This window comes from Polyodon spathula, chromosome 12 (assembly GCF_017654505.1).
Source record: "Polyodon spathula isolate WHYD16114869_AA chromosome 12, ASM1765450v1, whole genome shotgun sequence".
In the NCBI taxonomy this organism is placed as follows: domain Eukaryota; kingdom Metazoa; phylum Chordata; class Actinopteri; order Acipenseriformes; family Polyodontidae; genus Polyodon; species Polyodon spathula.
Window position 1 is genome coordinate 30249162 of NC_054545.1, and position 72089 is coordinate 30321250.

Here is a 72089-nt window from a genome sequence, read left to right on the forward strand (position 1 = left end):
ATCTCTCAGATACACATTTATGTACAGGACGGCATTAGGCTATTCAAATCAGTAAACAGTCACACAGAAAGCATAATTTTACATTTCCAATAGTATCCTGACAGTCACATTATAACACGGCCATATAACTACAGCTCCCATAGTTCTCTTCAGTCCAAACTCCGCCCTTTGTCCTCTCTGGTCCAATAGTGCTATCGATAACACAAGCGTAGCCAAGTTGTCTCTAGGAGGAAAGCTCGGCGGAAGCGGTGTTGACCCACCCCCCACGTGAGACAGGTTGCACCACGCGCGGAGACGGGAACCGGCTCGGGCAGCGACGTCAGTGCTCCCGAAACCTCAAGAGCACCGACCAGAGAAAAGATACCGTGCGGAGCGGAGGAGCCAGGTACCAGGGGAGCAAGACAGCAGCCAAGCGAGACCGGTGATAAAGCCGGACCTAGGCGGGGCAGGGATAGAGTCGCTGGGCTGCGAGGGGAAGTAGGAAATAAGGTGGCCTTTAGGGCCTGGGAGGGATTTCAAGCACCGCCGCGCACGTAACTGTGAGACAGTACCGGTCACAGTCCTTTATTGTCGGCAAACCCAGGTAAGTGCCATGTGGGAAGAGAGAGCTGCGGTTAGAGGTGGTGAAGTCGGGGGTTGGGGTAAAGTTACCGGTACTGGTTTGGGGGAGTTCAATTGGATTGTGTGTCTCTTGTTAGTCTCATCAGTGTGTGTGTCTCTGTCTCTAACAAAACTCGCAGGTGCCCGAAGCGATTACACCAAAAATGGCGGACGATCCGACAGCAGCCGACAGAAACGTGGAGATTTGGAAAATCAAGAAACTGATCAAAAGCTTGGAAGCGGCCCGGGGGTGAGAACAGGAGGTTACGATTGTGGGAGTGGGAGAGGTAGAGTGTGCGTGCTGGGTGTCTGTCTGCATGCGAGAAAGATCAAGTGGTGCGGGCTTTTGGCCTGGAGCAGCTGGGAGTGTAGCAACAGCTGAAATTAGGCAGGGAAAACTACCTAGACCGAGGAAATTGGGGATTTTGGCTTGTTGGGGTGCAGATCGTCCTAGAGCCGAGTCTTGAAAGTCCACTGGGGAAGGTTAAGGCAACCTAACGCCGCGGCAAGGCACAGAGAGGGGAGAATATTGCAGAAAGGGGCCTCTCTGATTCAAGTGGGCCGCAGTCTTTTTGGAATAATTACAAAGTGTGTTCATATGTGCTACTGTTCAGTAAATGCGTAATTGTGTTTGAATAGGAGAGGGTAACTGCTTGCTGCCACTCGTAAATGAGTATCATATTATGACATAGACAGTGATGCATAGAACAGCAACCATAATGCAGTTCTGGGGAACTGTTAGGCTTTTAAAGTATGAGTCAATGTAGTAGCTACAGACTACAGGAAATGGGGTCTTTTTTTCTTCTTTAGCCACACATATTGAAACTGAATTGACGCGTATTGTAGTTTTAAGTGGATTTGCGCATGTGAGTGCTCTTTCTGGTAGCCTGAGCTAGTAAGTGTATTTGTCCAGATATTTTAAGTTATGTTTTTTTTGTTTGTTTGTTTCTTCGTGCTACTGAAGCTGGTATTGACCTGACGTGTTACCAGCTAACGGATTTATATTTTGGATTTGTTATTGCATTGTAAATTAGCTGATGTATAGATGGCGAGAAACCTTCACAGCCCAAAATGTGATAAGCTCGTGTTTAGCTTTTTTGTTTGTTTGTTCTTGTTTTGTTTTTTAATTGACATGCAGGGGCAGATCATTCTTTATTAAATTAATCATTTTCCACATGTTTTTTTTTAAATTTTATTTATTTAAATATGATGCATCCCCTTTCCTCAATGTCATTTTTGCAATATTTAATTTAAGACAAGGATATTGTATAATATATAATTTATTTAATTTTTTTTGAAAGATAGAAAATTCTTATGTTGTCCACAACATTAGGTTCTGATAAAACCGAATTAAAGGAAGTAAATACCTTCACTGGGAGCTAAAAATCTAAGTCAATGCAGTTCAGGATTTCATATCCATTAGCCAGACACAAGGTTTAACATACAAATCGGTATGAATATGGAGAAAAAAGAACTTTAAGCTATGTAGTTTACTTTCAGACTAGCGCAGTAAGTAGTTTCTCCATGCCTAGTGAGTCTGGCCCCCGGCTACAGACACTGGCATGAGGGCAATTCATTTGGAAGCGCATTTAAGTAAAGTAACTCTACCTTGGGTTTTAACATCCTATGCCCAACCTTTAATTGTAATCATAATGGTATTCCAATGTTCTCTGTAGGTCATAGTGCCTCTTTGACATGTTTTAGTCACCTAGAGTCATCTTTTAAAGCAAGGTGGTGAAGCGTTTGTAAAGTAGAATTCGTAATGAAAATGGACTCTGTCCAGTGAAGAGACTAATCATGAAGGAGGATGGCTGCTATATTTTCACAAAACTGAGCTGATAAGTACAGGAAAGTTATCTGTAAATTTACAAGCATTGAGTGTAATGACATGTTATATGAACATGATAATGGTAGTCTAAAGTAAATAGTTTGAGAAGCTAGCACCGTTTGTTGCAAAATATTTAAATTGAAAACTAACCTTGAGTCTAATCGTAGGACTGCTTAACACATCTTATAGAGCTATCCTGTTTGTTTAGAGTTTAAAAAGGAATGTGCATTCTGAATCTGTTATACAATTAAGCCCAAAATGCCTAAAAAAAATGGCTGTCGGGCACCAGTTTGGATCTTCTGAAAGTTTCAAGTGATGGATGGAAGTGTGCAGGCAGTGTAGAAATGGAAGCTTTTTCTGTTTAGCAGGCCAGCACTGTCCTTGATGTACTGAGTCAACCAAAGGGTGGATACCATACTGCCCATTGGAGATATAGCATGACATAGCATAGATTCATATCTGCCCCATTGATAAGTGTTAATACAAAAACCTGAAGGTCCTACAGTCTTAATTTGTTGCAACAAACCTCCCTGGCCTCATAAACTTCACACATTTTAATAATAACTTCATGTTTTAGGAAAGCAAAGCCTGCTGCTTATTATAAGATCCTTGTTTACAGTTCAAGGGGACTGGCTTATGATGAGACGACAAACTTATGGTCCTGTCTGTGTGGTAGAGAGTTAGAGGTTAAAATGACTGCTGAACAGGTGATTGCCTGTGCTGTACAAGTGTGAGACCCCAAGTTTCAAGTTACAGAGCCTAGCTATTCCATGTTGTAGAGGTTTCAGTTCCTTCTAAAGCATGTCAGTACCAAACTGTGAGCATTGGAGAGGTGTAAGTGTCATATACTTCAGTACAAACAGTTGTAGAATATATGGGAAGTCTTGTTTCTTAAAAGCAGCTGCTGTATGTCTGGGATAGCTGCTGATTGCATGTGTTCAAGTTCATGAGGTGTGTGATAACAGGTTCCTGTCATTGTTTACTGAACCTTTTGTAATTCAAGTTATAAACTTCTGCATGGTCAGCATTCTTCTACATTGTCGTGACTTCACAAAGCACACACCACATCTCCCCTAATGACTTGGTGCTGTGCCAGAGTTTACATCCTGAATATTTTTTTTTTTGACAATTCATGATAAAGGCACTAATAAAATCAAGATTAAGGATGGACTAGTTTCACTATTTTTATTTTAAAAAAGCCACCATGCACATTGAACACTTATTTCATTATACTGTTATACAAGCTTTAATTCCCCAAAGCATCTGCAACTCACATTAATGCAAGTTTTTAATGAAAATGTAAAACCTGGGTTCTGCTTTTTCTGCTTCAATAAGTATAACAATCAGAGCTCTGAGAGAGAGAGATATAAAAATGTAAAATATCTCAAATGTTGCTTTGCCGTGCTGGTTGTATAGACCTTGTATGAGCCAACATCAGCAGCAGTTTGATTTTTCTTTTTTTTTTTTTTTTTTTTTTAATACAAATCAGTATTTAATCGTATAATTAAGGCCATATAGCGAGGATATAAATAGTATATCTACACTTGGCTGCCGGTTTGGACCCGAGACTGCTGCACTCTGTACAATAAGTTAGAAGCAAGCATCATACATTTAAAATAAAATTACTGGTACATTTTATTAATTACATTAAAGAAATTAAAAAAGCGATGTCAACATGCTACGTGCTAAATCTGAGTCAGTGATAATAACTATCGTATTCGATTTTTATATTTATTTTTTCCTGGGTTGGGAAATAATGTTAACGATTTAATAAAGGTAACAATAAGATAGCAAAACGGGAATATTGATGAGTAGAGTACAGTAGCTTATAATTCCGGTCTGTAACTGTTTAAAAAATAATAGCCTTCAATATAAAAGTATATACTTTGCCTGTCGTGGTGTCCGTTTTACTCCTTGTTTTATTGGAGAAGACAGTTATGTGACATACCAGCGCGCTGACTAGATAGGATTGCTTGAGTTGTCAGGGGTGTTGCACGGGGCAGTCCTCACGGGATTTGGTCACAATCGCAGAGTATTCTAATAGAGGCAGGGTACACAGTCCTTAACCTAATGTCACTATACCGAAAACAAGGCACATAAAGTGGCTTAATAAATTGGACTGAAATAAGGTGCCAGTTAAAGGAATTCCTAGAACAGTGATTGAGAGCTTTATGAATCCAACCCATATGTTGTAAACAGTAATTATTCATAAGATTTAATAAATGTTTCTTATACACAGATGTTGACTTAAACATTTTGCAAGGTGATTAATTTTAATTTCAGTTGATTCAGAGTGTGTGAAATGTTGAGAGGGAGAGAAACACTCTTCTCTACAGTAAATAGTGTGTTTATTTCAGACATACTTTATGCATGATATCTTTTTGAGAACTATTTATAAATTCTTGTAAATAAACAAACACTTTTAGGTCTAGTTTGCATGTGGTGTGTGTACTGTATCAGATTCTCAGACTCTTTGTTTTGTTTCCCTCTAGAAATGGCACAAGCATGATTTCCTTAATAATCCCCCCTAAGGACCAGATCTCACGGGTGGCAAAGATGTTGGCAGATGAGTTTGGCACTGCATCCAACATCAAATCTAGAGTCAACAGGCTGTCTGTTCTGGGAGCCATCACATCTGTACAACAGAGACTCAAACTTTACAACAAAGGTGAGACAGGAAGGTGATGAAAATCACTTTCTTCTCATCCCTTTCTTTTTCTTTTCTCCTAAACTTATCAAACTTATCTATAACCGTGTACAAGACTGTGTGTATATATGGAAAATAATACAAAATATTTTACATTTTTTAAAAACCAAATTGGCCTTACACTTTGTGCTCTGCATATATTTTACGCTATACGCTTGGCTATTTTTAGTAGTAAAACTTTGTCCCAACGCCATGAAAAGTCTGTTAGAATGGCTACAGGGAGGGTAGGTATTGCCAGATCTGGTTTTTGCAGGATTGACTATGTAAATGATTCTGTGAAAACTCAAAATAAATACACAAAGTCACCGCAGTAAAATCCCCCAAAATACTTTCAAAACAAATATTTCTTTAAAACTCTGTAGACTGGGCTTGTGTCAACAGCTGGTTCTACATGTTGTCTTTGGTGCAATCACAGTCCTGTTGAAACAGCTGCTTGAACAAGCCCTGTTTTAAAGCAAGGTAGTGGTTGTTTTAATGCCTTTTGAAATGTTAAGGCAAACCAACATCTGAATCATATCTAATCCTGGATAAAACCGGAACAGACATAACAACTTTCTTGTGCAATGAATAATGGTTAATTCACATACAGACTGTATGAGGGTTTCTAGCTTGTCCAAATTTTTTTATTGTAACAATAGAATTGGTCTTGTATATTGTACACTCTAAATGGCTTGTGTGGCCTTGTGTTTATGCTGCAGTGCCACCAAACGGGCTCGTTGTCTATTGTGGAACAATCGTAACAGAGGAGGGCAAGGAAAAGAAAGTTAACATAGACTTTGAGCCGTTCAAACCCATCAACACATCGCTTTATCTGTGTGACAACAAATTTCATACAGAGGTGAGAGATGAAAAAATACCTCTTCATTCTTGACTGTACTTTTAGGTGTTACAATGTGTGCAAATCCTCCTTACACTGCCTATATGTCATTAGGCTCTGACAGCGCTGCTATCAGATGACAGTAAATTCGGCTTCATCGTGATTGACGGGAGTGGGGCTCTGTTCGGCACTCTCCAGGGGAACACGCGGGAGGTCCTGCACAAATTCACAGTCGACTTGCCCAAGAAGCACGGTAAGTGTGGGGGAGAGGGCAGGGGGTCGAAACAATTCAGTATGATTTCAGAGTTAAAATGCAACAGCAACTTCTATTTTGTTGTAAATGCTTTCTGGTTATGAATTTTTCCAACAAGAGTGTCTCTAAGTTCAGTCATCTTGGTTTGTTATAGCGGTTTTATCTGCATGACGTGACAGATGGAATATCACCGGCTGATGTGGGTGTGTGTGTTTTTTGTTTTCCAGGCAGGGGTGGTCAGTCTGCTTTGCGATTCGCCAGGTTACGAATGGAGAAGAGACACAACTACGTGCGAAAAGTGGCGGAGACAGCAGTGCAGCTTTTCGTCTCCAACGACAAAGTCAACGTCGCTGGGATGGTGCTGGCCGGGTCTGCGGACTTCAAGACTGAGCTGAGTCAGTCTGATATGTTTGACCCGGTGAGTCAGCACACTCCATGATGAATTAGCCAATAATAACTACAATATTTTTGTGACATTTGTTATTTATTTTTAGCAAAGAAAGCATTTAGATTATTTCATAAACCTCTCTGGTTAGGCTCCACTGCTAATCTCAAATAACCATTTTCAAATATATTCTCGTCATTAAAACTAGTCTCAAGACTTTGTCTTTAGTGCCTGAAGCACATAAGTCAACAGAAGCTTTGCAATATATGCTGTATAGATCAAGAACTAATTATTTTTGTGAGAGGTCCGCAAAGGCTCGATTTATGGAATGCACCAGGTCTGTGTCTGCATTATCTATGTAAATACAACTCGGATTAAATTATTTTGTTTAAATGAATTGTTTTTTCTTGCACTCAAATATGCCAGCTAGAGAAACCCTTCCAGAACTGTTCAGTTTAAAAAATACTGTGTTTGACAGTGCATCAAATTGCATTTGATCTGCGCATAACTGTAAACACCAGAAACCAAGCAGTGCAGACTAATGTTTATACTGGAAGCAAGGAACAAGAATTTCCACTGCAAATACTGATTCACAATTATTAGTTTTACTTTTATTTTACTCCCAAAGCAAGTAATTCAGTATTGAAGCTACTTCTAGTGGTAAATGAGTTGATTGGGTAGTTTTGTTTCTTTCCTCTGGTATAAAGGCGAACATTAGGGAGCTTAGTTAAGTATAAAGCCTAGTCTGAAAATGGTATTGGAGCTATTGAGAATGTGCAACGTACCCTTCAGTTTTGATTGTAAAAGCACCATCCCTGCTCTCATCCCTATATAACAAAGGTGGCTCTTGCTGTGTTTGTGTGACAGAGATTACAAGCCAAAGTGCTGAAGCTGGTGGACATCTCGTATGGAGGGGAGAACGGTTTCAACCAGGCCATCGAGCTGTCTGCAGAGGTGCTCTCCAATGTGAAGTTCATTCAGGAAAAGAAGCTAATAGGTATGGGGCCAGACATCAACACCGTTGCTTATGTTCCATTGTGGTTTAAAATATTTTAAACCATGTTTTCCCTTGTAATACTGCATATTCACACCTAGTATTATTTAGCAAATGGTACGAGAGGTTTTCAGTACAACAGTGTTGGGTGGCAAATTCAGTTTATGTTTGTCAAATTGTCAAAAGGTAGAGCTTAATGTAGTAAAAGCCAGCCAGAATAGGCTGCTTCACAGAAAATCTCTCTGATTGTCTGCCTGTGTTTGTGCAGGGCGGTACTTTGATGAGATCAGCCAGGACACAGGGAAGTACTGCTTTGGAGTGGAAGACACACTGAAGGCTCTGGAGATGGGGGCTGTGGAGATCCTCATTGTGTATGAGAACTTGGACATCATGCGATATGTCTTGCGCTGCAGTGGTTTAGAAGGTAGGTACAGCAGTCTGCCAGGATGAGTGGCTTTTTCCACTGTGATTATCACATGTACAGGTATGGCCAAAGGTTTTGCATTACCCAATAGAATTAACTAATTTGGCTTTATAAAGTGGAATGAAACCTGCTGAATAATGTTACGTTAACATACTGAATTACATACCGCTTTGTAGTTTTCCATGTGACTACTATTATGGCTCCTGGTAGACTTTAGTGATATCATTTTGTGGTTTCTTTGATTTAAATCTCTAAATTATGTAAATATCTAAATTATGTTTTTTGTTTGGTTCTTATTTTTGGTTTAATTAGTATCAATCTTAAAATTGTAGGTGATACAAAACTTTTGGTTGTAGCTGTATTGTTAGGTTACATGCCTTTTTATTGTATAGTGGCTTCAGATTTGCAATACAATTCTCGAGATGAGTTTAGCCCAAGTGACACTGATCTCTGTTTCAGAGGACAAGGTGCTGTTCCTCACACCAGAGCAGGAGAAGGATAAGTCACACTTTACAGACAAGGAGGTAAGACTCAACAACCCAGCTCCCAGAACATAATACATTGAGTTTTTTTGTTTCTTATTTCCACAAGTTACCAATAAGACATTTGGCTTTGTACTACTGAATCAACCTAATAAAGAAGTAAAGTCTGTCACATAGATTGAGCAAGTTGAGTCGTCGACATTTTTTGATGCCCTTGTCCCTGTAATATCTTAACTGTTTCTTCTCTCTCAGACTGGGCAAGAGCATGAGCTGATCGACAGCATGCCGCTCCTGGAGTGGTTCGCCAATAACTACAAGAAGTTTGGAGCCACACTGGAAATCGTGACGGACAAGTCGCAGGAGGGCTCCCAGTTCGTCAAAGGGTTCGGTGGGATTGGAGGTGAGGACCACCGGCTTAACACGCACACAGTTTTGACAAACAGTGTACCTGCTAGATGGAGGGTGTATACTACATATTACGTGGAGCTCTGTTGACATGCAAACATTAGGAAGGTTAAGTTGTCTGTCTGACGAGATGAAGATACGTTTAATGTAGTACTGGAATGAGTTTGCTAATTTTAAAAGATTGTACATAAAAGGTGCTTTTTTTGCTCTCTCACTAACTGCTGTCTCATTTCATCCCCAGGAATCCTGCGATATCGAGTTGATTTCCAGCTAATAGAGTACCAGGGAGAAGATGATGAATTTTTCGATTTGGATGACTACTAGGTAGTTAAAACATGGCTTAGGGATATGCAACTATCCCTCATACCCACTGAGAGACCACAGAAAGAAAGAACAAGAAAAAGAAATAAAATCTATCCCTGCCTTAGAACACAATGTCACGACTTCATTGGATATAACCATCTAGATCTCCACGATTGTAATAGTGTCAATGCAACAGCAAATCCAAACTAACTACCGTGTTACCTTTACAACAGTTTTGGACTCATACTTTTTTTTTTTTTAATTTTTAAATTTTTTTTAATTTTATTTCTTACCTCCCGTGGTTGCTGTTGTATTTTATGAAAGTGAGAATTTTTTTTACCTCTGTATGTAGAGGCGAAGTGTATTAAATTTGAACTAAAAATAATTTGCCAGTCGAGCGTCCCATTTCACTTATTTTATTTATTTTTTTATTGTTCTTTTAGAACAGGTTTAATTTTTTTATAACAAACCCGGCCATAGGCATACTGATGTTCTGTGTGACGTCATCCACACAGGACCTGTTTTGGGAAGGGTAGATGGTGGAATTTAGTTTTATTGATTAGGACTAATTGGCAGTAAATTACTCTTAAATTCCGGCATTGTTTCTTGGGTTTGTTGAAATGTACAGAATGTAGTGAGAGGTAGTATCTGCTTTACCAGGTGCTGGAGAGAAAGAAAAAATGTTGGGGTCAAAGTCTGCACACACCACACAGAGAGTGCTCCAACTCATCTATACAGCACTAACTCCCTCTGTCTAGCTTCTCCAGATGTAACCTGTATTCCATTCAAAAAGATTATTTTTATTTTTTTATTTTTTTTGTCTAAAAAGCAAATTCCACGTATGCTAGGAAACTACAGCTCTGCATGGGATTTATATTTAATGCAAGTTACTGGATGTCCCTGAATCCTGTTCTTTTAACCAGATCTTAAAGACCATGGTGATCAGTACAGTAGCATGGAATCCAGAGGACAAATAATAAATGAGGTTACAACACACAGTATGCGATGTAGGAGCTTGAAGTTTAAGCTAAGCTGAAATTCATTTTTTATGTGAAGGTAATGTTGCCACAAAAACACTAAAACCATTTGAAACCCTGTCTCTTGTTTGGTGTGTGGATTTTGTAAGAACCGCCCCCTACCCAAACTTGTATGCTTTTTAGGGGAATTTTGTGGACTGGATGATCAGGAGCCAGGATCTCATTGGAGCATTATGGAATGGGTTTCATATCACATTACTGGGGAATTTTTTTTTTTTTTTGGTATATAAAGCAGCTCCCCTAAACCTTGTGCTACCTTGTTTAGTTGATGTGAACTGCTTCCAAAGCCTAATAAAATCATACAAACTTAATTTAGGTTAAATGAAATACTCAGGCAGTGTGGTGGTTAGCGATACTGCCTCACAGCTACAAGGTCCTGGGTTTGATTCCATCCTCGAGTCTGTCTGTGGAGCTTGCATGTTCTACCCATGTTTATGTGGGTTTTCTCCAAGTACTCCAGTTTCCTCCCACACAGTCCAAATACATGCTGGCTAGGTGGATTGGCCTTTCTAAATTGCCCCTTAGTTGACGTGATGGACTGGTGTCCCATCCAGGGTGTGGTCCTGCCTTGCACCCTGTGTCTACCAGGTTAGGCTCTGGCTCACCGTGACCCTCTATAGGATTAAGCGGTTACAGATAATTGATGGAAAGTTAGATTTTTTTTTTCTTTTTGATAATCTGTATACTTGTGTATTCTATTCACTACATCTTGACTATCCCAATGGTGTTGTGAGGCAAGTTTTTATTATTATTATTATTAATCAAACCATGCTTTTCATTTAAGTAAATGCTTTTAAATACTCCCTTCTATGTTGACTCATCTGCAGCATTGTACATTTCTATGAAATTAAACAAAAAAAACGTACAAACAAGTGCACTTAAATACAAGTCCTTCGTCGTTCAAAACACCCCTAAATTTGTCTTAACATTATGAGTTTAGAGATCAGTTTCTCTAAATGGAAGTTTTTCAATGAAAGACTAATTACACCTATGAGGCAATGCATTTGTAAATACAGTAGTGCGTGACAAAATGTCCACATTTCAGTTTAGTGGGACGTTGGAATAGTCAACATACAGGCTGAAAAACAGCACAGCATTTTAGAAATCGGGCTGTAATTCTTGTATTCTGTTTAGCTCATGTAACTGCATAATGAAGCAGTCAGTTCAGGCTAAAGATTTGATTAAAATTTTGTCCAGCAACTACTTTTGTGAGTCAAACAAAAATTGTATTTGAACAAATACTTCACTTCCGTTCCCTTGATTTCCCTCCCCCTCCCCCTCCCTTTTTTCTATATATAAAAATCAAATTTTGGTTTTGCAGTAATTTAAACGTATGTTTAAATTCTGGCTTTTTTGGCTGTTTAAGTAACCGATTCATATGGTATCTATTGGTTTTACTGTGTTTTCAGCCAATTTATCTGATTTTCAATAAAGTTTTATGAAACCTTGGCATATTGCCTGTAATTTATAAATATGAAAAGTAAGGGGAGTCTTATTGATCTTCCTGTCCTGTACTGTGTTTACAACATCTACTGTGATAATTACCCTCTTGGTACCCAGGTGACTCATGATTTTAAGTTTAATTTAGATTTAATTTAATTTAAGCTAATGTTTGAAAGTTGTTGCTTAATGGACAGTTAGTGTGAAAGAAGGCTTCCATTGGGATAACAGTAAAAGCAATTATTATGTTGCCCATTATGTAGTTACCGAGTTTCATTCTTCTGCTGTGAAGTGGAAAGTTACCATGTTTTGAGCTGTGTACCAGATAGTGGTCAAATTTAATTTAATCTGAATTTAACTTCAGCTGGCCTTACTGGAAAAATGACCTGGAGTGATTTTTATTAAAAACTCATGTTGATTACTCATCCTAGGCTAAATGTTTCAATTATGTGTGTGTTTTGTTTTTTATAATGAATTTATTGAAATGCTTGCAGTAGGAAGTTACACTTGCTTTTTGTTTAAAAACCCTGCCAGCCATGTCTGCTGTGAAGGTAAAAAATACATTAAATAGGTGATCCTACTGAAATCTTTCAGAAATGAACACTTGGCTGTATGCAAGCATACGAAACCCCCAAACAATGTCCCCTTCAGAATTAATTTTAATCAAACCGAACCAACACCACCTTTTGCATACAAATTGAGTTTGAGATGCTTGTGTCAATCTGATGTGGAAGTAAACTAGTAAAACAAGTTAGTTTGCACTAAAGTGTGATGAGATTTAAAAAGGAACGCAATTGGTAGAGCTAGGTAGGTAGGGTGACCAGAAATCCTGGTTTGACTGCCCTTATGGAATGAAAATATATTTAAATATATTGAAATATAATTTAGTATATTACCAAATGTATTATACAATATATGCCAATATATTTTTGTTCCATAAGGGCATGACATTTGGGCATTTATTGTAAATTTAATCTGAAAACAGCAGTAGTAATAAAAGCACTATATTCAAATATGCATTCTCTACTTAAGGGAACCAGGTTTACGATAGGTAAACTAACGTTCCCTTTCAATTCGAAGATGGCTACCAAAACATTGTTATGGGAAACGTGTACCAGAGCTGTCGCGAGGGAGTAAAGAACGACAGCATATGAGGGACGCCAAGTCCTGCCTGACCAAGGTCAGCGGTGTGAACGTGCAACCTCGAGGACCCTAGTGCCCACAGAGGGCAATGAGGGATCGACCACATTCAGGCAATAGAACCTGGAAAAGGTATGCCGGGTAGCCCAGCTAGCCACATCACAAATCTCAGCCATGGAGGCACCTCGAAAGAGGGCCCATAACATAGCCACACCTCTCATGGAATTTGCAGCTACCCACCCAGGTGAGTTGGAGGAGTCTGTTGTCACCGCCTGCGGTTGTAAACCACTCCCATTCTGACTCCTTGGTGCAGGTGAGAGGGAATCCTCCACAAGTGCAGGGCCGCCGTACACGCGAGGGACACTGTCAGCCAACGGCGCCTGTCACGTTTTGGATGTAACCGGAGCGCATGCGTAATAAACCCAGCTCGATGGCTGATACCACTGCTGCCATCAGACCCAGCAGTTGCTGGCACAAAATAAGGGGCACCCTCAATCCTTGTCGAAACAGGGAGAGGTGGTGCTTTAGAGCTGCTACCCTGTCATCCGACAGGTATGTGCACATCGCAATGGAGTCCAGCTGGAGCCCCACATACGTTTTGCATTGAACCGGTGTCAGTCGACTCTTGGCATCGTTGATGGTGAGGCCCAGCCTAACCAGATACTCCATCACTAGCTGTGTGGGCCACCGTTCCCTCCCATGACGACCACCCACACATCGGAGGTGCAAGCATGCCAGTAGTGCAGCTCTTATGCCTGAATTGGGTCTGAGGCCACCAGCCTTCAGGGACCCTGCTGGGGCAACTGAGGTTGAGTCGGGGCTAGCGGTGGCGGTTGTCTAGGGCAGAACCCCTGGATCCCCCTTCTAGGTTGTTGCTAAGTGGGCTGGCTAAGGCCATGTCCACCACGCTGAGGGAGGGTCCTGCCTCTCGTTTGAGATGAGGCTGTAGGCGTTGCCTAAGGTCACCTGGCGGGACTGTGGGAACTGGTACTGTCTGGGTGAATGTTCTCGTTGGGGTGAGCGTGGGGAGTGAGCAACAGGGCTACCGGTCTTGATGCCTCGTGTTCCCTAAGAGACCGCTGCAGGATCTCCTCCACTGCTAGGCCAAAGGTGTGGCCTGGTGATATGGGCACGTCCAACAGCGCGGCCTTATCAGCATCAGGCACCTACGTTTGTGACAGCCTCAGTTGTACACCGAGCACCGCGTGCCGTGCAGCACCGGTGTAATATGCACCGTGTGCACCGAGCACACCACGTGCTGTGCAGCACCGGATATAATGTGCACCGCTTGCACCGAGCACCGCGTGTACTGTGCAGCACAGATATAATGTGCACCGCGTGCACTGGGCTATCGCTTGCACCTGGTACTGCGTGCACAAATGCACCGAGTACCGTGTGCACAGAGTACCGTGCAGCACCGGCACGCTAGCCTGTATCGGTACCACAAGTCAATGTGCAACGTGCGCACTGTGGTACCGAAGTAGCACAGGCAGAGTCTTATTAAAAGTATTAAAAAAACACTGGGGCAGCTAGGCATGGTGCCTACCCTGACAAGGTGGTCACACACCTGAGCAGCGCATACAGTACAACAGGGGGACAGGGCCGAAGCCGCAGGGGGGCGATTTACTTTCACACACAGTAATACAAAACAGTTTTTAAATACAAAAACCAGTTAATATATTACACGATGGGAGAGAGCACAGTGTCTGTTGATTGAGCAACCTACACCAGAGGTGAAGGCCCATGCAGCCCGCGTTCGTCTCAACCCAACAGCGAGGGAAGCCTCGTGAGGAGTATACGGCTGGCAGTCTTCTGCGCAAGCACGCAACTTGACAATGGGGACAAGGCAAGCCCAGCCCCGAGGAGTAACAGTGCTGTCCGAAGCAAGAAAGGATGAAAAAAACACACACAGTTCTTAACAATAATACTTACCGTACTAAGATGGACAGACAGAGAGAAGCAGCCTGACACGTGGAGCGAGCAGGTGCTGATAGTTAGAAACAGAATAAAGGCTAAGAACTTAAAACTATTGATTCCCGGAAAAGCAGAGAAGGCCAGCTTTTAGCACGAAGTGCAGGGGAACTAGCAGTAGCTTACGAGCACTTTTTAGAAGAAACAGGCTCAATGCAACACAGAGAGGTCTTACCGTACCAATTGTGAGAAGCGAAAGAGAGCAAGTCTCCCCTGCGTGACAGTTAAGCACCCTCGGGAGGCGGTACCAAGGGGGTCACTGAGGGGAGAGGGCCTATCGGCAGCTTTGATAGTAATAGCTCAGTGACACCTACCAATAGGCAGGAGTGTATCCTATAACCATGTTTTTGTGGCCATCTTTGAATTGAAAGGGAAACACTTGTATCATGCAGTTTGCATCTCTTACACTGGCCTATACGATTGCACTGTTGTACTTGAAAAATCAGGAACCACCATTACAGAACAGGCACCCATAAACTAGTTGTAAAAATTAGTATTGTTGCTGGAAACAGACAATTAAGGCAATAAAGGATTTCTTTGAAAACATATGTAAATCAACAGACACAGCTGTTAGGTGACTTAACATGTGCTCTGTCACCTAGCTTAACTGCTGATTATTATTATCAGTAGTAGTAGTGCATAATTATTGTAATGAGTTTTAAGTGTGGTAAAAAATGACTTCAATTAAAGTGACGGCTTATTAAACTGATACTGAGTTAACTCTTCTTTAGGTAAAATAATAAGCATTGTTGGTTTTGTTTCACTGCCAATTCCTACAACCTCCTCTGTGAATTCTGCCCTAACTTATAATGGTGAGTGTATCCTCATTTGACTTCCGCTCGGAGACCGGTAACCAATAAAATTAACCTTCTTTTGTGTTAAACTCCAATAAACACAGACTACGGGGAAAAGATACCGCCCTCTCCACGACCAATGGCCAATGGACAGAGCTGATTGGACCCGCGTGTACCTGCCTATCGTCCCTGTGGCTACGGTAACGTTCCTACTGCTTGTACGCGGTGACGTGCGAGCCGCTGACGCAGGGCTGGGTTTCCATTTTCGCTGCGAGTTTCGGGGGAAACAACAACATGGAGCCCGAGATCGAGGATAAAACCCTGGAGTTAATGGTGAGTCACCCCGGAGCGCGACAGCTACACTCGAATAGTAGGGCCGCGAAGACAAATTGCTCCGATTGTCGGTCCAGAGGCCGCGGGGAAAAGATATTCAACCCGGCAAAGGTGGAGTGAGGAGAGAGAGCCAGAGGTCGATTGTTTCAGAATATGTTTAAACCCTCTTTTTTTTTTTTTTTTTTTTTTTTTTTTAACGCTCTCATGAAAATACCGATAAAATTCATGTATTGCACTGAAACCAAATGCAATAATGGGAATACAGTTGAGTATGAAAGCAGTAAATAGGTTGTATTTTTATATTGGGACGGAATTTGTACCTTTTCTTGTTGTGGTGGTAAGATAGGTTGGAATCCGGTATCGTGGTACAGAGAGAAGTACGTTTTCATATTGCGGTTACCTTGGGTACATTTGCATACAAAGTAAATCACATAACTATAATTTTAAATGCAGCAACATATAGGTTTTATTTTGAAAGTATGGGACCCATGTTCTAAAATATAATTTATTTATTTAGGGGGGTAATTTTTCGAAGGAGGATCCTTGGCTAGGAAGTGTGTGTGTGTATGTGTAACACACACCATATACATACATATATATTATAATATATATATATATATATATATATATAATAAGATATATGACTACACACGACATGACTGACGCGAACCCCGAAGAAAGCAATACTGGTGATAGTAAAAATGATAATTAATGTAACGGTGGTCTTCAAGATTTTGTAATAACTGTGGTGTATGTTTGTGTACACCCACAAGTAATTTACAAACGTAACTGGAAATAACATATAGTATATATCACTGTAACAGATGTACATTTGTATTTTAAATTGTGTGTAATGTTAGATGCCGTAATGGTTTGGTTTGAACAGTAGTATACAAATAACCTAATTTGTCGTGTAACTTGTTATTATTATTATTATTTATTATTATTATTATTATTATTATTAACAAAAACAATTTTGTAATTAAGATGCCGGTACAGTATTTGCCGGTACTAAATTGAGGTCTATTCATTTTTTTTTTTTTTTTTTTTTTTTTATTAGTTACCAACTGCCTTGAATGCAGTATCATTGTTTGTCAATGACAAGGAGTGTTGTAAGTAACATATTTAATGGTCATTTTATATTGAATAGTTTAGAAACAGCAAATGGTCCCTATGTAGTGTGTGTGTGTGTGTGTGTGTGTATGTAGATATATATGACACACACACACACACACATAGTACTGTGCAAAAGTTTTAGGCAGGTGTGAAAAATGCTGTAAAGTAAGAATGCTTTCAAAAAGACATGTTAATAGTTTATATTTATCAATTAACTAAATGCAAAGTGAGTGAACAGAAGAAAAATCTAAATCAAATCCATATTTGGTGTGACCACCTTTTGCCTTCAAAATGGCATCAATTCTTCTAGGTACACTTGCACAAAGTCAGGGATTTTTTAGGCATATAGTCAGGTGTATGATTCAACTATTATACCAGACAGGTGCTAATGATCATCAATTCAATATGTAAGCTGAAACACAATCATTAACTGAAACAGAAACAGCTGTGCAGGAGGAATAAAACTGGGTGAGGAACAGCTAAACTCAGCTAACAAGGTGACGTTGCTGAAGACAGTTTACTGTCAAAAGTCATACACCTTGGCAAGACTGAGCAAAACAACAAGACACAAGGTAGTTATACGGCATCAGCAAGGTCTCTCCCAGGCAGAAATTTCAAGGCAGACAGGTGTTTCCAAATATGCTGTCCAAGCTCTTTTGAAGAAGTACACAGAAACGGGCAACGCTGAGGACCGTAGACGCAGTGGTCGGCCAAGGAAAACACAGATGAAAAACACATCATGCTTACTTCCCTTCACAGTCGGAAGATGTCCAGCAGTGCCATCAGCTCAGAATTGGCAGAAAACAGTTGGACCCTGGTACACCCATCTACTGTCTGGAGAAGTCTGGTCAGAAGTGGCCTTCATGGAAGACTTGCAGCCAAAAAGCCATACCTCCGACATGGAAACAAGGCCAATTGACTCACCTATGCACGAAAACACAGGAACTGGGGTGCAGAAAAATGGCAGCAGTTGCTCTGGACTGATGAGTCAAAATTTGAAATATTTGGCTGTAGCAGAAGGCAGTTTGTTCGCCGAAGGGCTGGAGCGCGGTACAGGAATGAGTGTCTGCAGGCAACAGTGAAGCATGGTGGAGGGTCCTTGCAAGTTTAGGGCTGCTTTTCTGCAAATGGAGATGGGGATTTGGTCAGAATTAATGGTATCTTCAATGCTGAGAAGTACACGCAGCTACTTCTCCATCATGCAGTACCATCAGGGAGGCATCTGACTGGCCCCAAATTTATTCTGCAGCAGACAACGACCCCAAACATACAGCGAAAGTCATTAAGAACTTTCTTCAGCGTAAAGAAGAACAAGGAGTCCTGGAAGTATTGGTATGGCCCCCACAGAGCCCTGATCTCAACATCATTGAGTCTGTCTGGGATTACATGAAGAGAGAGAAGCAACTGAGGCTGCCTAAATCCACAGAAGAACTGTGGTTAGTTCTCCAAGATGTTTGGGCCAACCTACCTGCCGAGTTCCTTCAAAAACTGTGTGCAAGTGTACCTAGAAGAATTGAAGCTGTTTTGAAGGCAAAGGGTGGTCACACCAAATATTGATTTGATGTAGATTTTTCTAATGTTCACTCACTTTGCATTTAGTTCATTGATAAATATAAACTATTAACATGTCTATTTTTGAAAGCATTCTTACTTTACAGCATTTTTTCACACCTGCCTAAAACTTTTGCACAATACTGTGTGTGTGTGTGTGTGTGTGTGTGTGTGTGTATATATATATATATATATATATATATATATATATAGATATATATATATATATATATATATATATAGAGTTTTATGTTTATCGAATAGATTCAAGTTACACCTCCTACAGTAGGCCTTTAAGAACTTAAGAATAAAATGCTGTAAAACAGATCAATTGTATATTATATAACCTGTTCCATTTCATCAAACCCTTCAGCATCAGATTAATTTTCTGAAACACTAGTACAGATTTCAAGGTATAGGCCATTGTGAATGTCAACAACAAAAAGTGATAATATTTCAATTAAATTGTATGACATTTCTTATGTCAGAACTGATCAGAAAATATTAATCTTGACTGTCAAACTGTTTTCTGGCAAAAAGGGATTTATCCCTCATTTATAGCCACTGAATCATAGTACTTTATTAAAAAATAAAGTACATAAGTTATAAATTTATAACGTTCAGGCAGACTATTGACGTATATTTCTTGGCAAAAATGACCATTCATATAATATAATGTACAGTGAAACCAGTGCCTAAATGCCATATCAGGTATGTGCTTTAATGTACAGAAGAGCCTTTCTTTTCTTTAATAGGCAGTTTGATGGGTACTAGATGTTTTTGACTAATGCTACAAATTAAATTATTTAAGCAAATTTAAAATTAAATAATTGAAAATGTTTACTTTTTGAAAGACTATTAAACAAAGTTAGTTACAGCCTAAAAATATAATCTAACAATAACGACACAAAGACTTTGCTATGTTTCATTTTAAAAGGGGCTTTAAAGAAATATGTATTTGATATGCTAGTTCAAAATTGATAATTCCTCTCTCATTACCACGATTCTGGTTAAATCAATGTGATCAGTACTTTTGTTAGTACTTGAACATATAAATGCTGATGTCTTGAGGAACACATCCCAGATATTTCTACGTTGGCTCAGTTTTCAAATGTATTAACTATGAATACTGTTTCATAGTACTAAGGTAAATTGAATAAATGATCCACAATTAAAGAACAATGTGTAATTGTAACAAAACAAAATTTCCTGTCTTGCGTATGATTTTAGATGTTGTTAATCTATTTAACCCTTTACGGTCCGTTTATTCAACGCTTGTCAGACACGTCAGGTACAATTTATTTTCAGACGTGCTGTTTATTTTACATGCACTGCTTAAAAGTAAATTAAAGAAAGTAGGTTTAAAAGGCACTACATATGAACAGGACACTCAGTACTGCATCTCCAGCCCTGCCCCACCCCTTGTTCACTGTATATAGCGCATACCTCTTCATAGACAAGCATATTGATAAATCATCTCCTGGTCACTCGTTTTATCACCAAACTCCCCAATAATGCGATTGAAGCAATTTTTTTATTACTATAACATCTCAAAAAGCTTGGCAAATGTCTGTGATATTCTTTGAGCACTGGATGCAGAAGCAGCTATCTTATTTGTTTGTCCCTGTTATGTCTGTGCTGCAGGGACTATGTTTATTGCTCAGATCCGCCCTTTTTTTTTCGGCTTTTTGTGGAGAAAAAAAACAACCATAGACCTGTGCTTGATGTCTTTTGATGTCGGGCAGGGTCCGACATCGGAGTAGAAAGGGAAAATTGTAATGTTGGACCTGGTCCGACATAGGACCGCAAAGGGTTAAATATAATCATGTGTTGAATAAAGATGTAATAATCCTGTTCATAATGACCAGTCAGCAACTGATTTCTGTGTAAGTGGTAGGTAAACAGTAAATCTAAGCTGGGGAGGAGGCTGTCCTAACAAGGGAGGGATGTTATTAGTCTGACATTGATCTTGTGTTTTCATTGGGAGGGGGTGGAACATGCAGGCTTTAACACAAAAAACTGGAGTTGTGTATAGTGGTTTGAAAATAAACTTTGGCTATTAAAAATATTGATAAGTGCAGTGTTATTTTTTATACAGCCATTGTGGATCTGTTATTGCAGTGTAACTTTAGAGAGGACATGTAGATCCTGGGTCTGAGATGGCACATCTCTCGAGCTAATTGTAAACGTGGACAATGTGTGCTGCTGAGACGCTCTATTATAAACTTGTTATAAATATAATGTTACCAGCTAGCTCAGGGAATGGCAGCTGTGTTTCCCCACCAGCCCAGGGACAGGAATGTATTATTTAAATGTGTGAATACTTGTATATAAATATAGGCTGTGCAGAGAGGACAGAAGACGCCTTATTATGTACAGTTGACCAGTAATTCACCAAGCCATGTTGTTCATGTTTAATAAATTTGCAGTTTTACTCCTATTGTCTACAATAGTTAAAGGAGATAGGATGTCCATCTGGATGTCTACTGTAGCTAAAATAGGCAGTTAAAGGGTAAATCTGTGTACTTGGATTGTGGTTGAAAAGCAGTGCAGTGTGGTTTATGGGGGGTGGAGTGGGGGATTTTACAAATACTATTAAGATTTTTAAAAAAATGCAGTCATGTTTGTTTTACATTTTCCACAGTAGTTAGGGGTGTTATACTTGCACCCTTGGCCAGAAATCCAGAGCATAATCTTCCCAACCTCTGCAAGCGGGACAGAGCGTCTTTACTTTGAAGGAACAAGTCACTCAAATGGGCCACCCTCTATTACTAGATATCTGTTGAAATGAAATAAATACAAAATATACGAGTGGCCTGACTTTCCATATTACAGCTGTGATGGCGGATTGGCCCTGGTGATCTGAGGGCACTGCGGTATGTGCATGGTTCGATTAACAAGCTCATTATATAGCCAAGGTCGTAAATTTTTCTGTGAACTGCAAGTCCCAACTACTGCTCTCCTGGCTTTGGCTTTATATTGGATTAGGGGGATTGATTTTATAGGTGTACTACTGATGGCGGGCTCCCAGCATCATCTTTTTATTGCAGGGATCTTTCCAGGGAATTAAAAAGTTAAGAAAAAAGATATTGGTTCCTTCCTGAGTAACTCGGGTCCAATAATGCAGGGGTTTTTAACCGTCGGTACGTTTACTCCTGGGGGTACTTCTAAGGGTCATTGGGGGGGGGGGGGGATGCAGGACGACTCGGAAAGGCACAAATGAAAGTAAAAGAAAATGATATGTTATTTTGGCAAAGTGCCCTGCCCCTGTGTATTTTTTGTTTAATGTTGGTATATAGTCATTGGTACATGGAATTTAAACGGGTCTGTGTAACACAAGTGTTTAAAATGTATATTTGTATTTAGGCACGAGGATTGCGCAGCACTTCACATGCAAGTAAAATGTAAAAATATGTGAGCGCGGGGAATTGCACTTTATTAATTCACGTGCAGTTGTACCGTGATTCCAATTGAATGAGTGATTAGCAATCGAGTCTCGGTACAGCTGCATAAAAGCAGGATGTTTTCACTCACTTGAGGTTGTGTGTTCGGTGAGTGGAGATGGAGGTAAGTGTAATAGATATAGTAATAGAAGGTCACCGTGTTTTGTCTGTATAGTCCATTTTGTTTGTCTTTTTGTTTTGGCTACGAGTGCCGTGTCTTGTTTGTCTTACAACTTTTTATTTTCTGTTTGTTTAATTATTAAATGCTGAGCGGTACCAATCGCTCAGCTTCACCAAACTCCACCACTCTGTTTATTTCCTGGTTTTTGGTCTGACGTCACCCACAGCAGCCATCTTTGTGACAGTTATCTATTATATCTAAACCATTGTGCACGCATGTAACATTTGTTTAGCAGCTCAAGGTGCACCGGTGGGGAGGCAAAACAGAATCTATCATGTCTATACTTTCCACCCGCGTGATTTTGATTGAGTGGATTTCACTCTGATACGGGTGGGTAAAGCAGGGATCTGGTGATTCTTCCTGTGGAGAGCTCTCGGTGCTGCTCATTTAACTTCGCTGTTTTCAACTTGTATAATTCAATACAAATCAATGAAACACACTAATTTATTTATTTATTTATTATTTTTTTTAAAGAAATATAAATGCTCTGGTAAACAAATAATCATCACGGTACTGTGATGTTTTTTTTTTTTTTAATTGTATTAGTCATGGCTGCATTTTTAGTAACAGCAGTAGGGCTGGTTGAAATGGATACATATGAAAATAAAAAGTTTATAGATGTTAGTTATTTTATCTTGAGGTTAATGTTTTTGACATTGTAAACATTTTAAATTGCACAGAATTATGCTGAGATGGGAAGTAAATGCTAACGTGAAACATTTACAGTGCAGACTATTTTGTATTATATATAATAACTTTGGGAATAGAAAGCGAGTAAGAGTGTTTGCAAAGAGATTCCTAAATACTGTTTTTAATTCTGGTCAGCCGAAGACATGTAATTAAAAGTTAAGAATTAAGCCTACTGTTTAGTATTCTGTCCTAAACCAGCAGTTTCAGTCCCAAACTGTTGTGACATATATATTAAATGCAATATGCAATATTTTCAGTTGAAAATTGTAAAGGGTACTTTAGCTGAAAGCTCCACACTGAAGGGTTACAATTTCAAAAACAGGTTGTAAATGCCTGTAGTTACATCAAAAAAAGTATGTAGAAATGTTTTGCAATTCATGAAATGAGCATAATTGATATACAGTGTTTAGGCGAACACAAGTATGTAAACTTTTTAAAATAAAAATATTTTAATGATGTGCAATACAATTGCAAGGTCTCAAACATAGCACAGAACATTTCAATAAAAGGATGAGCAACAATATTTTCAAGCACGATGGGGTCTGTTTTTAATGCTCTAAACAGCGGCTGATCCCAACACTAATATCTTAATCTCCCAAGGGGTGATTTATCGACCCTCTGCTAACATTACAAAACACAATCAAGTATGAGGCCTGTAATTCCCATGGCCAGCAATGTTTTATGCTACATATTCGATATCTTTGTAGTAATTTGTTTGAGCGTTGCACACGTTTGTTCTGTGATCTTGTTTGGACTCTGTAGGATGCCTTTGGGACCATACTCTGTCCATCAGATTTTAAAATTAAAAGTGGTGGTACAGTGCTTCTACTGTCTGAGCTTAGACACACTAATCCTTTGTAGGAAAAAAATAGGACTTGCATTGTTTAGTTTGATCCATTTCAATTTACCTGTGAGCTACCAGCACAAAAGGTCCATGCTACAGTACATGCAATGTGATGCTACTTTCACTCTACTTTCCTTCATTTTCCATCCCACTACCGCTGTGGTCAAGGGAAGCAACTGCAGCAATACAGTACTTTTTATGATTGCAACGGTCAACAGATGCATGTCAACAAAAATACACATTTGATTTATTTATGAAGCAATTCTGTGCATTTTGCACATTAAGGATGCAATTATTATGAACAAGGTCATAATCGGGCGCATTCTTGAAGACAAGTAGAGCTTCATGCTCCTGCAAGTACAACAGCGGTGAGAATTGCCCATAACTACTCCTGTAAATATAAAGCTCACCAGCGAGTTTCATCTTTAATTCTCAGAAGGTTTAGCAGACTAATTAAATATTATCAAAAGGCAGATGATCCAACAGTAAAGTGAAGTACCGGTAGCCTTCTCTTTAGACACGTCTTTGTGTGAAGAGTAAGTTCACATCTGTTTTATGTTTAAGGCGTCAGTATTTTACTGTACACCCACCCATCCACTCCACAAGTAAAAAGCAAACCGAACAGGATATTATTACTGGTACTATACATCGATATGCCAAAACTGCCTTGGTTTTTTTTTTTTTTTTTTTTTGCAATACAAAAATATTATTTTGATATAGTGAATTGTTATTTTTAACACAACTGATGGGTTTATATCCCACAATTGCTTTTCAGTTAACTTTTTTTTTTTTTTTTTTTTTTTTAAATATCGAATTTACTATTAAAAAAAAAAAAAAAAAAACCTGTGGTTTTCTCGTCATGCTCCTGAAGTCTGAAAGATGCCCCCGGTTGATTTTGCACACACGTTGGTAGCTCAGCAGATTGAAGCACAACCGCGGGGTGCGCAGAGTGAGCAGTTTTGGATCGTGGCTGTGTGAAGTAGGCTGGTCTTCACTGGGGATTCTGCAAGTAGTGTTGCATTGGCTCTAGTGCTCCTGTAGGTTAGGGTGGCAAAACTGGCAGGGACTGTTTCTCCTCATCGTGCTACAGCGAACCCTGCTGGCCAGTCACCCAGCGAGTTCAAAGTCGGACACCTGCAGGGCTGGCCTTTGTCCTCCCAGTGGTAGGCAGCTTTCTGACATCCACTCTCGAGTTCCTGGGTAAAAATTAAGCTGGTTTAGTTGTGGGGTCGGAGGCCGCCCACTGAACCTTCGGGTCTCCTGAGCCATGTAGGGAGTTGCTGCAGTGAAAAAATAACAATAATTGGACACAAAAAAAAAAAAAAAAACATTTTGCTCTTTGCAATAATTACTAATGAAAATGGGGAATATCTGACCGTAGCAGATTATTTTGGAAATGGGCACAAACAACATTGCTAAATGTGAGGTGGTTGAGGATGAAGCAGCATTGTTTTAATGTGTTTTTAAAAAGTATTCTGGATTCCTGCAGTCGGTGAAAGGAACAATTAACAGGTAAGTTTATTCATATATTTTATTTAGATATTTTTTGGAGGTGCTGGGATGTTTTGTATGTGTTTGTTAAATAAGCTGGAATACTTATGTACTTTTGCTTGTAGGGGTATTCAAATTACATTTGCTCTCTAGTATCAAGCTTACGAAATACAGGGCTGTTTCAGGGTTGCCAAGAATTGCCGCATCCACACGTAGGTAATAATTACAGCCATAAATAATTGATATAGAGTATTTCTGTTTCTATGACGCCAGACTCCATAAATCTGATATAAATGGTCTACTACGGTCCATTTATATATTCATAGCTCTTCAAAAATTTAGTACTGCAACAAGTCATTGTGGCTTTAGTGGTGTCGTAAGCAGGGGACACAACAGGTCTGAATTTTGATTGTTCTAGCCAGACAGCCTTTTTTTTTTCCTTCTCGGAGTAGTAATTTACTGCATGTTATTTTATAAACGATAATTGCTTGCATCCACAGTTTTTGTTTTCTGTATTACGGCAAATGTAAAGCAGAGTGGCTGCAAGAGCGGAGTGTGCACAGCAAGAGCTGGGCGGTGAGATGGTATAGTGGAGGAGAGAGATTGTGGCCTCGGCTGAGAGGATGCTGCTGTGCTTGTGTGTGTCTAAGATATGGACTCTGGACTGTCTGAACATGCTGGGGAGATCCTGAACTGAGCATGCCACTGAAGCACTTAATGGAACCATAGGCATGTTTTGCATTTATGAAGCCATTTTTTTCTAATGCATAGTAGCACTTACCGTTTGGTTGCTGTGGTTTTGTATAATGTTATGCAAGCAGTGCCCTGTACATAGAGCAGCCTACAATTCTGACAAGCCATACAAACAGTTGACTCCACAGTCAAGCAAAGTTTCTTTTGGAGAACTGAATGAGGTTTATATCTGATTTTGCCCCCAACAAAATGTGTGTCTACGACATGGCCCTGTAATAACCTTTCACATTTTACACCATAAGCCTGCTGCTTTGTTCAGATGCATGCACCTGGGCAGGGTCTCGTGGGATCTTATTTTAGAAGGTAAAGGTATGGAAAACAGTTATTTTGGTTGAAACAGACCTGATCCATTTTTTTTTTTTTTTTTTAAACTTAATGACGCTTGCAGTGAATAAGCCAGTTCCTGTCTTTATGCATTTGCAATGAAAGTATCAGTCAGCATATTGGGGATGCGGCAAGGCTGGGCCAGAGCAAGGTCAGCACTGGGCTCAACTGTTATGAACATGACATTTTTAATTGGAATAGACACTTAACTGATCCTGTACTTTCTCATTCACTACATTGCCAGTGAACAGGAAAGCCATGTGATCCACCATTAGGAGCGCCCGGTGTGAGATTGATTCTTGATTCACCCACCATTCAATGGAAAATGACATTTTAAATTATATGTAAATAACATAACTTAATTGTATTAAATACAAAAAAAAGTCAGAAGAGGTAGGCAGTGAGCCCTGTGCTTGATAGGGTCAGTGCACGTGGGTCAAACAAGCTGATGCTGCTAATCCTTTCTGTTTATCTGACACTTATTGCCAACAGATTCATCTCTCTGGTCCTCTGCAGTGCAGTATCTGCAATATGCTGGAAGCGTGTCATTATGGGATTTCTACACTTTCACTGTTGGGTGCCAAATGATATTGACTTTCAGTGCAATGTTTGACAGGTTGATTTTGTCAAATATATTTAAAAATAACACCTTGAAATGACAAAGGTCTTTGCCTCTGAATGTAATCGCAATAACCTGTGTCAATCTTTTAGTCAAGTTACATTCCCTAAAGATATAGCGACACAAACCGCAGCCAATTGTTCAGTGCACCATGATGAAAATGTTAACTGTCGCCTCTGCAACTGCCTGTGAAAGTAGTGGCATCACAATTTTCTTGTATATTCAGCACTTTGGTAGTCTAGTTTGAATAATTGTATTGTGTTATCAAGAGAGACTGTTACAAAGCAGCCTCACACTTTTGTTTATCATATTTGTACAATACAGGATATCAGTCTGTTTAAACCAGGTATTCTGTAAGTTGAATTATCTATCAATTGTCATTTCTTTGAGCCAGAAATGAAACAGGATCTTTCTGACTAAGTCGGGGGTGAAACTTAGTGTGCTGTAATAACATGTCAATGATGAAGAAGATACAGTAAGCAAGCTATTTTAGGACTTTGTTGAATAATGTGCTTTGCTTTGGGATGGGCACATGCATGCCCAGGAAGAATTTGGAATGGCTGCCTGGTGGATACTTTCTGGATTTATTTGTGTGTGTGTGTGTGTGTCTCTAAGGCAAGGGTTGGCAACAAGTCCTTGACTGAACAACAGCTGGGTGGAAGTTTTAAATGTATTCAATCAAAACATGTTGAACATGGTTTGAAAGAGGAGCTGGACTGGAATTGCTCTGGCTTCCCAGCTCTGCTTTGAGGACTGTGTCTGGAGGGTGTCTGTGATGTGTGCAGTATATCCGGGCTGACTAGACTAACATCGCTGTGGCTTTGCTGACATGTTCTCCATCCTCACCAGGTGCTTTTGCAACTGTGGTGTCACATCTACTGCATAGCTATGGCCACCTCCCTGACACTTACTTTGAAGTGCAATTATAGTACCAGTCATCAGCATGTACCTTCCTTCATTTGTAGTATGTGTTTGGTTTTTTCTAGATTTACTCAAACTTAGAATACTGTGTAGATACTGAGTTTTGCTCTATTGGAGATGGGGTCTAGCAAAGCATAGGACTGGGAGCCAAGTGACCACGATTATTCTTGGTGGTAACAACCCACTAAGAGTGGGACAGTCATTATTAGAAGGAAAGTTGTGAATATTTGATACTGAAGAAAATATATTCTGAATTCAAAGCTATAGTCAAATACTTTCATAAAAACAATGGTGCTGTTTCTGCTCACAAAGTGGAGCTAATCCTTTAGTATTTTGAACAGGTGGCAAAATGTCTCCACCTGGTGGATAATATCACTACCACCCTACCCACTCCCAAACTGAATTGGAAGGTTCATGCAACCTATGCAAGCAGTAGCTGTGGCAACCGCAGTGTACCTGTGATTGTGTGTGGCCCTAACCGCCTCTCTCTCCCTTCCTCTCTTTTTTTGTCCTCCTGCAGTGTTCTGTGCCCAGGTCTTTGTGGCTAGGCTGCTCCCACCTGGCAGAGAGCATGTGTGCACTGAGGTGCCTGCAGAGCATGCCCAGTGTCCGATGTCTTCAGGTGCCTCTCTACTTTCCTTGTTGTGCTGTGTGGACTGTGATTGCGCCTGCCTGCCTGTTGCCTGCCTGCCTCTGCGTGCGTGCCTGCGTCTGCTTTCTTGGAGCTTGCTGTGAATCAGTCATGCTTTGATGTATGTGTTGCCTCTGAGCACTAAAACCTCTCATCAGTTTTTGGAGTTCTGTCAACTACTGTTGTGGGCGAATACAGTGACCTTATTGGGAATGGTCAAGCATGCTTTATGCTAAAAAGCATTAATACTTCTTTTACTGCATGAATGTTGTCGTAGGGATCTTTTCATTTGAAAACTAAGCCGTGTCACTGCAGGTGAGGCCTCAATTTTTGAAAGTGTGATCTCCTACAACGTTTAGTTTTCTTAATGAAAGTGCTGAAAGTTGGGAGTGGGTTGTGTCTTAAATGAGGACTTTTTTTCTCTTGGTAGAGAACTTTGTATTTACAAAATGAATAAATTCAAAGTGCAGTAGCAGCTTTGTTCCTCATCTGTCTCTGAGTTTCCTGTGTTCAAACCCCAGGGAACCTGATTCCTCTCCTAGCATTACTTTAGGTAGCTACAATTCCATCTTTTAGTGTTTTTTTTATTTTTTATTTTTATTTTCGTTCATGCTCAGCCTCTGTCTGCCTTCATGCTGAGCATGCTTAGTGCTGTCTTAAATCCTTTATTTTGTGATGCCTGTCTTGTACCCTGTTTTCTATTTTTTTTTTTTTTTTTTTTTGTTATACTGCAGCTTGTAAATTTGACATGTGTAATGGATTGTATTATTAATTTTACTGTAGGATGAGAATAACTGGTAATGTAGACAGGGGGTTGAAATAACAAATGAAATGTGAGATCCTTCATTAAAATATTTGATCACCCAGTCCCTTGTGTAACCACCAGACACCACTGACCTGCTGTCCATCATCTAACAGCAGTTGGTGCAGGAAATGTGGCTGTTTTGGCTTCGCAAATGGTTACACCTGTTGGTAATGCAGTGTGCCTGAGCACTGTTGGCTTTCAGTATTTATCTTGCAAAGGGAGCTTCCAGTCAACATGTTCTACCTGTACGCTGTTTTAATAGTGCAGAACGAGGGTGGTGGATTTTGAAGGCGGTTGGTTCCTCTGGGGCTTGTGGCCTGTAGTACAGTAGGTACTGACATGGAGATTAGCTGCAGTGGTGTGTGGGAATGAGTGCTGTAGCAGGACATGATGTGGGGCTCTGTGAGCTACAAGACTACCAAAATGAAAATTAAATTGAGTCATCTACAACAGTGGTTCTCTCTTTCCAACTGAGCTCACAGTTACTTAACTAGACCCTTAATTGAGGTGCTAGTTTGCTTAATTAGACTTTTTAAAATAGTTTTCAGCTCTTAACAGTTGCAGAGATCAAGTTACTTATACAATGTTATAGCTAACTGATCTACAAGATGAATTCTCGTTTCTGGCACCATGGCTGATGAAGAGACTACCTTTTACTGTGTTTTGATTTGTAGTCAGTTCTTTCCTGGTTTAAATAGACTCTGGTTTAACCAGCGACAGATCTCATTATATGAACAGTTGGAACTTAGATTTTATTACCTTGGGCCTTTTTATTAATTATTTAAATCAGGTTAAACGTTGGTGTAACTGTTAGATACACCACAGTTCAGATCAACTGAATAGATCCCCACTTTTTTACTGCAGCCATTTGCAATGAGGATCACAAAACGACGGCCTTGAGTCTGGTGTCTGATATCTGACCGTGACTACACTGTGTCACACTGGTGTATTGAGGAGAGGGGCAGAGGAAGATATGGAGCGAAGCTATAAATTCCACAACTTGACAATCCTCATTCATCCATCATCCACGTAATGTTTTTGATCAAATTTAATGTCTGCATTAGTTATGTTTCTTAGTTTGAGAATTGAAACAACTAGTCTGCTTTTCCAAGTATCTGTTAAGAGCTGTCGAACCGTGTTGACTGTTTGGATGGGTTTGACAGATTTATCTCATTAGACATGACTTAACCAGACTTTGTGTTCCTGTGCAGACTGATGTAATCTTGTCAACAGAATATATTTTTTGAACACTCTCTAAACTTACGTGATCTTCGACCTGTTTTTTGAAAGCGCACAGAACTGCTGTTGCTCACATTCCTCACACTGATCAAAGCAGTCTGCAGGCTTCACTTGATAGTGGTCTGCCCTGCGAGGGAGCTTGGATACGTTTTCGTTTGAGGTTCTGAAGTGGTAAGTGGCACAGGTATTGGTGTTTTCAGACCCGCTTGCATGTTTACTCCTTTGTTAAACCGGTGTCTGTGCTGCAGGACCTCTTTCTAGGATTGTCCTTGTAAAACAAGACTATTTATAATGAGTTTACCTATCTCCCATAGTTCTGTGACCTTTTAATATGTGCCACAATCAGACTTTTTTTGGTTACCGGATGAGACCAAGTGCTTTGAGAAATTAATTAAAATTTGACGTAGTCTTCTTTTAGTGTTGGGACGATATTGAAAATCTCTGAACAGGTAATTGCTGGATAAAAAAATTACCCAACTTGTAGCGTTTCTTTTTTAAGCCATTTTGAAAGTGTGCGCACTGCTGCTTTCACTCTGGCTTTTCTCAACGAAATCTCACACAAGCCTCACAACAACTGGGTCATCCTTGAGGTGGAAGTGGCGGCTTCTCCAATACACTACAAGATGTACTAATTCAATACTACTAGAACAGATGGAATACTTGGAATTACTTGTGGAATAATGAAATAAAAAATATTCAGCTGTCATTAAAAATCATCATAATGAATATAATATCGTACATTTTGTGACTTCTGTTCATTACGGTGTTACCAGAAATCGTCCAAACCCTAGTGTTTTTACTTCGTGGGAGATGGTATGGGTATTGTCAAGGATGTTTGTGTTAACTTGGGAGTTTTCATTTTGTAATTTCGTCATAGAATATAAATTGAGTAATTTAGTAAATTGAGTAAAAGTACTTTTTATTTTTTATTTATTTTTTAACCTGGATTTTGTTTTAGAATTTTTATTTGTTGCTTGGGTGGCTAAACAATGACGTAAAACAAAGTAGGATTGAAGCAGCTGTTTTTGAAAGTCACAGCAATAAATCATTTACAGATTTGGGGAAACAAAGTCGAGGAAAAAAGAAACTGGGTCTTTTTTTACATGACTAAATTGATCTGGGATTCTTCTGCATTGTGAAATCCACTCATTACTTACAAAGAGTCTACTGTTCTACACTTGATACACAAACTCTAGAATAGACAGGTTTAAAATGGTTTTGTGTAAATCAATAAAATCTAATTCAGCTAGGAAGTAACGAGTCATGAGTAGCCTTTCTAGCTGTATCAACCCGAATGTGTCACTGTCAGCATTGTTTTTATTTAATTGGATTTGGCCTGTACTGACTGGATGTGAAATATTGAACTCCAGACCCCCTTAAAAACAAGATCTTCAGAATAGGTTAAACTAGACAACTGGCTTGCTTCTGTGTGCTGCAGAAAGGGGTATTCAAGCCGCTGCCTGTGTCAGCATGGCAGATCCTGAGATCCCTGCTTCTGCACTAGTAAAGTAATGTACAGTCTGGAAGCACTGCCCTCATGTTTGGGATAGGCTGGGACAGTCTGGGGTGTGGTTAGTTGTCTGCAGGGATGTAGTGCTGGTGCTGCAGTGGCTCTGCAGTGTTTGGGAAGAAGCTAAACGCTGAGTGCTGTGATCCTCTCCTCAATCCAGTGATAGGTAGAGACTGGTGCAGGGATGAGTCATCCACAGAAGGGGAACGGTGGGAAAGTGCTGAGGGAGTAAACCGTGAATCAGCAGTCCATCATATTGTTAGCATTCAGGTGGTTGCCCTATTGCAAACACAAAAAACATTTTAGCATGATGTACACAATACAAAGTAATTTAATATTTTGTTTGTGTGTTTGCTGTTTGGAAAACAAGATTTTGAAAATGAAGACAATATTAGTCCTGATAATGGTAGCCTACTGGAAATCCATTTTACAGGTAACCTCTGAAACTGTGTTCCTCTATATTCCTATAGTTCTATTGTGCAGTTTATTAAGCTCCATTGACCATAAACCTTCACAAATTGAATTACTATACAAATATATTGTAGAAGTTATTGGGACTGAGCTACATCCCTTTCTCAGTTTTTTTAGTCTGTGTGAAGATGCACTCTGTTGTTGATACTGCTTATTTGTTGGTCCTGTATATCTGACCAGATCGGTTAAGAACATCAGCTAGTGCTGGGAGAAACCACCTTTTTTTTTAAACTATTTCAGAATTCAAACTAATAAATATACTTTAATTTGTTTGTTAAAAAATATTGCACCAGCTGTCATTTGTGCATTTTTTTCCTTTTCTTTACACAATGTGTATTTGTTCACATTCTTAGAAATTGCTGCATGAACATGTTTTTTTGCCTTTGAATATAATTGAAGCAGTATTTTTGTCCCAGCGCTAATTTCCACAAGTGGCCTCTGTGGCTGTTTTCTCTTGTCTAGCAGGGGTCTGCTCATTGAATTTTATGATCCTGTAATCACTTCTGTCTCTGTAGAATGCTCAGAGCATCTGCCTCATGCTTTTTGTTTTTCTATTCCTCACACTTTTTTTTTTTTTTGCGCAGAATACTTCTGTGATGGAGGCACAGAATGAAGACGACTCCCTCAAAAAGAGCACAGTATTCCAGGTAAATGGACAGCCCTGTCATTCTAGCTCCCAGCCATCACTAGGGCTTTTGATAAGGTTCTGATTGTTCTGTCAACAGAGCCTGTACTTCAGATTATTGGATTCAAATGAAATTTTTTTTTTTGATTGACTTGCTCATAAGACTTGACTTAAGTGTACAATAGAATTAATTTCACACAGAGGAAAAACGCTATAAGTTGTTAACACTAACCTGCCTACTGCATTCTTCTAGTCATGCACTTCAGCAGGCACAGTTAGTGTTGAGGTGTTTAGCTTTTTTTCCCCTCCCAACAGCTGTCCCTAAACCAGGGCCTATCCTGTTCTTCAGGGGCACTTGCAGTTCTAACCTCTCACTCTCCTCCTTTCACAGATAAGTAACGGTCCCTCCTCTGTGATTGTGTCACGGAAACGGCCCTCGGAGGGGAACTACGAGAAGGAGAAGGACGTCTGCATCAAATTTTTCGACCAGTGGTCAGAGTCGGACCAGGTGGAGTTTGTGGAGCACCTCATCTCCCACATGTGCCACTACCAGCATGGACACATAAACACCTATCTGAAACCCATGCTGCAGCGGGACTTCATCACTGCCCTGCCAGGTAAGGAAATGCCAAAAAGCATAATCCAAATCTGCGAAGATAGATTTTTATATATATATATATATATAATATTATGACTACTGTCAAGATTTACAGCATGTGAGCCCTGGCTGTAATGGAGCCACCTGTGGATTGGAACAGAGCAACTCTGATCAGCTAACCAGATTTCTACGGTATTTTCACAGTCCGAAACACAGTAAACTTCTTCATTGTGACCAGTGTAGATCATTTGAGCAGTTAAGCTTTTCTTTTATGCTTCGTCTGTATAGGGCATCAACTTTGTGCTCATGTTAGTTTTTTGGGATGTAACCAAGTTTGTCCTTTTATTACCTGTTAATTAGGAAACCTAACACCATCAGTAAGAATTGGAGACTAGTCATGGACTCAAGTTTCTAAATGCAGTCAAATAGCACATGTAATTGAAATAAAACTTAATTGTAAAGCAGTGCGAGAGAGCCTAGCAGTCTTTCCAAGGTTTTACTGTGGGCTTTATTTTGCACCTGACTAAGTAAAAGGAGTCTTTATTTTCATCTTGGCAATCAGTCTGCAAGTCTGTCTTCATCTAGATTAAATTGGTGCAGTTTTGTAGATTATTAGTGGTACTGTGACTAGACATCACGTCAGTAAGAGTAGTTTTAAATGGACCAGAATAGTAGCATTTTAAGGTGCACAGGTTAGCGAGCAGCTTCGGTGAGTGCAAGAGCTGTTTGTAGTCGGACTGGTTTCTTGTAATAAACCTGCAAGCTCTCCTTCAGTGTTGGTACAAGAGACAGGGGTGGCAGTTTAACCTGTCTCTGCTGCATCAGCTGCCTCTGCTAGGGAACAGAAAACTGCTGTAGCCTCTACACTGTCCAGTGGAGGGGGAAAAAAAATACTGGAATATCTGCTTGCATTCTACTGATGCCCTGCTTGCATGGGGATCTGGTCTCTTTTCTTGTTCTTTTGTGACCCTGTTGTGTGGTAATTGCTGTGTTTGTAAAGCTTTGCTGGAACAGTCCTATAAAGATCCTGTGACAGCCGAGTACTTTGCCAGGCCGTCTTAACAAGTGAAGATGTGTAATAGATTCCTATTTCTACAGTTTATAAGTGATTTAAGTGGTCTTTTTTTTTTTCACTAACCACTAGGTGGTAGAAGTAGCCCACGTTTCACTGTCACTCCATTTTATAGAAGGGTGCACAAGAGTAACTTTACAGAAATTCCCTAGGAAAACTAATGAAATGGTTTCAGTGTCTACTGCTGAAAATTTTTGAAATGTGCGTAATAGTGCATATATTTGACACCATCAATGTGTCCCATCCCCTCTCTCAGCCCAGGGCCTGGATCACATTGCGGAGAACATCCTGTCGTTCCTGGATGCTCGATCACTGTGTGCAGCAGAGCTGGTGTGTAAAGAGTGGCAGCGCGTCATCTCGGAGGGTATGCTGTGGAAGAAGCTCATTGAGAGGATGGTGCGCACTGACCCGCTGTGGAAGGGGCTGTCTGAGAGGCACCAGTGGTGAGTGAGGGGCAGACCAACATGCATACAGATAAATTCCAGGGTTGAGCAGCATATTATAATTAGAAAGATTCTAGCTGCAGTGTGCTGTATTCAGATATATATATATTTTTTTGTAATACCTTGTCTGTTTTTCCTTTTCTAGGGAGAAGTACCTTTTCAAAAACAGAACGACTGAGATCCCACCAAACTCTTACTACAGGTCGCTGTACCCAAAGATCATTCAGGATATTGAGGTAACGATTCAAAAGACTGGCGCCAGGTGGAGGAAGAGAGCCAGTTTAAACTGAAACTAAACACACACTTAACATACTGGGTGCTGGTAGAAATTCATCATAATCAATGAGCAGTCCTATTCGTACCCACACCATATTACAAACTGCCTGGATCAAGCACGGTTTACCTTTGTTGTGTGTGTTTCTCTTATTTCCCTCTTTACGTAAGGGGTCTGAATTGCTCTCTAGTGAGGGAGGCAGTGGTTATGTTGTGTTTGGAAATGCCAGCTAAACCAGCTTACTTGTTCCACCCCCGTGCAGCTGGGAGTGTTTACAGAGCAACACCTCTCGAAATTTACTGGTCCCGGGCTGTACAGCTGCTTCATGTGGTTTGCAGGTTTCTAAATTAACGCTCTTGTCCTTGGGAATGGAGCTAGTCTTATTCTCGCCCTGTTGCTGTCTCCTCCTTTTCTACAGCACACACATCTCTGGCCCCTTTTCCTGATTCATGTTCCCATGTGAGGTTATGGCACAGTTTTTCAACCTTCGTTAGAATAGATTACAATGTAATTTCCAAGTGCTTTTCACGATCAACCTATCTAGATGCTTTCTTTACCTGGGTAGTTGGGTCAGGCACACCAGCGTTTCAAGTTTAAGATTTAATTTTAGCTAAGGAGTCAGTCTTGGACATCCTTGGACAGTGAACTCCCAAACATTAGAGAAAACAATTAACTAAACTCCCATGGAAATCTTAGCTAGAGGTTTATTTTGTGTTTCCTGTTTAAACATTCTGTGGGCCCACTTCCCCAGAGAGGCGGATACTTCAAGGTTTCTGGACAACGGGGAAGAAGCAGATGTCCCTGCTAGCTCATTTCTGTCAAGTGTAATCTCTGTGATTTCATGTAATCCCAGGGATTAACTGGAATGGTTTCAATGTTGGAAATGGGTTATGGAGAAGGCAGTGTTGTGCTCTGTTTGCAAGGTTGCCAATAGCCTAGTGCTTGGCAGGTAGCTGGGTTGTCTTCAGATGAATCCAGTTGATGGGGAAAATTTAACATTTTGATAAGTGACTCCTGCAGCAGTTGGAGGTTACGCAATAGCATTTTTAAACTTTGTGTTAGCCCAATGTTGTTGTACTTGAATTTTAAAAGGAGACCTTAGTACCACTATGAATATGTAAAAAAAAAAAAAAAAAAAAAAAAAAAAAAAAAAAAAAAAAAAAAAAAAAAAAAAAAAAACTGATGCACTACACCTTTTTAAGTGTTTCCAGTCATCTTCATTTTCACTACGTTTCTCCCTTCCAGACGATCGAAGCAAACTGGCGGTGTGGACGCCACAACCTGCAGCGGATCCAGTGCCGCTCTGAGAACAGCAAAGGGGTGTACTGCCTGCAGTACGATGATGACAAGATCATCAGTGGCCTGAGGGATAACTCCATCAAGGTGAGCTGGGGGTAGCAGACTTGATGTGGAACTTGACAACTACCTCTATCTTATTGAAATAGTTTGCATCTCTCTGACCTTAGAATAAACTAAGATTGCAGTTCAGATTGGACACCAGGTGGTGGAGTATTGTACTATTTGGCAGCAAATTTAAACATGTATATGCTTCAGTTTACCAAAGCATTTAGCACCTTTTTCTAAACTTTAACCTAGACTAAGATGTACGAGTTACTTAATTCATAAAGTACATTATTTGTTTGCTTTACTGTATATGAACAGTTAAGTACATTCTGTATTGCTTACTAAATGAGCATTGTTTCATATGAATAAATGAGCATTGCTTATATCATTTTGCCTTTGAGTTGGTCCCTAGATTGTGTTTCTTTCTAAAGTTGACTACTGCAGGCATACTTTTATTGCAAGCCTCAAACAATATCAGCCCACTTTGTAAAATTTCAAGTGCCTCTTTGCAGTGCTCTTATTTGAGTGTCTTTTTATGTGCCTTCCTCTAGATCTGGGACAAGCAGACCCTGGAGTGTCTGAAGATCCTGACAGGCCACACGGGCTCTGTGCTGTGTCTGCAGTATGATGAGAGAGTCATTGTTACAGGCTCCTCAGATTCCACAGTGCGGTAAGAGGAGCTGCGCAACTCTCTGCAGCCAACACGGGCATCTCCAGTAGTATAACACACAATAGAAAGATACCTGCTTTTATACAGTGGTCGTCCTACAACTTGGAATTGTTACTGGGTGTCATCCTTTGAATAAAGTGTGTCCCTATGACAATGGTGAATGTCCTGTGGTGGTGCAGTAGTTTACTGGTCTTACTGTGCATGGGGGGGGGGGGGGGGGGGGGTTTCTGGTGTGACGGATGATTCCTTCTCTCTAGGGTGTGGGATGTAAACACTGGGGAGGTTCTCAACACGCTGATCCACCACAATGAAGCAGTGCTTCATCTGCGCTTTTGTAATGGGCTGATGGTGACCTGCTCCAAGGACCGGTCGATCGCGGTGTGGGACATGGCCTCCCCTACTGACATCAGCCTGCGCAGAGTCCTGGTGGGCCACCGTGCGGCAGTCAACGTTGTTGACTTTGACGACAAATACATAGTCTCTGCCTCTGGGGACCGGACCATAAAGGTGAGACTCCAGTCGTCTCTGGCACAGCAGTCCGCTTGTCTACCTGAAAGAAGGGTGTCGATAGCAATTCGAAGGATAGTTGTTACTTTACAATGTCTTTGTGTATGCCAAGACTAGGAGCTATATCTCTAATGGTCCAATGAGTTGTAACTTCTTGTTTTAAAATGACTTCCTGGGGTACAGCAGATTATAGTTCAGTCCTAAATCTCAATGTTAAGACATTTGCATTTCAGAAGACTTTTTTTTTTTTTTTTTTTTTTTTTTTTTTTTTTAATAAAAGGTTTCAGTAGTTTTATACTTGACTGTCGTGCATGTCATTTAAATGTGGACAGCTTGCTATTAGCTTTTCTAGAATATAACTGGATTGTACAGCTTGAACTATTCAACCTTATTTTTCCTAACCATTTACCTTGCTGAGAAATGTATGTTAAATGCATTTCATATTGTAAATTGCCAGAGAGAAGGGGGAGGGGGCATGGTGTGTTACAAACCACCTGGGAATGTCATATAGTTATCTATGTGACTGCATATCTTCTGCAGCTGTATTTTGAGAACTTTTCTCATGTGATACGGCTTTAAAAAGAACACTTCTCAAAGCGGTCTGTAATATCCTCTTGTGTTTTATTTATTTATTTTATTTATCCCCCCCTCACAGGTGTGGAGCACAAGCACTTGTGAATTTGTGCGCACTCTGAACGGACACAAGCGCGGCATTGCATGTCTTCAGTACCGGGACCGGCTGGTGGTGAGCGGTTCATCGGACAACACAATCCGGTAGGTCTGGCTGTTTAAGTGGACCCGTTTTAAATGTGTAGAGCCATTTGAGTGAAAAATCTGTAAATTCTGTAAAAATCTGGCACCAGGGTTCTGTAGTTTGACTTAAAACTTAATTTTTTTTTTTTTTTTTTAAAAGTGCAACCAATACTTCGAAGAATAGAAATTGAATTACGATATTATACATTTACTTTCCTGTTTCTTTTTGTTGTAGTATAGTTATTGGTAAAAAAAAACATCTAATGTTGAAAAACAAGTATAGAAGTTGCATGTAGCAATTTGTTTCAGATGTCTTATTTTTGTTTTCTTTGTGCACCTGATAAGTAGTTAACATTGTGGTCTGCACATCACCTTAATCCAAGCTAAGCAGGTTCTTTGGCATGCTGACCTAATGCATCATTTTCCATGTTCTTGCTTCAATAGTCTAAACTCCATCAGATCAGTTACATCACTATATTCCAGTTTGCTTTGTTCTTGTGCACTTCCACATGATTCAGCCAGCATACTTATGCTCTGTGCAAAGCTCATTTCAATTATGGGAGTTTTGAGCCTGTACGTTGACAGTAATGATCCTTGCAATTAATGGAAACAATCATTTTAAGATGGGAATATTCTGGGCATTAGTTGGATAGAAATAAGGCACACTTCCTACAGCCCAGCATTTGAATTGAGCAACTTGAGTCCCCCGTTTTTGACCTTTCCATGTGTATCCCCAGGCTATGGGACATTGAGTGTGGCGCCTGTCTGCGAGTTCTGGAGGGTCATGAGGAGCTGGTCCGCTGTATCCGATTTGACAACAAGAGGATAGTCAGCGGAGCCTATGATGGGTAAGTCTCGCAGCGCATTGTCCTTGCCATGCTTCACACATCTGAACATGGAGACATGCATCTTGTCAGACGGATACATAATTAAGGCCCCTGTAATGAGTGAGAACAAAAGAAAGGTACTCATTCATCCATAACACTTAATCATAAATGTGTTGGTTCATGCATTGATCAGCTTCACTTAACAATCACAAATTCCTTGTCTGGGGATGTCAACCCTTTGCCTTTCCTTTCTTCTTTCCAGAAAAATTAAGGTGTGGGACCTGCAGGCTGCTCTGGATCCCCGTGCCCCAGCCAGCACTCTTTGTCTGCGCACCCTTGTGGTGAGTATCTTGTCCGTGTCATGTTCTGTGTTTTAATTGCATCTCATTATCAGAATGAGTTTCTCACTCCTTGTTCCACTCTCTAGGAGCATTCTGGCCGGGTCTTCAGGCTGCAGTTTGACGAGTTCCAGATCATCAGTAGTTCTCATGATGACACAATCCTGATCTGGGACTTCCTCAATGTGGCATCAAGCATGACTCCCAACGGGCAGAACGAGGGGCGCTCTCCGTCCCGCACCTATACCTACATCTCCAGATAACAGACTGCAACCCCACCAGGTACTAAATTCTCCAAGACCACTGTACCCCCTTGTTTCTGCAACTTCCTTTGTCACTGCCACACCTACACCTTCCAAGATCTCTAGGTAACTCCTTTTCTCCCTCTTGCACCAACATCTCCAGAGAACGGGTTACTACCCAGCCAGGTAATGAACCCCTATAAGATGGACTGTTAACTAACAATAATTTGGTGACATTGGTGTTTTGTAACTAAACTGTATCCCGTTAAGACCGCCCATGCAGCATTTGACAGGCTGCACAAACTGTCAGTTGAGATGATTATTGATTGTTAGTTGGGTTGGAAATTTAATTATATCCTGTGGTTACTTACTATAGCCCGGCCACGCAGCATTTGACAGGCTGCACAAAATGTGATGATAAGCTTGTTTTGTGAGATGAGAGGTAATTTCTCAAAAAACCTATGGTACAAGGTGGGTGGTTTTTAAAACATTGTGATAATAAACAGGGTATGATATTAAGCCAGGTGATATAAAATGGGTTAATCTGTATTTTTAAATGTATGCCGAATGCACGCTGATGACAGTTGGTGGCTATAAGAATAAAAGTCTCTGGCAGGACTTCATGCACACCCTGTGTTGCTCCCAGCCAGCAGAGGCATGTTTCCAGTGCTCCCTTGTAAACACAACTAATAGCTCAGTTACGATTTACTAGAGCCCACATCTCTGTTCTCTCGCACCAAGGCAGGATGGCTTTTGACAGCTCTGACAGAGCCCCGCTGGAGCGAGCCTCAGCCACTCTGCTAAATGCATTGTGATCAATGTAATGCAGGAAAAATTGCTACCAGATGAAGCCCTAATGTTTTGTGCAGCTCAAAAAAGCTTGAGACAAAACATATTATATATATATACTCAAATCCAGTGCATATACTGTGCCAATTCTTTCAAAGCAAGGTATTTAAACCTGCGTTGTGTGCTACTGAACAAACCGCGGAATCTGTGTGTGTGTGTGTGTGTGTGTGTGTGTGTGTGTGTGTGTGTGTGTGTATATATAAATGTATTTATTTTCCCCTCTTTTTTGGCAGTGTTGCACCTTTCTGTTTGAGAATGGAAAAACATGCTTTTGAAAAAAATTGTTCCCATAGGATATAGCCACGCTTTTTTTTTAAACAGATTAGTGGAACTTGTACTGAACAGTGGAAATGTCAGGCGAGAGGGTATTGTAAAGAGTGTCTCATTTGAGCTTGCTCATGAGCAGTCATAGACTGAGACAGAAACTCTGTCATATCCTATTATTTCAGTACTGGTTATCTATGCCGTGTCGATAACCCCTTGGGTTCCAATGAAGCACTGTACCAAGATTAGCCTATTGTGACACATTTCTCATACAGCCAATGTTCTTTTAAGCTGTTCTCTTTCTGTTCTAGGGGGTCCCCCATCTCTTTGGTTGCTGGATACCTGGCTGCTCTGATGGAAGCTCTGGAAGTACTGAAGCCTCCTGTCATCTCTGCTGATGGAAATGTGTATCCATCTGTTGCTGGGGGGGTTGATAGACAGACTCAGACAGCAAATCACCTCTGCCCTCTCCTCTTTCCTATTTTCTTTTCTGCTCTGTGTACTATTTGAACTCCAAATGTTACTCTATACTACCCCCTCCCTCAATGAAACCCACCACTCCCTTCAAACAAGGACCGGCATTTCACCTTTTGACTTTGCTATCTCGCCTTTGCTTTTGTCTTGTGCCTCCTGGTGAGCCCCAAAGTGCTGGACAGACAGAAGGAACAAAACGCTTTGTGCTGGGAGGACTGGCTCCTAGTTGATTGCTGAGAAAGGACTTGATGGTGCTTTGCACTCTTTCGGGTGTGGTTAAGGTTTGGAGGGAGGAGCTGTTTGAAAATCTGTCTGAAATCGGGATGCCTCCCCAACTCGAATCATTTGGAGAGAACTGTACCTCCTTTTACCCCTGGACAGATGGATAAATTTCTTCTTGTTTTTTGTGAAAACTCACCGCCATCACAGGAAGGTGTGCATGTTGGATCTGTAATAACGGGCGTTATCTGACTTCTTTTTTTTTTTCTAAAGTGTTTTTTTTTTTTATAATGTACTAACAAGGAAGCGGTTGAGGAATACTCTTCCTGCTTAGAATTTACATTTACTGTAAATTCAAGCCAAGTTTAGCTGTAAACAAATGTCTTGTCAAAATTGTTGTATATTGATTTTTTTTTTAATATTATTTGAAAAGAATAAAATACTTGACTCTGTATCATAGCCCAGTAACCCAATGTAAACGCATGTAAATAGACTCTGTGCTATACCTTTGCCTGTACTTGCCTCTTGGATCCATGTAGTATTCATAACAAATTTTATTTCCAAAGAAGCTGCATTAGAGCAGTGGATATACTGTGACGATTTTTTCAAAGCAAGGTATTTCAACCTGTGTTGTGTGCTATTAATCAAACCGCAGAATCAGTCAATACCCAAATTCAAGACCTTCTAGATTAAGTATCCAGTATGCTGCACAATAGCTTGTATTAATTCATCTACTGTAAGAAAAAACGTGCAAAGAATCTAGAGCTGTAACGAAGGCTACATTTTAACTTTTTGAAGGTTTAGAACACAATACCGAACAACGGTTTGAACCTTTGAAGGTACTAATTTGCATAATACTGATGTCACCATAACTACTAGTTTATAAATGGAATAAAACGTTCAGAAGTAGTTTTAAAAAATACATTGTATAGAACAGTAATCCTGTTATAATTTAAATAAAAATGCACACTCTATGTACACGTAACTGATGCTGCTTGCGATATACAGTAAGCTTGCATTGCAGCAGCACCTTATTGTGGCCAATTAAAAGAATTGCAGCTGACTTGGGCAAAACAAAACTTTGTCGTTGTTCCAAGTAGATGATTAGTCACATTTTACTAATTAATACATCCAATTAATAATAACATGAACTTGTGCTTGTCAAGTGATCCTGGACATTGGTTGTGCCTCCATGATACATCAACAGCTGCTTGCACAGTTTGCATTCAACTTTTTTTGGTTGTCTGGGCATTTAACAAAATCCCAAACAGTAGAGGGTTTTCAAGATACTTCTTTCAATACAGATTATCTAATACAACACTTTCCTATCAAGATGGCAAATGAAGAAATTCAAGTTCTGCATCTAGATAACATGATCTGGAGGGGGGGAGGGTGTTCAGTGTGGTGGTGTTTTTTTTAATTAAAATGATTAGTATTGGTGTACAGTATGTTGTATGCCTCATACTACTTCTACCATAGGAATTATCTTGCAATGTTTTGTACACTAGGTATTCAATAGATATGTTACTGAAGCAGTACAACCGCTATAGGTACCCCTCCTGTGCATCGGCGTATACAATTTGGTTGTATTAAGATGCACTACCAGTTCTGTTAAAGTAATGTGCATTATACAAACTAATAGAATTTTGCATACGAGTGACATTTAATGTGTTTGTGTGTGTGTGTGTGTTCACAGAAAAAAAAAAAAAAAAACAGTACGCGAATGCTGCCTGACAAACGTTTAAAGGCTTAGAATTGCCTTTGAATTCCTGGCTAGCAAATGACCTTTGGAAACAAGAATCCGAGCACATCTTGTTATGCACGCTTTAAAAATGAATGAATTAAAATAATAATAATGTTCTGGGCAGAAATCAGCTGCCTTCAGTGTACTTGACCCAATACAACATAGGCTTAAAATAGTTTGGCATAATCGAGTTGCTCAGTGATTTATATTTCCTGGCTGCAGTGTGAAAGGTAGTGGGTTTGGGTGGCTCAATGGTAGAATGGAATGTGAAAAGTATGTGGTTAACTAGTTCAGTGGGTAGTGTGCTAGGCAGCAGTGTAGACCAGAAGGCAGATGTATCCTAGATGCCCACATCTGACTGCTAGAGATAAATTGAATATCTGGGCTTGTCTGGTAAGTGTTGGTTCTAAAGGTGAGTGCCTGGTGCTCAGATTTACAGATAAGCATGTAAGTTGGTGCCATAGATAACCAAAATAAATGTACTAAGGAATTTTTATTTTTTTTTGGGGGGGGGGGGGGGGGATTTCCTCCATGTACGCATAAGTGAATTATATATAGGCCTTTGACATTTTACTCTTATTAGGCCACATTTAATACAAATTCTCCTATTGAATGACACAATTGTTTTTTGCCACTGTTGAATATCAAGATAGTTATTCACAATGTTGCTTTGGGGTAGGACATTTGGTGCAAGTTTCAACCTGTTCTGGACCACTTCCTTGTGGGCATCCCTGTATAGATAATTGCAATATTTATTAAGCAAGCTGTCTCAAGAGGAGTGGCACCCCAAAATGTTACCCAATTACTGTCAACCAGAGTGAAAAAAGAAAAAAAGAAAAGCTTTCTTCGACATACTGCATTGGTTGAAAATGGACAATAACTGTGGTGGAGCAGTACCTGTGGAATTAATTTTTTTTTTTTTTTTAAGTGGGGAGGATCATTATTCAGGGGTAAAGAAATATAGCAAGTGAGCTGCCCATAGATTAGACTACCACAATCTAACAGTGATGGTTGAATCACTTGTGTCCCAGTAACATTATTAATAAATTCAGTAATTATGACTGCTTCTGAATCTAGTAATGGAACCTGGTATGGACATTCATTACTACAAAGTTCTTGAGTATCAGAATCTACACCGAGGGGGATTCAGAGAAGTAACTTGAAACGCTGTTTTAGTAGGATTTCTTTACATTTAAATATGCTGTACTGTATGGAAGTCTTTGCATTTTCTCTGCAAGCGCTGAGCCAGCTAAAGACCCATATATGGAAATAAGGCTTTGTTTGTTCCTGTGCTAATCCCACCATAATGACTTGTGGAGGATGGATAAAAAATGTTGTATGTATGTCTCACCTGATACCTGATTTACATTCAAACAGAGAAGTGGTATTTCAGTATGAGATTTTAGAAGTTGTGATTACTGCTTAATTGCTTAGTTTTTAGTCGTGAAGCTATTGGTAACTTTAATGAGTTATGGTTGTGCTTATATATTGAATTCTTGATATTTAGTATTGAGAATTCAAATGAAATGCTTTAGTGAGATGAATGAGGGAGCGGTGAGACTCCACTTTCCCATGGTGTGACAGGGCTGGGCCAGGCTGCGGGCTGTGGCAAGGCCGGCTGCAATAACAAACAGAGCGAGGGAGGAGGAAGGTGCGCGGGTTTGAAGCAGGTGCCAGCTCATTCCTCCAGCTTTTCCCTGGGTGTGTGCTCTCTCCTCTCCATCTGCAAAAACACTGGGGCCTCCAGCTTCGCACCTCAGGAATTTCAAGATAAAAAGGCTGTCATTTATTTTTCCACCCAAACGGTGAGAGAATGGAGGGAGTGGGGAGAGAATTTTATTGACTTTCTTTTCTTTCAGGAAATTTCATCATGTCTCATAGAAAAAAAACTTTAATTGAACTCAGGTTTTTTTCCATTTTTTTGGCAGTCTGAGTTGAAGCAGGTCAGGCTGGGGTTACTGCTGTTCTTGTTCCTCACACAAGTACCACTCATTCGTTTGAAGCATGTAGTTGACCAGCCATATTAGTATTAGCATATTTAAGACCGTAACTAAGCACCTCATGTATATTTACCAGTATCATCTCAGTAAGTGAAATTAATTACTCAATACCTGATCTGAGCAGCAGATGTGTGCTACAGGAGCCATGTTAACTCCACTGTTTGTGTTTCCACATCAACATTACTGGTGGGTCCCTTTCTCATACCCCCAAAATTAGGAATGGGACTTGGTTTGAGTTGGATCCGGGGTTGGTTTAATCATTGGAGGGGCAGGAACGGAACACCAGACCTCAGTGTTGAGGGTGGTGGATGGAAAACACAGGTTTAGCTTATGATTTAAAAAAAAATTAAGATTAAATTGTGTCAGTCTGGGCTGCTGGATCTTGGTTGAAAATCAAGGAACTGACATGGCAGACGGGGGTTTCAGCTCAGAAACACAAGCGAGCCGCTCCACTCTGCCAGGTTTGACCTTCCCATGCAGTGCTGAGCCACCAGACCTGATTACAAGGAGTCGGCGCTCAGCAGAGCAGCAGTTCACGTTCTGTCTGTGTGAAGGTGCCACTCTTTGCCTGGGATTCCACAGGAAGTGGTGCATTGGCTCTGCAGTGCATGCAGGTTTAGTAGGCAAAATCATTGGTCACTGATTAGCTGTGCTACAGGCATTCTGTGAGCTCAATTGGACACCTGCAGGCTGTAAGCTCACCATCATCCCATGCCAAGCTCATGAGGATAAAAAGCCAATTAGCTCAGTTGGTGGTATTGGAGGAGGCCTGCTGAATTATAGTTCTCGTGAGGTGTTGCTGCAGTAAAGGAAGCAACTTAAACACTAAAGGACAGGTGGAACAACTGGCATGCATTTCCTGTTTTTAACCACCTTGAGTTGATTTAATCCTTTTGCAATTCACTCTTGTAATTGTGTAACTTGTTGTTTTCTCCAGCAGATTCCAGACAGATTAATCCACAGAGTTAAGTTTTGGGTGTAATGTACACCAATAGTATTTATTTAAGAGGAATTGTTTACCCTCCATTCAATCCCAGACTTGCCCCTCCTCTCAGTCGTAGGGTTGGGATGGTCTCTCAAAAGAAAAAAAGGAGCTTCCAGTTTCATTGCATCTGCAGAACCTGGAGTGACTGTCACACCCAGTTTCAGTGTAAACATGGCATGAAATGATAGACTGTTAGAAAATTACTCTGAGTTTGGCCTGAGAAATTGCAGCTGTGGGGTCCTTGATCCCTGTGTGCTGCTGAAGCCAGTTCCTGAGGAGTGGGCCTGTTTGCTGCTACCACTCCCATTGTGAGTGGACCATGGTCTTCTTGGTGATCTAAATAAAATGCAAATCAATACAGACTAACATTGCTATTGTTGAAGAAGGTTTAACAGCAAACTATACTGCCTCTTTTTATTGACAAAGGCTATAAAGCCAAAATGGTGAACGTCTGTGTCTGAGGTTTTTAATTATGTTTTTGAAGCACAGCTTGGCGGAATATGGTCTTGGTCTTCATATTTTTTGATTGTAACAGTGAACAGGGAATGAGGGGCAGAAAACTACACATCCTGGCACACTGTGTTCTGTGACCACAAGACTAGAAGACTAGCAGAATCCCTGATGCTCCCATTTAGTCAGAGCCTGGGTATGCCCAAGCGGCACTGTTGTGTGCAACAGGCAATTACACTGCAGGGATGGAAATTAGTAAAAAATATGCAAAAACAATATACTAAAAGGTTAAAAAATAGCCCATTTTTTAAATGTTTTTTACCAGTGCTTGTACTAAGCAAACACCTAGGTTCCATGCCTTACCTTGTGATCAGGGGACACTGTATCCTCACTGTACACTGACCTGGCTGCAGGGTGTGGCCTCCTCACCACAATCCAGCTTCCTTCACCTCCAGCACTCCCAACCACAGGAATCCATAACTGGAGTCAAAAACAACAAGCTTGGAGTAGCCCAGCACCACTCTCCCCCCAGCCGCAGACACTAGCTCTGCCCTGCCTTGGAACACAAGCTCAGCGAAGCCCTGATCGCTTCATTCACAGGACTGTATGAATGAACCAGCAATCTGGGGATCTCCAGCACTCAACTCTAATAGCCTCTGGGATGAGTTTTTGTGTAAATTATTGCAAACTAGAAATAGACATGCATCAAACTAAAAATAAACATGCTCCTACATGCACCTCTAAGCTAGAGTAAACCTGTCCCTTTATCTTTGTTTTATTGAGAACCCTTTTTGTGTACCCTTCCATGTTACACAGCACAATACAATGACATGTCTTCTACAATGCACTTTAGAGCCCAGCATCTCATGGAGGAACTGAACTGGCAGCTAGAACAATCGGCTGGCTGAAACAAGCTGGTCCAGACCATACTGTGTGCTCCAGATTGAGTCAGGAAGAGTGGCAGTAATAGCACTCAAGGATAGGGAATCACACTGTTGAAATCGCCCTATGTAGGGGATTCTAGAGTTAAAATCTTTACAGTCTATCTCTGTACCTATCTGTCTCTTTCTACTATGCTCAGTTCCCCCCTGTTCTTATCTCTCCTCAAGTTTTTTAGCTACTTTTGGAAAAGGTATTAAGCTACCAAACAATTTGCCAAAGCTGATGTCATTGTTCTATGAAAACAAAGAAATCTATACGATACCGAGCTTAGATCGATGACTCAATCTTGCAGTCATTTCCAAGCAAAGATGTCAGGTTTATAGTGTTGGGGTGCTGCCAGTGAAGTGCCTTGGGGCAGATGGAACTCCCCAATGCCCCCTCTCCATCACTAAATAATGTCTGAAGAAGTTTACCTGCAGTCTAACTACATTGCTATTGTATTAATATTTTGATTTTCAAAGCACGAGTATGGTTCTCCTTCATGGTCATGTATTTTACTCTAAATTAAAAGACCTGCTTCTCCAGTTGCAAGGAAGTTAAGTAAGGACACTCATAAGTATGAAGGTATCATAATTTGGGGGTATATGGAACAGCCTGCATGTTCATAGTTAGGCATTTTACACTTTTTATAAAGAAATACTGTGAAAGTTCTTGATGCTTGTTCATCAGTACTACCTCAAGTATCTTTACACCTCAGCTGCAGCGAAAAGTGCTTCATAGAATCACTGATAATTGCATCCACTGCATATTGTAACAAAAATGTGCTTTCCCTTTTCTATTCACCCCAATACAATACCTACTGCTTTATTGAATCAGCGTTGTGTGACACTAAGGGTTTCACACATGTCACTCCTTTGGGTCTTGCGGACCCCTGAGCCACATAGCAGGGATACAAATAAAGTTACTAGCCCTCAGGAATCACTGGGCTTCACTGAAGACTAGTTTTGTATTGGTGAAATATGATACACTCCTGCAGCTCCACTCAGTTTCACTAGGGGCCAGCAGATAGTCAAATTACAGATGTCTGACAGAGATGGTTCTTCCTCTCCACATAACACTGTACACAGGCTTTCCAGCACTCACAATTACACTGGGAGGCTCAACAGTTTGACGACTTCTTTTCCCATCAAATACAACTCAATAATCCTGACCAGAATATCCATCCTTATTCAGTCCTGAGCCTTTTCTTTATCTCCTGGCTGCCAGTCCTTAGCTCTGACCAATACACCTGGTCTCTCTGCTCACTGTTCTCATGTTCTAACCACTGGAGCTGGTCTCCTGGTTTCCAGTCCTCCTCTCTCACCAGTAATGAAATGGCCTCACTCTTGACTCCTTGGATCAGAGAGGGGTTTCAGTTACTTCCAAAAGGTGGAAGTCTGGTGCATTGCAGCAAGCTTATTAGATTTGGGGCATTAGGAGATGGATTTAGAGGGGGAGTTAGGAAGGGGGGGTGCTGGTGCTGACAGCAAGCAGAGTCAAGCTTCCCTTTGCTCAAATGCCTGCCATAGGATCACAGGTGAGACACACAGGAATTAGAAATAAATGTGCTGGATATAAGAAGAATTACAATCTGGAGCCTATTGTTGGTTATTTTGTTCAAGAGGATTTGTTTTGAAAATATGTTGTCAGGGTAATACATACAGTGTGAAGTATTGACCAATATAAGATTGATATTCTAAAAATGTTTTTAAGAAAAAATAATATGTTGGAAGAATTGGCAAGCTTCTTGTGTTTACCTATAAAGGGGATTCAGTTTGAAACCAAATGACAGAGGGGTGCATGACAACTATTTGTGTTTGATAATTTTCAGTTTGAGTCCATCTTTATGAGATTGTGATGCAGATGATATTACTACAGTGAGGATGTGGATGCCAAGCGGTCCTGGTAACAAGCTGCCCGGCCTGTGTGCCAGCCCTGCTTCTCTTGAAGTCACAATGCAGTCTGGAATGCCAGCAGGGCCTATATTTAGAGCAGAGAGGACAGGGACAGAGCAGACTATTCTTGTGAGCTTGGCAGAGGCAGGGGAGTGTGTTTGGAAATGGAGCTGGATGCCACAGGCTTGGTTTGGGAGGAGGAATACAAGGAATGTGCCCTTGGAATGCGGACATTTAAAACATGGACCACAACACACACTCTCTCACTCTGTTCAGTATTATTATTACTATATCAACAGTCCTGTGTTCACAGCATTTTATTTTTGGGTGGCTCGGGGCTATAATTAGCAGAGACCTGCTTCCCCCTGGTGTCGCCTAATCCTTTGATGTGAAGCACTGCTGTGTGTGTCGTTCTGCTTATAAGAGGTTTCATTATGGATGAGTTCCCAAGACAAGGTCAGAGCTGTTGATAACTAGCAGAGGTGCCTGTGGGAATGTTCAGTCCTGCATACTAAAAGAACCACCCGAAAATAAGGTAAAGGTATTTTAGTGTGCTATACCATAGACACTAAAGTATATTGATAAGAATCTATGGTAATACAGTGTTATAAATCATAGTAATGTTTGTTGTATAAACATAGAAATTGCATGACTTTAATAGGGCCACAGATATTTTTCCATTGTCTAATCACTTTTTTTCATAGGGTGATTTCAACATGGAATACATTGTAACCCTGCTTTTCTATTTAAAAAGCCCAATTCAAATGTCACCTCATTGGTGTGTTCACTCTGTTAAGCCAATTGCTTTTTTCGTCCACTCTGGGCAAGGAACAGTTCCAAGCTTCTGAACCGTGGACGTGAGTCCAAGTTTGGCTTGTCTACTCCTGGCCAGTAGGGGTCACTGATCCTCAACCAATTTTTTATCCCTGAACCCCTCTCTCTCTCTCTCTCTCTCTCTCTCTCTCTCTGCTAATAAAATTATAGCTTTGTAGGGTGAATTACAGTTTAAGCACAGCTATTGTTAAAGAAACAAAAATATATTTTGGGTTTAAAATGTAAAAAAAGGGCTGAAACAGAAAACACAGTTTAACAGGTGATGATATATCACTTGTATTAGACTATTGATGTAAGAGACCAAGCTTGTACTTTCATTAAGTTCAGTTAATTGCTGCTTTTACAACTGAACAAAATAGCTATACCTTTGTCTGGTTGCCAAAACTTTGTTATTATTATTATTATTATTATTATTATTATTATTATTATTATTATTATTATTATTATTATTATTCTATAATACAATATAACAACTACATCATATGTTGAAGCAGGTTATATATTTATAGTCTACTGGTTATATAAAGTTTTCAACAGCAACAACGACAATACTATAGGGCTACTACTATTACTGCTGTTTTATTTTATTTTTGGTTATCGCTTCTTAAAGCATTAATTTTTCCACCCTTTAATTATCCAAGTGCTCCGTATAGTTCCAGTTTAAAAGTAGTCCATAGAAAGAAAAAGGAAAAAAATGTTATCTCAAAGCAAACGTAAAGGCTGTGCACTCTGAAAGCCTACCTGTCTGTCTGCCGCTGAACTGGGTGACATATAAACTGCCGATCATGGACTAGGTGCTGTTAAATTGCTGTTCACGACTGCTATGAACAACTTCCCCGCGCGCCAAAACAATGAAGTAAACTAAACCACAACGTAAATATCAGTTATAAAGAAATAGTGTAGATTTTTACAAATCGAAGATACAAATCAACTGTAATTACATTATTGCTTGGGCAACACACGTTATTTTCTATTTATTTATTTGCTAGATATTCTACAATTTACTGTTTTTCAGGTAAGCATTTAAATATCTAGGCACATTTGTATAATAATTTAGCATGTGACAACTTTAACAAACAGTATGTTTAATCGTAAAATATCTACTTATTACCTATTTTTAGACCGTCAGATGCTGTGAAATAAGCCATTTGTTTTTACTGGGAAAAAAATTCAGCCCTAATTATAATAGGGCCTACACACACAAGTATACTATTTTCAGAAGGCAAGCAATGGGTACAGACGCGCAGTCTCCAAAAGGTAAAGTCTGTGTTGTTTGTTAACGGGCTCGCTTGCTCTGCTGCTTAACCACACAACGATACCTAAGAAATATTTCACCATGTTTATGTGGGGCGGGGCCGGCGTTGCCAGATCTGAAAAATGAAAATATCGCATTGGAGCATCAAAATTATTGTATTTCACGAAAAGTTATCATACATCCCAAAATTTAAAGATCACGTGAATGTAACCATTATTTATTTATTTATCTATCTATCTATTTATTTATTTATTTTGACCTTAATATATTATCATATTGCTGTAATTAGATGTTAACCTTGAGTTTGTGTATGATACTAATACTGTGCAAAGCACTGCATGTAAGCATATTTGTATAATGCCTAAATGTAGTTAGCTACATTTGTGGAGTGTTCTAAATTAAGTATTTTGAGATCTATACATAATAGGAAAAAAAAATATATACTAAATGTCCTTCAAAATGGTTGCAACAATAGTATACATTTGGGAGACAATTTAAGAAAGATTGGAGCCAAAGAGAATTTTTCTGCCCCTCTTTCTTACTCCCAGGCAGAATATGTCTCTGTAAACTCTATTTTTAGGTTGCATTTACCAGTCAATCTCTGTGTCAATAATGTATAATAATATTACTAGTATCAAAATACAACCTGGATAATGCACCTTGCTCTCGGAGTTCTCCTCAGTGATTAAGATTTCACCCTTTAAACTTCCAAATATGTCTTAAAATAATGGAGAAAATAATGTCCTACCATCATACGCAGCTATTAGAAGCACACACGCTCACATTTAAGCATGTCTCCACCTACAAGCTACGACACAAAGACAACCATCGAATCACTGACAACCTGCTGGAGCCACAGTCAATCACTGAGGAGATTAAAATGGTAGTCTCCTGTCTCCTCTCAATGACATATGATGAAAAACATTATCGAATATGAATTTGTTTTGGACCTATGGTACATGGACCTTCCTTAATTATCGTACATTTTGGCAACTTTAAAAATTATCTATCGTACAGTGATCCAAATTATCATATAAATACGATAATTATCGTACGTCTGGCAACACTGGGCAGGGGCCTGGATGGGTTAATTCCTTAAAGTGACAGTAGCCTAATGTACATAAAGAAAAAAAAAAAAACTTTGACAGTGTTGTGGTGCGAGCGAGCATCCAAATTCAAAACAAATGGAAGCACTATGCGGGCCCTTTGAGGCACAGGGCCCTATGCAGTTGCATAGGCTACATAGGCCTAAGGTCTGCCCTTTTAAAATTGTGGGGGGGGGGGGTATGGCTCCTCTCCCCCCCAGGCTCCGTACACCTCTTACTGGTAACTGCTGAAATAAATATAAATACATACAATATGTAGGTATATAATGAATTTCGGTCTGGGGTTCAGCATAGTTTTTTCATGTAATTTTTGGTTTATAAAACCTAGAAGTTCCTGACTTTACTTGCAAATATATATATATATATATATATATATATATATGCACATTCAATGATGTCCTTCTTGTTGACAGGTAGTGTACAGCAGGGGTGCACAAGTCCGGTCCTCAAAGTCCTAAGGTAACATTAAACAATTAACTGATTAAGACCTGAATTAAGACGTGCTGAAAAAAGACTAGGAGATCTCAGAAACAGGGGAACAGAGTTGTGCACCACTGCTAAGCAGTTTCTCTGTTGCAATGACATCAACTGTACAAACACTACTGCGCTGTATACTTTCTCATGTACCGATTTAAGTTGTTTAAAATTAACTAGAAGTGTACTGAAATTACACATCTAATTATTAGCAATAAATTCTTCTTGACTTTAATAGCGTGTCCCTGTCTTCTCCATGGGGCCTCCCTCCCCTGGTTCTAACCTGTCTCTTCCTCTAAACTAAACATTACTACCTGTCTCTAACCTTGGCTTCAGCAGAACAGCTAACCACCAGGTGATTAATGAGAGTTGGCTGCAGTATTTTATCTTTCTCAGCCTATTCCAAGGTAAACAGGAGCCTGACTAATGGATCAGGGATCTCAGGTGCTGTACTGCCTAATCCTCTCCACAAGAGCCCGAAGTTTGCATTATTAGTTCCACCTGGGAGCCCCTGCTCAGCTGATAACTCACTTTGCAGCCCTGAGCTGATCACTGCAGCAGCTGTGCGCTTGAGAGAGCTGGGGAGCTGATGGACCCAGCACACAGGGACAGGCAAAGTTTTCCTTTTCATCACCAAAGAAAAATATTATGTTGCCAGATTTCTTTGACCACACACAATCGTACTTGAGCACGCACGCACGCACACACACAGGTCCAGGGTGATTTGTCAAATTTCAAGTGGGGGGGATAAAATAGACAAACAAAAAACACGTGAGGCCCTGATACATCTGTCGTACACAATTTAAACAGTTAAGAAGATCACTAAGTTATTTATAACTGCTAAAATAATCTTTAGGAATCACACATTGACAAATCTGCCATCATGTTGGATAAATGCAGCTATTGTTATTTTTTATGGATAAAGTATCAAAAAAAGGCAATAACATGGGGTCCCAAATCATGGATTTCAGAACAATATGAACAGACTACTGAGCCGCTGGAATTAGCCTGTAGCAGAAAACAATTTGCCTTCCACTTCTCAAAAGGAGTCCCCTGAGCTCTCCGGTGTCATGTCAGTACATGCGGGGGACAGATCTTCATCGTCACTTTCATTTACCTTACAGCAGCTGCCACCGTCAATCCTTTTCTTCACTCTGGTCAGCAGGTGACTCGATAGGTAACTCAGCGGGTAACAATTTCAGTCTTTGGCTATTTAAAAAAACAAAAAAAACTACTACCGATTTTCTTTAGTATAGTTGCACTTCCAAGGATAATAAAGAATAAAAGCAACAGTTTGAAATACAGCAACTGAATTGCCAAAGTTGATTTTCATTGGTTAATTTGCCTTGCTACAGTGCGTACAGTACTACTACAAATTTGAGCTTGATCTATTGTATACAGCCAAACTTCATGATCCGGCTCCTGTGAAACTAAACTCCATTGCTATTTTTTTAATCATGTTAATACAATGTGCTACTGATCTTATGGTCTGAAGTGTTTACACTGTGTTTCTTGAAGTCAGTTTGCAAAAAAATGCTGCACACATTTATCATTTTAAGATTTCCATTACATGTTAAAACTTCATGCTGATTTGAACTTGGCTCTCGCCAAGATAAGCACCAACTAAGACGTAGCTTTACAGTAAACTAATGTGATCCATCTGTATCTCCATCCATTTGCGTTTCTTTCCATCTGTTGATGTAGATATCCTTCTGCCCGGTGTTAATGGCTGAAGTGTAATGCTGGCCTCACGGATCAGCTTATTTTGCCTCCCCAGCACATCAGCACAGACAACAGCTGCGATGCTGGCTCTGTGGGATCAAACACAGTGCTGTCTCCCCATTCGCATCAAACTACAAGACATTGTTTGGTCGAAGGTTAGTTGTGGCAATCTCATGTGGAAAAATAAGCCGTTGATCAACATCTGCCAGCATCTTCCAGTCTTTAGCAGTTTCCAGTTGTCCTGGGCGAGGCTTAATTTTAACATCTTTTCTTGGTAGTTGCTCTCCTGGATGGAGGAATATTGTCTTTCGTGTTTAATGCTTTGATGGAACTGGTGGCAACTTATTGGTCAGGTTACGCTTGTCTTCCAATGCTAAGGACAAACATTGCAGCACCTGGTCATGGCACCAACTAAACCGTCCTTGGCTAAGACCCACCTTACATCCTGTCAAAATGTGCCTTAATGTTGCAGGTGATGAACATAAAGGACATGAGGGATCCTCACCCACCCAGAGGTTTAGGTTCTGTGTTGATGGGAGATCATCATATGTTGATCTGATGAAGAAACTGATCCTGATCTGTTCCATTGTCCATAGGTCTTGCCAGCCGGTCTTGCGTTGTTCCACACTCTCCCATCTCATCAATTCTCCCTGCTCTGCCTGGGAAACGGCCTTTACACACCTGATCCTCTCCTCCTGCTTTTGCACCTCGTTGACTACCAGCTTCCTCCGTTGAGCTGGGATTGCCTTCTACCATGTAGGAGCAGCTGAACTGAGACCAAAACTCCCTCTTCCATGCTGAACTTGCCCCATAATATCATCGATTCGAAGGGCAGTCTTAGCATCTTCCACAGCTTTTTTTGCTGCTCATTTTCTTCCAGTTTTCAACACAGGTGCTGCCTCCCTTACGCATTTATCGTGTGAATCTACTAACGTAATTTCCAGTCGGACTTTGGAGCACTTAAACTCCTTGGTCAGAGCAGAGACTGGTAGTTGCAGTATTCCTTTACCATAAGTCCCACTCTACTGAGGCAGTGTGGACCTCCCAACCATTTCCTGACGTATGAACTGATTAAAGCTTCCAGCTTCTCAACTGTTGTCAAGGAAACCTCGTACACAGTCAGTGGCCACAGCAGTCTTGGCAGTAGACCAAACTGAAAGCACCAGAGTTTCAGTTTGTCCAGTAAAGTACTTCTGTCTATGCTCTTCAACCCTTCCACTGCTTGCTGTCTAACTTCTCCCACACGAACTGTATCTTTTAGATCCCCGTCGTACCATCTCCCTAGACTTTTCACTGGCTTCTCGGACACTGTTGGTATTGCCTCATCATTAATGGAGAACCTTTTATCTACTACTTTACCTTTAATTATAGTGATGCTCCTTGATTTAGTGGGCTTGATTTGCATTCGTGCCCATTTAGTGTTATTGGTTAATTTGCCCAATAACCGATTAGTGCAAGCTACTGTTGTAGTCATTGTTGTCATGTCATCCATGGTGGTAGTAGCATTCCAGGTGCCAAGCGCTCTCCTCCCACTATCCATTTTGATGCCCTAATAATTACTTCCATTGCTATGGTAAAAGCCAGTGTAGAAATGATACATCCTGCCATTATTCCAACTTCTAGGCATTGCCATGTAGTGTTGAATTCTGAAGTTGAAAAACTAAACTGTAAATCTCCAAAGTAGGCTTTCACTAAATTTGTTATTGTCATTTGTATGCTGAAAAAATCAAATGCTGCCCAAAGAAGTTCATGTGGCACTGAACCATATGCATTAGCCAAATCCAGGAATGTCACATGAAGCTCCTTCCTCTCCTTTTTAACTGATTGAATTTGTTGCCAGATTACGCTAATGTGTTCTAAGCATCCTGGGAAACCTGGAATGCCCATGTCAATGATGCAGTTTTTTAACAGGTAGGTTGACAATTTCTGAGCAATAATGCTGAAGAAAATCTTGCCTTCTGCGTTTAATAGAGAAATAGGACAAAACTGACTGATGCTTGTAGAATCTTTTTCTTTTGGTTTAAAGACTACACCTGCTCGGCACCATGCTCTTGGTACAACCTGTTTTTCCCATGCCACTTTCATCAATTTCCACAAGATTCGTGGAACTCCTGAAGCACTCTTGTACACTCTGTATGGAACTCCATTAGGTCCTGGAGATGATGATACCCTTGCTTTTTTTCCCAGCTTGCTCTGCTTCTTTCAACTTAGGTGCACAGTCCTCCATTTGGTATTCTGGTAGATTGGTGGGGTGTCTGAAGGAATTAACATTCCTATACTATGCTTTTACTGTTCTCTATCATGGTTAACCATTTGTTTTACTATGCTTTGCCACTGTAGTGATTTACCATGCTTTCTTGTGCTTTAACATATGAAAGAGAGAGAGAGAGAGAGAGAGAGAGAGAGAGAGAGAGAGAGAGAGAGAGAGAGAGAGAGAGAGAGAGAGAGAGAGAGAGAGAGAGAGAGAGAGAGAGAGAGAGAGAGAGAGAGAGAGAGAGAGAGAGAGAGGCAGGCTTTGTTATGAATTGCTAATTACAGGCTAACTGAAGGTCCCTCAAGGTCAGGAGTGTAACTGCTGTACCTGCAAGATGAAAATGTCAATGGCAAATCTGATTGAGTGCCCTCGAGACAGTGATGGATCTGCCCTTGCTAATTGTATTAGTAATGTATTAAGGCTGCTCTGCATCAAGGGAAAAGGGTGACGCAATATAAAAAAACAACTACAGCTCCTCTGGAGGAAAAGTGTGTTAACTGGAACAAATAACTCAAGTGAAGTTAGACTGAAGGTGTAGTTTAGCAGTGCCATAATTACATTGCAACTGAAAAGAGAGCTCATATTTAATGACTGTCACATTCTACTTAATAAACACTCCAGAGCAATCCGGAGTAAGAGAGAAAGCGACATTAAAAGTTATAATACAAAGGAAACCGATGAATAATTGACATCTGAAATAAATTACACACATTCTACTGTACACAAGTGTACTTTTTTTATTTAACAGAATTTTATGGGGTATTAGGTTGCTTATTTATTTATTTATTTTTACTGTAATACGGTATGAATTATATTGTTTTTTTTTAAATTTGGAAAGAATATTTGAACATGAAAAGTCCACGTTAGGGCCAGCGCTAGTATGGTAATTATTGAGTTCTGATCTAAAGGGAAGATCGCCATCAACTGAGCTTCCCACCTAGACTGCACTATTCAGTGCAACATTTGATATTTATTGGAAGTTCCCTGTCTGAGTTACGGTGGTATTAGTGGAGGTGACAGGTTAATATACTCTCCCTCACCCCCAAAGATAAAACTAATTTTGCATGAACTGGGTCTCTAACAGAAGTATGGCTTTATGGTCCTGGCACTATTGTCACTGCTGGCACAGTGTGGTGTTTGCTATGTGGCACAGGTGCCAAAATATCATCTTTATATAGATGAGAGGAGAGACATGTCTTTCACTGTGTGCCATGCTGCTGTCAGAAATACTTAGAGAAAAAATGAATCCCATCTGCTACAGATTAGGGAAAGAGAGGGGGGGGGGGGGTGAGGTTCTTTTTGTCGCTACTTAATAGATTATTTAGAAATGTATCCTATTTTGTTTAAAAAATATTATATACATTAATATTTCACCAGGGTGGTTTTGATTTTAAAAAACCCACCACATATATGCTGTCTTCTGACAGACTGTCAAAACCATTTACATTTCCACATGCCTCACCTCAGCTCAAACAACTAAGCCATAGTGCCTCCCAGTCTCTCAGTTTTAACCACTGGGCCACACTGACCCTCATAATTCAGCTAGACCACACTGCTTACCAGTCCCTCAGTTCTAATCACTAGGCCACACTGCCTCCCAGTCCCTTAGTTTTGGTCTCGCCCTCCAGCTGTAAGTGTGAGTTTGTGATTGACTAGGCTGTCTTGACCAGAATTGCCATACCCCAGTGCTTTCATCACCAGCTCAGAATCAGTTGCAATTTTTTTCTCTCTTTTTTTTTTTAAGCTGCGCCCCCTTGCTCTCCTGCTGAGGTGTTATGCTCTCCTCGAAATGTTTGTTCTTCGCGATTCAGATATGTTATAGACACCTTTCAACCAGCAGAAGCCATCTCAGGGAACTGAATAAAATTATTGATGCTGGCAGATTACAGATTTATATTAATTTTCGAGAGGATCATAATGTATTTGTGATGCAGTACCCTTTGCCAGAATCAACAAATAGCTGACTGGTTTTAATATTCCCAAGTGTGGAGCTGGGCAGGCAGGCTGGCTGGCTGAGCATTTATTAAGGTTTATCACGGCCGTTTTACAGTTGACTATATTATTAAGTAACGCAAAATAAAACAGCTGATTTTATAACCTAAAGGTGTTAGCAAGGGAGCGGGCGGTGGTCTGAAGTTTGATTGGCCTTGCAGCCCCTTCCTTCGGTAGTGTAGGGTTGTCCGTGGCTCTCAGAGCTGGGGTTGTACCGGTTGGCTTTGTGGCTAAGCTAGGTTTTCTCCCAGCTCAAGCCAGCTATTTGAACTTAATGATTTAAATACCATTCTTTATAATGAGGCCATCCATTGTTTAGCCTAGAGGTCTAGATCAATTAACTTTACAGCGAGGTAAAAAAAGGGAGACATTTGAGGTTCAATATATTGTATATGGATCACAATATATTTGGACTAAATTAATAGTTTTAAAAATACTATAAGATTTGTAACAGCAATTACTGGTAACTGATCAAGCAGTTCAATTGTAAATGGATTTCCACTTTGCAAAGTGACACCCGTCTCAACCCTAATTTTAATTGAGCAAGACACGCCATACAAAGCACAACAGATATTTTTTGTTAAGAGGAATTAGGAATGACTCTGAAGAGCAATAAAGAAACAGACTCAAGCCCCTAGAATTACTCTTATACCTAAGGAATAATATGAGACTAAAAGTCTTTCTTAGTGTCTCCGAGAAAGATTTATAGTGGAAAACAGTTGTCAGTGAATTGTACAAGCTTCTGTTAGTATTACTACATATATCATTGAGTGTCTTATAGTTATCAATGCATTGTGGGATGGTTTAACAGATCCGATTGTGGATGTCCTACTGTTAGGCTAATCGGGGCATAGACTGGGAACTAAAGTAATGAAATTAAGGTTAGTATTGAATTTAATTTAGATTTTAGACATTCCCCAGCAATTACCATGTCTGCAAAATTAAAATCCCTTTCCAAGTAACAGTGAATAGTCAAACTCCTTGCTGTCTCTTTAAAAAAACTAGGAGGTGGGTTTCGCTGCCTTTGAGAGCCTCAGTCTGCCTAATGAACCATTGATTTCCCGGGATGCTGTCAGTCGTATCTCTTCGTGTTACAGACAACCTGTCTGTATCGACAGCTCCAAACCCCACTGCTGCATCCACAATCAATGATGGCCTGGATAGGAGGAGGGAGGAGGGAAGGAGAAGGGTTGAAGAGAGGGAATGGACAGGTTTTTGTAGACAAATCCACCATGCAACAAACCAAAGCCTGATCGCTCAACTATTTTTATCTATGAGAACTTCAAACACAGTACGTTAACCACCAATTTCATATCCGTTTTCCCTTATTAATCACCTTTATTGAATAAAATATAAATCTATGCAGTAAATTACTCTCTAAGCACAATTTACTTGGTGGAGCTCCCATTAATCACAAAGAATCTCATTCTCCTTACTAAGGTAATGGAGGGACTAGCTACAGTCATATTGATGTTTTTTTTTATAATAGAAACAATAGTTATTATAATAGTTGATACCATTGTCTCTGAACATGCATGTGGTATATAAAGCATACAATTTAGGCATGGGCCAGATTTTTCTGGAAAGTGACATAATTACTGAGGTTTGTTAGCCTTTCTAACCTTTCTGCTCTCTTAAGTATCATGAGAAGAGCTGGTATGCTGTTGAAGCAGGAATGATTGATATCTGCAACAGAGCTAATAAAGGCTGAAAAAACAAAAACAAAATCTATAGAACTATAATACTGAGGAATTTGTTATGTTAATGAAAGCTAATCCCTTGGTTATAATACCTCTAAATTTTCATTAAAGATGGTTATTCATGGCAATCCTACACCTCATAACATAATGTGTCCAGTCCTAGCCTTTGATGTGTAATTCTTGAAGTGGATCATTGAGAACTCTAATTGAGTATCTCTGCTTGACGGAATTAACACCATTCTCTTCTGTCACTTCAGCTTGTGGACAAAGCCCCATTTTGAAAACTACCTTGCCTGTTACTCAGAGGTGTCCCTGGTCTATACATTTATGGAATATTCCAGAGACAAGGCCAGCAACTTGATCGATAAAACCCCTGGCCAGGCTGAGGCTGTCACCTCCAATTCTCTCACCCATCACCACTGGCTCCTGGTTTTTCAAAGAATAATATTGCGATGCCTCTTTCTTCTTTGTGTAATCATTTGGATAACTGAGGAGAAACCCCTAGTTCGCGCCGGTTACCTGCTCAATATTCCGTGGCCGATGTTTGTTTGGGCGGCTGTTTGTAACCGTTGGCTAGGTTCGCTGGCTGGGCTGTTGTGCTTGGCCGGAGCTGGTCTAGGAATTGACCACAGCTGGAATGCAGAGTGGTTCTAAAGCAGCTCTAAATCCTATCATCATGTCTGGGATTAGAAAATACAACAGAAACCGTGCAGAGAACCAGCCGCCTATTCACTCCGCCATTCCCTTTCCAAACCCTAGGGGTCAGTCAAGCCTCCAAAGAGAGGGGTAGAATAGCATTGTAGACAGCCTCTGGTTTACAGTAGGTTAGTTGTCATAGAGTAGTAGTTCACTGTGCTGGGCTGCCCTGTGGAAGGTAGTGGGTTTGAGTAACTCACTGGTTAGTGTTAAGCTGCAGTGGAAGGTAGTAGTTTTGAGTAGCTCAGATTTATAAATATGTTGTTATTACGTCAACTGAGAAGAGGATACTTTAGGAATATGTATTTAACTTTTCTTATTTTGTTAAACAAATATGATTTAATGATTTACATTTAACTGAAACTGTTACTGTCGTACGTCGGTCACGGGCCCCACCACCCCCCACCCCCCCCCACCCCCCCACCACTCTCACAGGTGTCAAAGCCCATGAGTTATTCCCCTCTTGGCTCTCCAATCAGCAGCCTTGACTTATGAAGGATGCTGGCAACAGAGGCCAGAGTGTGATTACGCAATATCCTCGGCACTGTGCCAACAGCCTGCATTTCCGAGGATAACCGGACGCCAGGCCACAGCGGACAGAGGTGAACTACTAATGTGGTCCTGTACCTGCCAAAGATGGGCTGTCAGGGCAGCAGAGGAGCAAAGCACTGACTCAAGTACCTGAGAGGAACAGTGTGCCATAGAGGTTAAAGTTGAGGGACTGGGAGACGGTGTGGTCTAGTATATAGAGCTGAGTGACAGGGAGGCAGTGTGACTCAGTGGTCCCCCAAATTATAAAATAGTCTACTAGTATACTGTAATTAGCGATAGAGTTTTGGAATGTATAGTATTTTTTTTATCTGGTAGACCTGAAGATCTGGCAGGCAGTGTGGCTTATATTAGAGCTAAGGGACTGGAAGTTAGTCTAACCACTAAATGTGACCTCCAGGGTAAGTCTTGCTCAGTAACAGCACAGAACCTACAACCTGGTGGTTCTAGTCATCATATGGTCTGCTGGTCACTCATGTATGAGATGGTTCAAATGTTTTATGGGCGGGGTTGCCTGCCTTTATCCCCCAGATGCTAGGGTGGTCTGCACAGATTCCCTTGTGATGTTTTCAATCTTGGTGGATTAATGCAGAAATGTTCAATGTACTTGTCACTGCTGCAGATGCCAACTTTTCACTCCAGCTAAAGTTGTGATGCCAGGGAATCGGGTCTAATATTATCCAGATGGATTGCACTGCACCAGCCCAGTACAGTGATAATGGTGCATCAATACAGTCATTAGGCAAGTGCATGAAGAAAGATATACTTTAACAAACCAAGCACTGCATAAAAACGAAGAAATAATTCAATACATCTTGCAAGGTGTCTATTACCATTTCTACTGGAAAAAGTAACATCATAGCAACATATCTGCTTGCTTAGAGAAATTTTTTGATTTTATTTGTATTTCTTTACTTTTCCTTCCTATTTTGTACAGTTTTCAATAGAGCTTTGGGAAAAAAAAAAAAAAAAAAAAAAAAAAAAACATGTACTGCAGATCAAAGAACCCTGGCAGTTGCAGATACCAAATGTATATAGAGCGTTCACACTAAATAACTCATAAAGAGCATCACGCCTTTAGGTTTTATTGCATTAACTGCTCAATTTGGGAAATTTTCTGCGTGAAAATCTGCAAAAACTGCGAAAATTCTAAGTAGATAGAGTGTTCTGCGGAGCATCTTATGAGTTTAGTATTTGTATTAATAACGGATTATAAACATGTAAACCAAGTAAACACAATTATATCAAATGATTTATGAGTTAAGTACTTTCAATTTAATATATCAAGCATTTTTGCCATTAACATCTTTAGAAACTGCCACACAAAAACATCACATCATATCACATCACATATTTATATATTTATATATTTGTTGTGTATTTCTGTGCATTTTGAAAGGAAATCTCAAGATCTTTAAGGGCAGGTCAAGCGCAGCGTGGTGTGTTTTTGGAGGATGACAGGGATCGTGGAAGTGTGAATCCAGCACTGATAGTCGACACACAGCACACATCTGGAAGTCATCCTTATTGGGGAAAATCAGTCAACTGCGTTAAGGAATAATTTATTAGGGCTAGAACAGGCCTATATTTTTTAAATCCATGGAACAGATGAGAAAACAATTTGTGCACTAAGTGTATCTCTGATGTGTTTTTTGGCCCGAGTTTTTCTCCTTTGATAAATTTAAAAGTTATTGCATCACTAAATGCGGCTCTGAAATATGCTTTGCGCACAACGATGTTGGTGTCTGCTAATGATTGCATTTATGCAGTGTGTCTGTGTGCAGGGATATCTGCTCTTCTGCACTACATGTTAGATTAAGTTGATTGGATAAAGGAGCAGCCCTGACAAGTGTGTAGTGTGCGGCATGTCACCTCTCATTACACAAACTCCACAGCTGTACAGGTTAAGGCTCATTGCATATGTACTTTTTCAGTTTCCCCAAACAGAAAAATTAAGAAACCTACATTTTTTTTCTTTGGTTTGTTTTCCAAGGTCTTCAGAAAGCAAATTCTCTTCCCTCTAGGGTTTATTATTTTAATTTTATTTTGTGCCCACGCTGTTATCCCGTAGTTTAATACCCTCCACCACACAAGGATTCCTAGCGCCCCCTGCTGCTTGAGAGAGCCGGGGCAGGAGCAGCTGCTTCTCCCGCACAAAGTTTAATACCCTTCACCACATAAGGATTCCTCCGGATCATAGCGCCCCTCCTGACCTGTTAGTGTAGCCAGGTCAGGAGTGTGTCAAGATCCTCTTGACAAAGAAATAGAACGCTAGGTGGCAAAAAAAGTAGTAATTGCACCATCTGTGAGGGATAATGGCGTGTGCAATAGCAGAGTATACAGTAGATACGTTAATGCCTGAGAGGCCCCTGCAAGGATTGTGAGAGACTAGTTTTCACTTTACTGCAGCTGGAGGCACAACAACACGTAATTATATTAAATACTGCAAATAAGCCCCCCCCCCCCCCCCCCCCCCCCCCCCCATGCCCCATTCTGTAGCCCTGCTATACCTCACTTTAATGGGCAGCATTAAAAGAAAAAAAATGACACAAATTATCCTAATTAGTCATACATTACATAAAGTCCTGAAGCCATGGAAGGGATGCCGAAAAGCATCTGTGGAAAAAAATAAACATATTTTGCCAGCGTGTTCAAAATCTCGTCCCTGTGGACGGTGCTGCCTCTGGCACAGGGGCAAGCAAAGGTTAGAGCAGGGCAGAGTGGTGCCAGGAAATCATTGCCTTAACCCATCTGCTGCAGAGGATGTAGCCCACTGTGGGGGCTGCAACTGTGCTGCTGCTCTTAACTGTACATTGGTCCCCACTCATCAGAAGTGTTTGGCTCCAGGGTGCAATTCACTTTCTGGGTTGCCTTTTTTCAATAGTTGTGTGAAAATTGCAAGTTTGGTTTTACTTTGACAAAAATGGTGCAAAATGCACATCGGTGTAAAAATACTTATTTTGGGTCTTTTTAAAAAAAAAATGTACTGCAGTTTTGGAATTCATAGCTTTGTGAATTACAAACATCTTTATTATCCCATGTGTACATTACATATGCACTGCACTAAAAAGTGCAGTAAGTAGAAAGTAACGACTGTGCTAACCCCTTAACGATGTAGATGAACTGTGGGTACAGTCCACTTCAGCTGTCACCATTCTTCATTTAGTGCAGCACGAAAACAATGTACTTCTCTTTCTTCTCTCAAGTGCTGTACAACACCAAGACCACCCAGGTGCAAGGTCAAATAGAAAATAGATTTGAACCTCTAAATAACATGGTTTTGTCCATTTCAACTAATTGTGACGTAATGTGTAGAATACAACAGTTGTACTGTTTCTCCTTAATTGCTAGTATCTTTATGACATCTAATAAAAAAAATGCTAAAGAAAGAGGACGAGGATGGTCACTGGCCTTACTGTAGTGAACAGAGGTGTCTGGGGAAGGAGTGGACACAGCCATGGTCCAGGGAGTGAGCTCATTCCCTCCACTGGCAGACACAACATCCCCGCTCTCATCCCTGGCACCGGAAGAGCCATTGAGAAACAGCAAGAGGGACAGACCTTTGAACCTCCAGCCAAGCCATGCAGCAGCTCCTTTTTAGCAGGAATTCCGAAGCTGGCTCTCTGACTCTCTCTCACCGACTGAGACTCCCCTTGTGTCTCTTCAGTTGCTGAGAAACCCAAACGCTCCTCATGAAAAGAGCCAACAGCATATAGAAGAGATCCACAAAAAGTTTTTAATACTTTTGGAAAGAAATTCATGAATGCAATGCCTATACTGAGCAGGGTGTGCAGGGTGTTCTTGGCACCAAAGATGTGATCAAATAGGACATGCAAAAGGTTGTTTGTAAATGTTATCATAGGAGTTAATTTTCAATAATAACCTTTTAATAAATCCTATATAATCTACCAAGCATCTATCAGTTGTTGTGACACACAACAGTTAGGTTCAGCACACACACATAGTAATATTCAATCATGTGAAGGACAGTCCATTTACACAACAGTGATGAACTAAACAGTGGCAGATCTTTAACTCTGAATTAATTTTTAACATCACTAAAACAGCAGTGGAGAAAGACCTGGGAGGTTGAAGGCTGTTATGATCTGATGGACTAGCTGCACCTTCTTTATTGGCACTGTTCGCTGCTGTTGCTCTTTCATTGCACTGTGGTACAGTATGGGAACGACCGCTCCTTCGGGGATTCAGCTCAGTATGTGTTAATAACAGCAATTGCGCTGGAATGCTGAGGACCTTAAAGAAAACAGTCTGAGGTCATTTGCTAAAGCTGGCCTCTTTACTGGCTGTAAGGTGAAAGCTGAAGTTTGCTCTGTAACCACATCAGGCCGCCGAGTGAAACCGGAGCCCGCAGGTGTGGAGTCACAGCTCAGCTCCGAAAAATTACATATTTATATAAATGAGCACAAAGCGAGCTGGCTTTCTTTTCAGCTACATTTAAAAAGGAACCTCTGCAATGCATCCCTTTTTTTCTGCATTTTGGGATGTAGAGAATGTACTATAACTGTGTTTAACTTTCTTTAAAATTCTTAAATTGTTAACAGGTTCCAGCTCAGTCGATTGTATTTTATATATATATATATATATATATATATATATATATATATATATATATATATATATATATATATATATATATATTAAAATAAAGTATCAAAAGGAAAAAAATAGATATCTGCATATGTAAAAGGAGCTGGGAGATCCTTGTGGTCAGTGTCTTGGATGAGGAGACTGTATGGTCTAGTGGTTAGTGTCAAGGACTGGGGAGGCAGTGCGGTCCAGTGGTTAAAGATCCATCCAAGACCTCATCTAGTTATTACTAATGTTATTATTAGAGTTGTTGCTTATACTTATACAATACTTGCCAATTGTTTATTTTTTCTCCTCCTAATAACCAGTTTATTAGAGTAAAATTTGACTCTACCCAGTTCTTGTTCAGTTGATAATGGCCTGCTCTACAGTTTAGGTTTAGTGTGCACAATAGGGTTAAAGCTGCCTCCTCTTTTCAGTATTGCTTTTGATTCTAATTAGATCTTGTCTAGCCATTCGGCCAAATATTTGAATCACATTAACATTTTATTTTTTTTTTTTTTAAAGGATAACTTTCATGTTTCTTTTAAATCCCAATACAGTGTTCTGCAACCCCTAATTTGTAAGAACAATATTATAATAAATTGAAGAGGATAAAACAATGAAAAGTCCCAGTGTAACATTACGTCAGCACTGCAGATCAACAATGTCTGATTAAGAACACTTGCTTCTATAACATGTACCATATGAAACAAATAGTATTGTGTACAACAGCTCTACAAAAAATACTATTGTGCTCAAATTGTATTTTAAGTCCTTTAGGATTTTTGGCAGAACTACAGTATATCATATAGTATTTCAATACAGGTTTATTATGGATTACATGAGACCTACATAACCTTTTGACACAGTGCAAAATGTATTAATTTTCTATTTTTTTGTAAAATACCTATTGCAATGGTAATTGTATTTAGTAAATGATATACCAAGACTACTCTGTGTGAGTTGAGATCAGGGCAAGTTTTTGGTTTAACATCATATGTCCTTTTTCTACCCGGAGAGACACGATGACCTGTCATTCCGACATTTTATGTATGCTCTTTATTAATTAATTATATTATACTACCATTACTCAAATAGTGGAAATAAAGGACTGCCTGTGTATCTATAAGTATACTTGTGTTCTATTGTATTAATCTAAACATTGGCGGACCTAAATACAACTGCTCTTATTAATCTAATCTACATTAATCCAGCAGTGTTTTTTGTTTTGTTTTTTCTCTAGGGGTGATGTATTGACTGACTGGTCAATATAACTACAAAATATACAGTTAGACTACAGGAAAATGTACACATTGATAAACTCATAAACTATAAATGAGGCCCCCTTGTGTTTTACGGTGTAGAACTTCCCCATGCCACCTCCCCCCCTTCGACCTCTAGTGTGACCTCCGAGGATGTCTGACAGCTCGAACAATCCCAGTATCAGTCACGCTAATCTCTGATTTGTTTAACATCCGTTGTATATGCCCTATTCTATCCGAAAATTGCGACTATTGACCGTTGTACTAAAGAGTAAGAACCCAGACTAGTCAGTCTAGTACGGCCGACCGGTGGGGGGTGGGGGGTGGGGGGGGGGGGGGGGGTGGGGGTCTGTTCCTTGCTCAGGGGCCTCTCTCTCGTGGGGTTGGGGCGCTCACCAGGAGGCTGTTTCCAGCAATAATCGCCCCCTTGAGGCCCCGCAGTGTATTTTTTTCCGAATGACATCAATATTGAATTCCCATTCCCATCTCAGGCATCGGATTACCCAGGAAACAGTCTCCAGCAGTCCCCCAGGACCCTTTCAATTTAACTGATTTATTTTAACTTGTACATTAAATATCAGTTTACAGCTCTCCTGCAAAACACAAACATGCTCTGTGCCCCCTGTTGAATTAATAATACCACTGTACTAATAATGCGCTGAACTAAAAACACAGACTGGAAGTCAGGGTGTTACCGGGAAGAAAAAGAAGTTAAATGAAAAAGGCACATAACAGGTACTGGTGGTTTACATTAGCTATCTGCTGGTTAACGTTGTTCAGTATTGTATAAAATTGGTAATCATGAGGCACTCAGTGGTTACAGTGCTGGCCTGCAGTGTGGAGGGCAGTGGGTTTGAGGAGCTCAGTGGTTAGAGTAATGGGCTGCTCTTTTTCTTTCCTATTTCAATTGTTTTCAATATGCCATTTTCACCTTTCACAGTGACATGCAAGCTGACTGGCTCTATTTACTGTAGTTTAGCTGACCCCCCCCCCCCCCAGTATATTACTGGAACATAATATAAAAAAGATTGACTCAAGCTAATAATATTTAATCATTATATTTTTTCAATTAGCTTAAGCTTACATGCTGTATGAAAATATCATGGCCAAATGAGGTGACAAAGCAAGTTAGAAATGGTAGTTTTGAAATGGTTCCAGATCTCTATTCCTTTTAAATCATCTGCTGTGCAGTCCCACTAATTGGAATGTTTATAAACATGAAGTGGTTGTTTATAGCCTTAATTAATGAGAGATGTTGCCATGCCAACACAACCACAAAACTGCATTTTAATTAAACTATGGAATTATGTTACTTCGGAATAAAGGTCTGTTTTATTTTTATTTTTTAAAGGTATTTCTTGAAAGATTCAGCATAATCTGTTTATCTAGGATATTTTAATCTTGAAACAAAGATGGTTGCTGAATCTTTTCCCCATAAATATACAGTCAATTCTCATTAAAACTAACTCAGATTAGACGAATTTCCGACACTACAAATTTTCCACATTTCAAGTTGCCATACTGCTCATGCATCAGTATCATTTCCATGAAGTGGCACAAAAACATGCACTATATTTGCAGACAAAAGTAACAGTGGATAATGCACCACTATACAAGAAAAAAAGATGTTGCTACACAATGTCAACCATTCTAAAAACTGGGGTACAATAAGAGAGGCCTATGAACAGCAAAATGTGGATGCAAGTTGTCAGGCAACGCCTTGCTTTTGGGGATTAAAAACGCCCATGATCAGAATGGGACATGCAGGTTTCAAGAGCTGTTCATTTGCAGTGTGTACTTTTTAAAAGTTCACGAGATGTTAATTCAAATGCACCGTTCTTTTAAAAGTATTATACCTGTCATTGTTCTGAAATTGAAATTTGATTTCAGTGTTACTGTACCTTCAATAAAAACTGTCAGAATGCATTTGGTTTAGACTCCTGATAACACGCACTACGGAGATCTGGTCATTTGGTCACACACCAGTTTTCATTTACTTTTTAAACCAGCTTGGTAATATTTCAGTTCAAATTTCTCAGGCACTGAAACTGTTCCTTATTGCCACAGTCTTGCATTTACATGATATTGTTCTGATTAAAAATAAATGAGTAAATAAAGAGAAATTCTGTTCTTTCTTACAGAGCCCATCTGCTCCCCACCCCCCCCTTTTCTTTCTCTCTCTCTCTCTCTCTCTCTCTCTCTCTCTCTCTCTCTCTCTCTCTCACGCTGTTAGATTGCAGTAGCTCATCTGGATCCAGTTAGAGTCTTTGATCTCCATACTGATGTTTGCTGATGGCTCTTTGCAGAGATCGAGAGGCTGAGTAGCGGCTGGCAGCGACCGATCCACCTGCTCCCCTGAGGAGAGACCGCAGCGTGCACACACACACACACACACACACACACATACCATGGTTGGGGTAGACCACAGTACACTCATTTGCGCACTCGCAATATGAACCATGCAAACCACTCCGCCATTCAAGCTTACACACTCTAGCTCTGCCTCTTCACCCATTCACACTATTGCTTTTCAAGGTCAATATTCAAATACGAAAATCAACTTTGTGATTGTCACAGGACCTGCTATATTGTAAACCACAATTTCACCAACAATATGGAACAGACAGGTTAAGTAGAGGAAGGTGTTGCTGTCCTGTCACTTAGCTATCTGAAATACACCTTTCTTCCGGGAAAACAAAAGTTTCTATAACAATTATTGCAGGTAGACATCATAATGTAGTTGTAGCCATTTTATTCTCATACTTAGACTACACTCAATCAACACTAAGAATTACAATTACCCATCATTACTGTTCTTCATCTCTGGAGTCCCTGTAACAGGTGTAAGGACAACCAGGATCTATTGCATCTACCAGCACCTCAGCACTGGTGCAGTTAAAGGTTTTCTCATTTAGCACTCTAGTAGCAGTTGTGGGAACATTGTGCTGTTGGAGATGCTAACTTGTGGAAATGAGGTGCCTGTTTCAATATCTAGACTTCCTTTGTTCCATCGTGGTGACAGAGCCTTTGTAAAGAAGATCGAAATAAAATTCAACGTCAATAAAGAAGCTCTCCAGAAAGAGGCAGGCAAGTAATCAGAGAAGCAAACCGCCTCTGACTCTGCAGCACGTGGGGAACAAAGACTCTTAATAGCTTTAACAAGCCTTCCTGAGGCTTAATGATCCAGCAGACACCTGTTAATTGCATTGATCTTCCTGTTGGTTTCTCGGTGGCTCCATGTGTTAGAATCCATGTGTTGCATCTCACACCCTGCGCTGCAAGCTCAGCTGGTGGGCATAAAACCCAGGGCTCACTGCCACCTCCACTCTGCTCCACCTCCCTCCCTCTCTCACACACTAAAGGTACCACAGGTAGAAATTTTGATTTGTAGTAAGGTTTTCCCATCTGAAAATCTCTGAAATCAAATCGAAGAGCATTCAATATTATGGATATGCATCCTTCCAGGAAACCTTAGAAATAAGGATGAAGATGGTTAGCTGTATAGTATCTACATTGATTTTCTGCAATACCTAATTAATATATACTTTACTTTGTATGAATGTGACCACATTTCAGTTATAGGACTAAGGGCCTGTACTGGGATACCTAACGCCTGAGGCAGTGTTTGAGGTGGTTCCCTCAACTAAAGAATTACTGTT

At 40.2% G+C, this 72089-nt stretch overlaps 2 protein-coding genes across 6 annotated transcripts; both read left to right on the plus strand.

Moving 5' to 3' along the window:
* Window positions 1-272: 272 nt before the first annotated feature.
* Window positions 273-10295, plus strand: LOC121324525 (eukaryotic peptide chain release factor subunit 1). 2 transcript variants are annotated; one of them, XM_041266523.1, is made up of 11 exons: window positions 273-385; window positions 741-850; window positions 4921-5096; window positions 5834-5973; window positions 6067-6205; window positions 6433-6623; window positions 7458-7587; window positions 7853-8008; window positions 8468-8532; window positions 8743-8890; window positions 9137-10295. In XM_041266523.1, exons 2-11 carry the CDS (start codon window positions 765-767, stop codon window positions 9217-9219), a joined length of 1314 nt encoding a protein of 437 aa, XP_041122457.1. In that variant the 5' UTR covers window positions 273-385; window positions 741-764; the 3' UTR covers window positions 9220-10295. The 2 variants fall into 2 exon arrangements, with proteins under 2 accessions (XP_041122457.1, XP_041122458.1); XM_041266524.1 differs by lacking the exon at window positions 273-385 and adding an exon at window positions 393-583.
* A 5497-nt stretch (window positions 10296-15792) lies between these two features.
* Window positions 15793-42506, plus strand: LOC121324395 (F-box/WD repeat-containing protein 11). 4 transcript variants are annotated; one of them, XM_041266186.1, is made up of 15 exons: window positions 15818-15913; window positions 16974-17025; window positions 28367-28468; window positions 33087-33149; window positions 33519-33744; window positions 35054-35240; window positions 35386-35476; window positions 36760-36897; window positions 37410-37528; window positions 37786-38035; window positions 38691-38809; window positions 39526-39636; window positions 39878-39956; window positions 40043-40235; window positions 41620-42506. In XM_041266186.1, the coding sequence occupies exons 2-14, from the start codon at window positions 16990-16992 to the stop codon at window positions 40214-40216; spliced, it is 1695 nt and encodes a 564-aa protein (XP_041122120.1). In that variant the 5' UTR covers window positions 15818-15913; window positions 16974-16989; the 3' UTR covers window positions 40217-40235; window positions 41620-42506. The 4 variants fall into 4 exon arrangements, with proteins under 4 accessions (XP_041122119.1, XP_041122121.1, XP_041122120.1 ...); XM_041266185.1 differs by lacking the exon at window positions 16974-17025 and having other exon boundaries at window positions 15793-15913; XM_041266188.1 differs by lacking the exon at window positions 28367-28468 and having other exon boundaries at window positions 15819-15913.
* The last annotated feature ends 29583 nt before the right edge of the window (window positions 42507-72089 follow it).

What these genes read in the sequence shown, in the direction of transcription:
- LOC121324525 (XM_041266523.1), top strand. Translation starts at nt 765, where the DNA reads ATGGCGGACGATCCGACAGCAGCCGACAGAAACGTGGAGATTTGGAAA. An exon ending in ACTCAAACTTTACAACAAAG is followed by an intron (nt 5,097 to 5,833) that starts GTGAGACAGGAA and finishes TTTATGCTGCAG; the next exon opens with TGCCACCAAACGGGCTCGTT. An exon ending in CGACTTGCCCAAGAAGCACG is followed by an intron (nt 6,206 to 6,432) that starts GTAAGTGTGGGG and finishes TTTGTTTTCCAG; the next exon opens with GCAGGGGTGGTCAGTCTGCT.
- LOC121324395 (XM_041266185.1), top strand. Translation starts at nt 15,875, where the DNA reads ATGGAGCCCGAGATCGAGGATAAAACCCTGGAGTTAATG. An exon ending in AAAAGAGCACAGTATTCCAG is followed by an intron (nt 33,150 to 33,518) that starts GTAAATGGACAG and finishes CTCCTTTCACAG; the next exon opens with ATAAGTAACGGTCCCTCCTC. An exon ending in CTTCATCACTGCCCTGCCAG is followed by an intron (nt 33,745 to 35,053) that starts GTAAGGAAATGC and finishes CCCCTCTCTCAG; the next exon opens with CCCAGGGCCTGGATCACATT.